This window comes from Pistacia vera, unplaced genomic scaffold (assembly GCF_008641045.1).
Source record: "Pistacia vera cultivar Batoury unplaced genomic scaffold, PisVer_v2 Contig979, whole genome shotgun sequence".
Taxonomy (NCBI): Eukaryota; Viridiplantae; Streptophyta; class Magnoliopsida; order Sapindales; family Anacardiaceae; genus Pistacia; species Pistacia vera.
The window spans coordinates 50,518-121,899 of NW_022196866.1; the positions used below are offsets into that span (position 1 = coordinate 50,518).

General features: G+C 33.6%; 6 protein-coding genes and 1 non-coding gene across 13 annotated transcripts; 3 read left to right on the forward strand and 4 right to left on the reverse strand.

Moving 5' to 3' along the window:
- The first annotated feature begins 589 nt into the window (after positions 1 to 589).
- Positions 590 to 3,519, forward strand: LOC116121416 (protein LOL2). Of its 2 annotated transcripts, XM_031407377.1 has the most exons (5): positions 590 to 814; positions 1,573 to 1,680; positions 2,408 to 2,458; positions 2,555 to 2,664; positions 3,286 to 3,519. In XM_031407377.1, exons 1-5 carry the CDS (start codon positions 685 to 687, stop codon positions 3,352 to 3,354), a joined length of 468 nt encoding a protein of 155 aa, XP_031263237.1. In that variant the 5' UTR covers positions 590 to 684; the 3' UTR covers positions 3,355 to 3,519. The 2 variants fall into 2 exon arrangements, with proteins under 2 accessions (XP_031263237.1, XP_031263238.1); XM_031407378.1 differs by lacking the exon at positions 2,408 to 2,458 and having other exon boundaries at positions 600 to 814.
- A 600-nt stretch (positions 3,520 to 4,119) lies between these two features.
- On the reverse strand, positions 4,120 to 6,192 carry LOC116121409. The gene is made up of 8 exons (XM_031407367.1): positions 6,182 to 6,192; positions 6,014 to 6,103; positions 5,412 to 5,471; positions 5,287 to 5,326; positions 5,067 to 5,160; positions 4,597 to 4,656; positions 4,431 to 4,522; positions 4,120 to 4,338 (listed from the first exon to the last, which is right to left on the reverse strand). Exons 2-8 carry the CDS (start codon positions 6,085 to 6,087, stop codon positions 4,252 to 4,254), a joined length of 507 nt encoding a protein of 168 aa, XP_031263227.1. The 5' UTR covers positions 6,088 to 6,103; positions 6,182 to 6,192; the 3' UTR covers positions 4,120 to 4,251.
- Positions 6,193 to 17,586: 11,394 nt separating this feature from the next.
- LOC116121417 (E3 ubiquitin-protein ligase RMA1H1-like) lies at positions 17,587 to 20,861 on the forward strand. Of its 3 annotated transcripts, none has more exons than XM_031407380.1 (3): positions 17,587 to 17,747; positions 18,016 to 18,262; positions 19,956 to 20,861. In XM_031407380.1, exon 3 carries the CDS (start codon positions 20,003 to 20,005, stop codon positions 20,723 to 20,725), a length of 723 nt encoding a protein of 240 aa, XP_031263240.1. In that variant the 5' UTR covers positions 17,587 to 17,747; positions 18,016 to 18,262; positions 19,956 to 20,002; the 3' UTR covers positions 20,726 to 20,861. The 3 variants fall into 3 exon arrangements, with proteins under 3 accessions (XP_031263240.1, XP_031263241.1, XP_031263239.1); XM_031407381.1 differs by having other exon boundaries at positions 18,016 to 18,214; XM_031407379.1 differs by lacking the exon at positions 18,016 to 18,262 and having other exon boundaries at positions 17,588 to 17,747.
- A 7,254-nt stretch (positions 20,862 to 28,115) lies between these two features.
- TRNAV-UAC lies at positions 28,116 to 28,188 on the reverse strand. Its single transcript has one exon. It is a non-coding gene; the product is annotated as a tRNA-Val (tRNA).
- Positions 28,189 to 28,954: 766 nt separating this feature from the next.
- On the forward strand, positions 28,955 to 35,152 carry LOC116121410 (pentatricopeptide repeat-containing protein At4g21705, mitochondrial). Of its 2 annotated transcripts, XM_031407368.1 has the most exons (4): positions 28,955 to 29,251; positions 29,759 to 30,064; positions 33,685 to 34,914; positions 34,990 to 35,152. In XM_031407368.1, exons 1-4 carry the CDS (start codon positions 28,958 to 28,960, stop codon positions 35,026 to 35,028), a joined length of 1,869 nt encoding a protein of 622 aa, XP_031263228.1. In that variant the 5' UTR covers positions 28,955 to 28,957; the 3' UTR covers positions 35,029 to 35,152. The 2 variants fall into 2 exon arrangements, with proteins under 2 accessions (XP_031263228.1, XP_031263229.1); XM_031407369.1 differs by lacking the exons at positions 28,955 to 29,251; positions 29,759 to 30,064 and adding an exon at positions 32,442 to 32,720.
- A 552-nt stretch (positions 35,153 to 35,704) lies between these two features.
- LOC116121414 (monothiol glutaredoxin-S17) lies at positions 35,705 to 39,486 on the reverse strand. The gene is made up of 3 exons (XM_031407373.1): positions 39,154 to 39,486; positions 38,997 to 39,071; positions 35,705 to 37,155 (listed from the first exon to the last, which is right to left on the reverse strand). The coding sequence occupies exons 1-3, from the start codon at positions 39,325 to 39,327 to the stop codon at positions 35,947 to 35,949; spliced, it is 1,458 nt and encodes a 485-aa protein (XP_031263233.1). The 5' UTR covers positions 39,328 to 39,486; the 3' UTR covers positions 35,705 to 35,946.
- Positions 39,487 to 49,367: 9,881 nt separating this feature from the next.
- Positions 49,368 to 56,087, reverse strand: LOC116121415 (putative nuclear RNA export factor SDE5). 3 transcript variants are annotated; one of them, XM_031407376.1, is made up of 12 exons: positions 56,036 to 56,087; positions 54,766 to 55,340; positions 53,934 to 53,959; positions 53,213 to 53,290; positions 51,982 to 52,052; positions 51,566 to 51,822; positions 51,106 to 51,188; positions 50,933 to 50,989; positions 50,476 to 50,543; positions 50,262 to 50,368; positions 50,110 to 50,180; positions 49,368 to 49,824 (listed from the first exon to the last, which is right to left on the reverse strand). In XM_031407376.1, the coding sequence occupies exons 2-12, from the start codon at positions 55,328 to 55,330 to the stop codon at positions 49,705 to 49,707; spliced, it is 1,503 nt and encodes a 500-aa protein (XP_031263236.1). In that variant the 5' UTR covers positions 55,331 to 55,340; positions 56,036 to 56,087; the 3' UTR covers positions 49,368 to 49,704. The 3 variants fall into 3 exon arrangements, with proteins under 3 accessions (XP_031263236.1, XP_031263235.1, XP_031263234.1); XM_031407375.1 differs by having other exon boundaries at positions 51,106 to 51,194; XM_031407374.1 differs by having other exon boundaries at positions 51,106 to 51,197.
- Positions 56,088 to 71,382: the final 15,295 nt, after the last annotated feature.

The following is a 71,382-nucleotide window of genomic DNA, read 5'->3' on the forward strand; positions in this document are numbered from 1 at the left end:
AAGAGACTAACTCCCATCTTTATATCTTTTTATTTAGACCTTTGAAATGCCAATGCAATGTAGCTATATAATTGTTATTAATATACATTCAACGTGTCAAGATGGTTAGACATTTGGAATGCCGATGCAATACACTTATATAATTATTATTAATACACATCCAACGTGTCAAGATGAAGCAATTAATACAAACCCAACGTGTCAAGATAGAGAATTTGAGTGGGGTCATTAAACCGCACATTCAACATGTCAATCCAATGTGTCGAACAACTCTAAACCCACAAAATGAGTCCAACATATCATGTCAATCAGCCAGAGGGTTCAACTTTATATAGATATATAGGTATAGATTGGTCAGTAACATGTACTTAAAAAAAAAAAAAAAATTAACATAAAAAACACAAAACTGAAACATGCAATAACTCCTTATAGTTAATAAAGTTATAAGTATGGAGTTAATAAAGTTATAAGTATGGATAAATTCGTCCCTTAACCTGTTATTCATTCAAGTCTTTTTACTTTTTTTTCCCCTCAATTTACCTAACAAAATAATTTTTATCAAACTTAAAATTGAATAATTGTTTCTGCATTTTTTCACTAATTATTATTAATAAAAATTTACTACTTTTATTTTAAAATTGATAACTGACACATCTCCACTCCTCGTACTCGAAGTCTCAGAGAATGGAGAACGAAGGAGAAAAAGAATTAACGGAAAAACCAGAAGAAGAAGATGATGATGATGGGCCCCCACCCGGCTGGCAACAGCCCATTCCTCCACCAGCGTCTACAGCGCCTCCGCCGCCGCCGTCCGGTCAGGAACCATTTTATTCACTGCAACTTTTCCATGTTACAATGGATATTTTAATTGGTTATTTTTGTATGATTTTGTTTTTCATTTAAAACCCAAAAGACGATTTTCTTTATTATTCAAAAGCCTTTAGAACCTAGGCATATTATTCATTTGAGTTTTATTATTCGGTGATTACCTGTTGCTGGAAGTTGCTATTAAGTTTCTGAAATTTTTTAATGTTACCCACTTCGTACCCAACACTTTAGATTGCTTAATGCTAGTAGTAATTTAAATTGTAGCAACCCTTGACTTAGAAGGAATTGAATGAGCGATAATTAAATTACATTTTGTAAGAACATTTTAATGAGATTCATTGAAGAAAAATGTGAAATTTATTAAAGACTTAGTGACATTGTGCAAGAGGAAGCTATATTTGGTTTGAGACCATATGTTGTTAATGTGAAACTCTTCCGCGAAACCCTTGCTTCCAGTAAAGCAGCAATTGGATGACCATTTTATAAAGTAAAATTTTCCCGTTTAGCGTTATTGTTGCCAACAGAACTACTGATCACCTGTGTGTCAGTTTAAGTGTTATATGTTAGCCAAAATGCAGCAAGAAATGCTACCACATGTGCCTAACCTAAAACTTTATTTGTTAGGGTTTTACTGAATCAATATCTCTTACTATTGAATGTTTGTGCTTGATGCAAGCTTAGTCTCACAGTATCAGTTTGTTTGTTAAAGGTCTTCTGGCTGTGCATTTTATTATTTTATTGCAGAAATGGCTCAAATGGTTTGTGGTTCTTGCCGGCGTTTGCTTACACATCCACAAGGGGCTAAACATGTGAAATGTTCATGTTGTCAGACAATTAACTTTGTGCTAGAAGGTTCTTCCCTTCTCTTCCACATGTGACATGTAATTAAACTGATAATTAGTTTCCGTTATGATCAACTGTTCATATATTAACTGTTACTATGTGATTTGATCATTGATAAGGATAATCTGAGGATTCCAAGTTTTTCGTAGATTCATCTTTGTATCTCTTCCCTCCAAGCATTTTACCAAACCCTCAAATATTTTGAGCATGCCAACTACCTAGTGTATGAAGAGCACTTACTATAGATTTATATCTGACAAATTACGGATTTTAGCCTATAACTTTTATTACTGTTAAATCAATACCCATTGTTTACCTGGCGCATAGACATTACTGCCCATACACCTAGGTGAGATATGGAAGCCCTGAAATACTTGTCACAGAGCTTAGATACGTTTGTTCCACAAGACCCATGTTTATATCCTCTCAAGAGGAACTGAAGTCATCAAATTTTGGATGTACATGAGCTATATATTTACATTCTTTCATCTGACTCCTATGGCTCCCCGACTCTCCTCATTCTTTTTTAGTTGTGCTTCGAGGCTAATCTCTTTAGTAATGCATTAATTAATTCCACACCTCGCCTTTGGGACACTTGCTAGTTGCTACCTTAGATGAGAAGAACCTTGTATTACCCAATTCTGTGATCTCCACATAAGGGTGCAGTTTAAAAACATGGGCACCATTGAGTTGAATTAAAGCTTATGATCAATAAAATCTTAATATTCTATTGTAGAATACAATCTCACAACTGAATGGACATTTATTTTCTTGTCAGATATTGATGGTGAGCATATTGTCAATGTGGCTGAAATTTGTATTCTGCTTTGTAATCTTATCTGAGTAAGATGTTTAAACTTATAAGTCTTTCTTTCTTTTTCAGCACACCAGGTTGGGCAAGTTAAGTGTGCAAGTTGTGCAGCGTTGTTGATGTATCCGTATGGAACTCCACTGGTTAGGTGTTCCTCTTGTCATGTTGTTACTGAAATTGGGGTATGTGAACTGTTTACTTATTTTTGTGTATAATTGTGGATTACTCTGCGTTCTATAATTTTAATCTTATTTGTCTAGCAACTAGACAAACTTGCCAAGTTTACTAGACAAACAGGCTATTCATGGCACCTCAATTAGAAGTAAGAGCTGGTGGCATATAAATGTGAGACGGTTGCAGCCACCAGCAGAGCACAAGTATCCTAACGCATTCAATTTGGGAGAGGCTCTTGTTCTACATTGTAAAATTATTTCAAAGATAACTTACACATTTAGTGAACAGACTATGGTGATATGTTGAGTGTGCTTGGGAATGCTGATGCTTTACTTCAACAATTGTCAAAGTTGTTCTAAATTTGCTCTATGTTTATTTGAATAATTGAGAGAATGTAATATGTTTCATATCTAAAAATGTGTTTAAGGTATAAATATAGAAGATGAAATGCTCTAGTTATTCTTCTTAAACGGTACTTTTGTACAAAAACATTTTGAAACAAAATACGTTGGTCTCTTTGGATAATTATGTTATCACAAACTCTTCTTTATCTATTTACAGACTGGATTGTTATTCATAGTGTTTTATGTAACTAAATTACAAACTCCATGTAAATGTTGTTTATGCAGGATCATAACAGGCGGCCCCCTTGGTCTGTACAACAGGCCCAACCAACCCCTCCCAGCAAGGTCCGCTGAACCAGTAAGACTCTTCTTGATACCATACTGAAAACGGTTTATTCTCAGAATGTGAAGTTCTTGCACATCAATGTACAGAAATATTATTGCCAAAAGTAACTTTGTGATGTTTTTCATGTGTTTCACAAGTTTGATTGTTTTTTAATGAATTTTCTTTCTTTGTTAGTTGTGATGTATCAAGAACTGACTAACCATTCCGCTGCCCATGTGATGATTATCATGACCAATCATACACATTTCGTGTATAATCATACCTTATCGTTCATTGACTTGGAAGATTTTGGAAAAAACATGCAATTCATAATTATATTTAACAAGAGTTGAATCGTGTATAATCATATCTGCAACTCATGGAGAAAACAAAACATGTGTGAAAAACTTCAAAAAAAATAAAAAAGTATTCGGGAAGTTTCTCTAAGAGGCCAATTATAGAAAGAGTTGGCTTTAAGAAAAATGTGCATTGGTTTCCAAGTAAGAACATGCTTTTATTTTATGCTTGAAATTTGATTTTGCTGAAATATTTTTTTCCTTGTTTCCAAATGAGACAGAGGATACCGTATAGTATTTGTCTTGTAGTTATAACTACTAACGACTTGAAACAATAAAAACGTTTCTGTAACATACCCAAGTTTTCTTTCTTCAGTCTTCACATGAGTTTCAAGCAAGTAGAGAGAGAGAGTTTTGAAAATGTTAACTTGGATTTTGAGAAAAAGGCACACCTTGAAAGTGAACCATAATAGCAGAAAGAGGAATGAAATGCTTTGTCCGTACTTCATGTATCCTAGAGCAAATGCATCGAAGTATCTCAGAGACAATATACTATAATCTTCTTTCTTAAAGATTAAAAAAAAAATTATGAGTTGGATGTCTTCAGCGCTCAATTGGTGAAGTAGATCTTCAATCATCAGGCGGAAAGTCCTCGTCTGAGGCATCGTCAAGAAATGAACCGAGAGTTTTCCGCAAAAGGCTGAAAGTTTTGTCATCCTGTTTTCCAAAAAGCAAAATCTAGCTTACAGTTATTTACATGAGAATAAACGAACCAGCAATATATTAACTTAATGCTCATTGTTATTTACCTGCTTCTTCTTTTTCAACGACTCCTCCAATTTAGCAATTTTGTCTGCGCAATATTTCTCTTGTTCCGATATTAAACTCTTCTCTTTCTTCCCTGATTTCAATCACCCAAATGTTAGTGGAAATTTTGTTTCATTAAGAATAAAGGAAGAGATTCGTCTTTCTTACTCAGTTGTTCATAGCGCGTGAACAGCCTTTCCTTGTCTTCCTCAAATTTGGAAATAGTATCTGTCGAAAAGCACAAGTCAGGACTGAACTGATGTCAAATGCTATCAAACAAATATCAGCCGCGAAAAAAGGTGACTGTGGATGCTGAGTACTTGATTCTCCTCGTGGCTTCACGAAAACTGAAGCCAAAAACTCAAGTTGCTATGTACCATAGTGCTTACTAGACAGTACTAAATATATGGTTAGTGAGGAAGACTTGGTGTATTTGACTCACAAAATGGTCCTAAAAGTTGACAAATCAGATTGCTTTCACAAATAGATAGAATCATTTCTTGAGAAATTTTAAACTTTTAATGAAAATAACAAAAGCAGATAAAGAAGAAAAGCATGTAAACTGTTTCTAGAGTTTAAATCCTTCTTTATGGGTACAAATAAGACCAAAAAGCTTCAAATAATCTAGCAGCCAGTACCTTTTAAGACCTGGAGGTGGGCATCTCTTTCCTTGCAGAATTTCTCATAAACCTCTTGAAACTTTGCAGTCTCATGCTTTAAGCGACTCTCGCACTGAAAAAATGCAACAACATAACTTAACCAAACAAAACTATTCGTTAACACTTAACCAGAGAGAAATGCTAAATCTAAAAACCATCTCCTGCAATCTTGTAACAAGCTTCTTTGTTCACCACAGACCTCTTTGGAGTTCTTGGAAAGTGCCTTAGCAAAACCTTGTCTACAATGAAAAATACAAGAACTTTTAAACAGCATACTTCGCGCACAAATAAGAATTAGATGTTTAATCTACTCATCAAATTTACCTATCCTTCTCAAGTTTTGACTTCAATTCATCAATCTTAGACCTGACTTCAGCGGCCACACTGAAACCAAAAGCAATTAAAAGTCACAATAATTGGAAGATTTGATACATGAGGAGCAAGAGTTCAACATATATGACGCGATAATGAAAACAAATCCATTCATCCAAAACAATTTTTTGTCGTACTAAAGAAAGAAATTTAGGTACCTTTTCAAGTCTCTTTAAAAGTGGTTTATAAGTCAAACCAAATTTTACAATAACTTGAAAGTACCTTCAGTACAAATGCCTATAATTTCAGAACTTATATCAAGTAATTTTAATACTAGAATACATATTTATCAATTTCAGACCAAATCTGTCAACTAAATAACAACGATTTTAACCATATGGAAAGCAATCCTAATCACTTGGTTAAGAGAATCAAATTAATTAGTTTCATAATCAAATCATGTGAAAAGCATCGATGATCATTAAACAATCAGGTGTTGTGAAATAAATTTCTATCTCAGGAAATTGATTGGATAAAGTAGAGATCGAGATGTCATAAACAGAATTTTTGAAGATGAAACTAATTTACTATTCACATACAATTTCTAAAATTACCTAGAAATTGTTTCTTCTTTCTTCTTTCGATCGTCATTTTGCGCTTTCTCTTTTATCAGCTGAAGTGCCGACATTATGCCTTTCAAGTCACTGCAATTTCATCAACAGTTCAGAATTGCAAACCGTCATCACTGACACGCTAATTTTAATACCTTATCAGAGACAGACCTGGAGACATCGAGATCAAAATCGGCGACGTCCACGACTCGGTGATTCGAATCCGACTTCGTGAGTACTGAGGCTGAGCCTCGTTTTCGGGAGATCGATTTCGCTGCGGACATTTTTGGTGGTTTCTTTAAATTCAAGCGCCAGAGAGAGTGACAAATGAGGATCAAAATGGCGAGAAGCTTGATAAAGGGCATAGATTTGTGGCGCGAGTTTAGAAAAAGATTTAGTTCAAACTTTTAAATTATGTAATTTTATTATTTTCGTTTCGTTTATTTTTTTGAACCTTTTCTGAAAAAACAAAATAAAAAAAACCGAAAATACAAGTAAAGGTGGAAAAGTAACCCGTCCGGCCCGACCCGGCCCGGCCCGCGGCGGGTTACTTTGTTTGACGGGCCGGGCCTAACCCGCCCGCCAACAAAGGCAGGCCGGGTTAGGCCCGCCAACCCTAACCCGCTGGGTTAGGTGGCGGTCCGGGCCGGGTTAGCCTGATTTTCCTATTTTTTTTATTTAACTTTTCAAATAAATAATTATAAATATAATTGTTTTTAATTAACTTTTCAAATATCTATAATTCAATTCAATTCAATTTTTTTTTTTGTTAACATTTCAAATATTAATTCAATTTTGATACAATAAAATTGTAATATAAGAAAAATTAGACTTATTCATTTATCCATTGTAGTTGAAAAAAAAATTGATGTAGAAGAAATAAAAATTAAAGAAAGAGAATTGGAGTATGGAAATTGGAATTTGGAAAATTGGAAATATAAATTAAAAATTGCAAAAACTAATAAAAATTAAAATATGAGCAAATTGCAAAAACTAATAAATGAATAATTGAGACTTGAGAGATTAGAGATTAGAGAATATGAGAGAATGAGAGAATTTGAGTTGTGAGAAAAATGTGAGAGTTTAGGGCCAATTTATAGGAAAAAATGGGAAAAAAAAATGACGAAAAAGACCCCTCCAACGGCTATATTTCAAGGGTAAAGGGGTCATTTGAAAAATAAAATAAAATTTTTTTTTTTTCGGCCAACCCGTCGGGTTGGCTGTTGCAACCCGGAGGGTTGGCGGGTTGGCCGTTACAACCCGCCGGGTTGGCGGGTTGTAACGTACAACTCGCTGGGTTGCACACAACCAACCCGGCGGGTTGTCGGGTCTCTTGCAAAAGAGACAAAACAGCAACCCGCCGAGTTGTCGGGTCTCTTGCAAAAGAGACAAAACAGCAACCCGCCGGGTTGCGGGTTGCCATTGTGCAACCCGGCCCGTCCGGGGGTTACTGTCGGGTTAGGGTCAACCCGGACCGCCATCTTGGCGGTCCGGGCTTAACCCGCATTTTCCCGGGCCGGGTTAGGGTTGACCCGCCTAACCTGGCCCAAATTTTCCACCTCTAAATACAAGTAAAGTTCAAATTAAAGAAAAATGTTACACCTATCTCACAACCTCGATGTGGCATCTTACAATTGGTCAACTCATAATAGGTCTCACCCGAATCGCACCTGATAAATTGCAACTAATCAATTGCGAGTTGTCATGTCAAAGTTATGAGAGAAAGTTTGTGAGAAAATGTTATAGGTGTAGCATTATTTCAAATTAAAACTGTCCTTATCCATATAGCCACAAGCCTTGTCACGTACTCAATTAAAAAAAAAAAAAGAGTTAACAATTTTTTTCCACCCAAAAAATGACTTAATGACACTTTCTCACTCATAGACTTTTAAAATATCATTTTACTGTCTAAATTTATATTCTGATGACGAGCAGAAAGCAAACTCGTTCCAAGCTGTTGGGGCTTTTGGGGAGGCTGATGAGTCTTTGGTGGTGGAAAGTTAGATTTTGGTGATTGAGATTGATCGAAATTTGACTTGGAATTGGCGGTTGCGCAAACCTAATCACTCGATTGCCGACGATTAGCGGGGTTGGCAGGAGTAGGGTTTAAAGGATTCTGGTGAGTGATGATCAAAGAAGAGAATGGTGATAGTTTGGGGTCGTAACGATATCGATATAAAAAACGGAATATAAATTTGGATAGTAAGTAGTATTTTAAAAGTCTATGGGTGGAAAAGTGTCATTAAACCATTATTTAGGTGGAAAAAATCGTTTACTACAAAAAAAAAAAAATTAATAATAATTTTTTTTTTATCGAATGTATCCGAGTCAATTTACACATATTTCAATCAATCTCTCGGAACCTTGGAATTATTGGTTAAATAAAAACTCTAGTGGTTACCCTTATTAGCAAATAAGAAAAGACTTAAACTTAAAACTTTTTGAGTAATATACCTAATACTCTTTATCAAATTACTCAATCATCCCGTGATAGTTCACAATAAATTTTATTTTATAACTTCTGGAAAGTAAGTTTATTTTAGAGAGTTATGGGCGTCTAATGATAGTGTTGCTGGAATGTGAGTGAAAGTGTTTCCGGCTACACTATAATAAAGTCAATGAGGCGAGGGGCATGACGATGAATGTGACGAAACAACAATGAAATGTGGTGCTCCACGTAATATGAAATCCCTTATCTTTGATCTGTAAAGTGCGGAGTGTTTGGAAGATCTTCCACTCTTTTCATTTAACACGTTCATAAAAAATAAAAAAGATAAAAAAAAAAAAAAAACTAATTTAACCAATTTAATTCAATTCAATCACGTGATTATCATATGGAAGTCTCACATTCTAGAGCTTTTTCATTTAAAATTCCTTTGGTAATTTATTTAAACAGTCAAATATGATATCTTTGCATGTTTTAATCAATTTTTTTAATTATTTATTAAAATTGGAAAAAAAAATTCATCCCTTTTAGATTTTATCAATTTGTTGTTAAGAACATATATGAAAAGACTATTTTACTTTTATTTTAATCCTTTTAAGTAAAATAACAGTTTAGTGTGTACAGTGACAAAAGAAAATTTCTAACACCACTTGATAACAACTATAATACAGTACACTAAAAACAATATGAAATACATCTTTATTGGATATAATTCATATACTAAGTTTATTTAATATGTACATAATATTAACATTACTATATTAATTAGTATATACAACATGTAATATACTAAATAATTAATATTTAACATAACATATTTATTTTAATAATCTATTATGCATAAACTTAACAATTTTTTAAATTTTAGTTAAAGTACGTGTAAATCAATATGGATATTTCATTATATTAAAAAAAAAAAAAGTAATCTTTTTTATACTATAAAACACACATTACAAGCATAATTTAATGATTTTTTTATTTATATTATTATAACGTATTATAAAAAAAAAATTACATTTTTAAATAAATAAATTTTTTATTCATCTCATAAAATAAAATAAAGTATGTGTGTTTATATCATGAGTTAAAAGAGAAATTGGCGATATTTTGTAACAGAAATTGTTTTTGGCATGGGTCCTATTACAGTATTATGCTTCTACTCAATAAGTTTTTTGAAGAACAAAAACACTACAGACACCGAATATCGGTACCAAAATTTTACACCGATCTATGTAGTATCTGACTTAGACGTGCTATATAAGATACAACAAAGATATTCAGTGAATGAACAGTCGTCCAACAATTGTGGATGTCTGTCCATATCTTATGGAAAATCGTTCATCATAAATGGACGAGAGTTCATAAAATATCAATAGACTCCCGTCCATATATTATGGACGGGATGGGTCTCGGGTTGACCAGTTTAACTGCTTCCGGGTCCCGGGTTGACCCGTTGACAAAAACTTTTAAAATTCAGCAAATATACCCCTAAAAATTCGTTAAGTCCCTATGGGTTTGAAATTTATCAAACACACCCCAACTGCAAATCGATCGGCAACTGATTAGCGGTGACGACACCCTAGATGCAACCCCAATCGTCCCTTGAGCCCATTTCCATCAAAATATACCCAAGATCTGGTCGAAATAGGTTCGATTTCGGCCAGATCTCACCGACGTCGACGTCGGCATTCTAGGCCAGATCCCATCGATTCCGGCAACAACAACCCTCCCCATCACCCCAGAATTACTCCCCTTTTCCTCCCAACCAAAACCCACCTCACCCCACCCCCGTTAACCTCGTCAATGGCCGGAAAAATCTCATCGTTGCCGCAGCCAGTTTTGTTCAATTTTCAGTCGATTTACTCACCAGAAATCAACTCTTTCACCACCATTACATTCACCACAAATTGCTCTTCAAAAGCCCCAGCATTCCGACAATTAATTGTTCGTCGATCATCACCAGAAATCCTAGGGTATTGGATGAATAAGAAAAAATTAAACCCGGCCCGTTGAAGCTTCCAGGTCTCGGTTGAACCGGTTCAATCGGCCAGGCCGGGCTGGGTTTTAAAATATTGACCGTTCATATAATTTTAAAGCACAAAGTATGGATGCTAGTACATCTTAAATAATTTTTTTTTTAATTTACAATTTCTTTTTCATTTATAAAAACCTATAGCCTGGATAAGACGCTTCTACAAATAAGCGTCAAAAATTTTAGATGAAATATTCATTTTTAAAGCACAAAATTTTTAGATGAAATAAAGGGGAAAAAAAAAAAAAAAAACTTTGATTTTAAGTACAAAGCATGGACGACAATCCATCTAATGAGGATGGTCGTCCATATACAATGGACGGCCATCCAAATGGGATAAATTGACGTCCATACTCAAATAATTTTTTTTTTTTAAAATTGACAATTTTTGTTTTCATTTATAAAAAAAAAAAAAAAAATGCAAAACAAGATAGAAATGAAACATGTTTTGGGAGGCCTAAATGTTTAAACATTCTAATTGAAAATTTTAAAGAATTTTTTTTATTAAACTAGAATTTGGATATAGACGTCTGTCCATTATTTGTTTTTAAACTTTTCTAGACGGGCGTCTATCTTATATGAACGTTTGCCCATAATAAATGAATATTCGTCCATATTATATAAATAAAAGTCCATTAATATTGTTGTGGACAATCATCTATTCGTAATAAATGGTTGTTAACATATGAACAATCATTTGTGTAAGATAGACAATCGTTCATTCACAAAATTAGTATTTACCATCTAATATATTCGCGTCTTAATGGATGTTATGTGGTTCAATCAAAAATTTCAAAATTAGTTTTTACCATCTAATGTATTCACGTCTTAATGGATGTTATGTGGTTCAATCAAAAATTTTAGTATACACATTTGGTGTCCGTAACATTACTATTTGAAGAATAGTCAACACCAGTGATGACGATTTGCACCGCTTTATCTTCTAGAAGACAATTTTTTTAAATTTTTTTTTTTTTTTTTTTTTTGTATCATGATAATGCTAACCCACGTCACATCTCCATCCTTGTCACCGCTCACTGATGTGATGAGCCGACGGTTGAAACAATAAGCAACACTTGTTTCTCGTGGTCGTGACCGGTGGGCCAAGCCAACTCAAACCAAACTTTTTCTTTTGACCTCTTTTCTTTTAAATTGCTTTCAAATCATTTGGGTAACATTATTATGTAATGTAATATAAATCTCTTTTTAACTTTTGAAGAGTATAATTAGATTATGTAATTATGAAACATTATCTACTATTATTATATGAAACACGTTACCATATTTGTATAGATTGATATATTATAGACAGACCCAACTCCCAAAATTAAGAAATTAATAATTAATTTTAGTTAAGGGTACTCACATGGCCTGCACAATTTGTCATGGGTTGAGTGAACATCGACTGATAGGAACCGTCCTTTGGTAGATAATTGGTTTTGATTGGAAGTTTTGTTTTCTTATCAAGGTCGGAACAAATGTGATTGGATGAAAATTGTTAATAAATACAGCGATGGCATTATAATATTAAATCTATGAATGAGGGTCTCTTGGTGACTGAAGTAGACAATATACAATTATTAAAGTCATATAATTGATCCTTCCCACACTGTATAGATTATGGACTCTAAAGTCTAATCACGTTAGTTACCATGAAGGACTTTGGGTCGTTCACACTTCATCCTCTAAATTTCACATAATATTAATAATAATGTAGGTTTAGTTTAGTTTAGATTTTTTTTTTTTAAATGAATTATATTATTAAACATTATATCAAATAAGCGTTTATTGAGTTAAACCAGTTAATAGATTAAAGTAAAATCAAATTTCAAAAGATAGATTTAATCACACTCGACTAGCTTGTATGTATTTCAATTAATTATTCGAAATCCTGAAGTTAACGATCGGTAAATTTGCAAGCATCTTAACTAATTTATCGAAATCTTAAAGTTAACGACCGGTTATACCTCCTAGTGATCACCTTTATTAACAAACGGTTATACCTTTTAGTGACCACCTTTATTAACAACCGAGGAGAATCAAATTTAAGATTTTTTAAATAATACATCAAGAGCTTTTATCGTTCCATCCAATCACCTAGAGGTGGTTAATTGATAATTATTTGATTTCAGTTTTTGATATTAGAAAAAGATTGCTCCACTCCTAGTGAGTTGTGAACCATTTGGTTTGAATTATATTAAAAACATAAATAGATAATTTATTAAAAAAAGAAGTTATTAACAAAAAAAAAATCTGAAATTTTTGAAATAATAAAAGTTTTAACTTAAATATGTTATAAGGATTTGCATAGATGTATTTATCATTACAGTAAAACCTCTCTATAGTGACATTCTATATAAGAATAACCTCCATGTAGTCATAAAAAATTATGGTCCTAACTTGGATCAGTTATAAATAAGAATAAATTTTATATTGTAATAAGTTATAATTTTTCTAGGTCCTTGCCTTTACATAATAATAATCATATATATACTACAAAAAAATATGCTATGTTACATTAAAAGTTTAAGATAAAATAAAATATTTATTTAAAGTTGTTTGGAACAATGATTTATGCTTTAAAGTTGTTACCATAACTTTTATCTTACGGGTACGTAATAAGCTGTCAGCATAGACACCTTTTTATTGAAGCCAAAATATTTCTAACTCTCAAGTATGTTTAGAGCTTCTTGGCATGAAATTTTTGGTATTTCCGTACTATCATCATCATGATTATCTTCTTCATCTTCTTGTCTAATTCAAGTAATGATTTCTTCTTCAGTTAAAAACCTACACGACTTATTGCTCATTTGGATGATTGAGGAAGATATATTATTATTCATTTGATTAGGGTAGTAGAGTTGTTGAATTTGATCACTCAATTTTACAGTGACACTTTGATATCCATTTTCGTATTATCATAATACTACTAAAATAATGAATTGAAATCTTAATACTACTAAAACATGAATTATAAAATAAGAAATCAAAATAATAATTCTTGTAACTACACCTCTATTAAATTATAATCTTCTTATAATAATAAATTTAATTAGTTCCAACATTATGACTATAGAAATGTTTTACTGTATATAATTAGAAGTCGTTAATTTAAATTAATGAAAGATGATAATTTAATTATAAGAAAGATTTAACGAATTTTGTAATTAAAGAGATTAACATTAGTATTTACAACATGTAATATACTAAATAATTAATATTTAACATAACATATTTATTTTAATAATCTATTTGCATAAACCTAACAATTTTTTTAATTTTAGTTAAAGTGCATGTAAATCAATATGGATATTTCATTATATTAAAAAAAAAAAAAAGTAATCCCTTTGATACTATAAAACACACATTACAAGCATAATTTAATGATTTTTTTATTTATATTATTATAACGTATTATAAAAAAAATTACATTTTTAAATAAATAAATTTTTTATTCATCTCATAAAATAAAATAAAGTTTGTGTGTTTATATCATGAGTTAAAAGAGAAATTGGCGATATTTTGTAACAGAAATTGTTTTTGGCATGGGTCCTATTACAGTATTTTGCTTCTACTCAATGAGCTTTTTGAAGAACAAAAATACTACAGCGACCGAATATTAGTATCAAAATTTTACACCGATCTATGTAGTATTTGACTTAGATGTGACATGTAGGATACAACAAAGATATATCTTATGGACGATCGTTCATTATAAATAGACGAGAGTTCATAAAATATCAATGGACTCTCGTCTATATATTATAGATGAGAGTCCTTTTTACTGTGGACGACTGTTCATATAATTTTAAAGCACTCTATAGACCGGAGTTCTTTTACTATGGACGACCGTTTATATAATTTTAAAGCACAAAGTACGGATGCTAGTACATCTTAAATATTTTTTTTTTAATTTACAATTTCTTTTTCATTTATAAAAACCTGTAGCCTGGATAAGACGCTTCTACAAATAAGCGTCAAAAATTTTAGATAAAATATTTATTTTTAAAGCACAAAATTTTTAGATGAAATAAAGGAAAAAAAAAATAACTTTGATTTTAAGTACAAAGCATGGACGACAGTCCATCTAATGAGGATGATCGTCCATATACAATAGATGGCCATCTAAATGGGATAGATTGCGTTCATACTCAAATAATTTTTTTTTTTAAATTGGTAATTTTTGTTTTCATTTATAAAAAAAAAGAGAGAAATGAAACATGTTTTGGGAGGCCTAAATGTTTAAACATTCTAATTGAAAATTTTAAAAAAAAAATTATTAAACTAGAATTTGGATATAGACATCTGTCTATTATTTGTTTTTAAACTACTTTAGATGAGCGTCCATCTTATATGGGCATTTATCTATAATAAATGAACATTCATTTATATTATATAAATAAAAATCTATTAATATTATTACGGATGACTATTCATTTGTAATGAACAATTATCTATAATATATGGATGATCATCCGTATAAGATAGACAATCAATCATTCACAAAATTAGTGTTTCGTATCTAATATAACCGCATCTGAATGGATGTTCTGTAATTCCATACAAAATTTTAGCATACACATTTGGTGTCCGTAACATTACTATTTGAAGAATAGTCAACACCAGAGATGACGATTTGCATCGCTTTATCTTCTAGAAGACAACTTTTTTTTATTTTTTTTGTATCATGATAATGCTAAGCCCACGTCACATCTCCATCCTTGTCACCGCTCACTGATGTGATGAGCCGACGGTTGAAACAATAAGCAACACTTGTTTCTCGTGGTCGTGACCGGTGGGCCAAGCCAACTCAAACCAAACTTTTTCTTTTGACCTCTTTTCTTTTAAATTGCTTTCAAATCATTTGGGTAACATTATTATGTAATGTAATATAAATCTCTTTTTAACTTTTGAAGAGTATAATTAGATTATGTAATTATGAAACATTATCTACTATTATTATATGAAACACGTTACCATATTTGTATAGATTGATATATTATAGACAGACCCAACTCCCAAAATTAAGAAATTAATAATTAATTTTAGTTAAGGGTACTCACATGGCCTGCACAATTTGTCATGGGTTGAGTGAACATCGACTGATAGGAACCGTCCTTTGGTAGATAATTGGTTTTGATTGGAAGTTTTGTTTTCTTATCAAGGTCGGAACAAATGTGATTGGATGAAAATTGTTAATAAATACAGCGATGGCATTATTATATTAAATCTATGAATGAGGGCCTCTTCGTGACTGAAGTAGACAATATACAATTATTAAAGTCATATAATTGATCCTTCCCACACTGTATAGATTATGGACTCTAAAGTCTAATCACGTTAGTTACCATGAAGGACTTTGGGTCGATCACACTTCAACCTCTAAATTTCACATAAAATTAATAATAATGTAGGTTTAGTTTAGTTTAGTTTTTTTTTTTTTAAATGAATTATATTATTAAACATTATATCAAATAAGCGCTTATTGAGTTAAACCAGTTAATAGATTAAAGTAAAATCAAATTTCAAAAGATAGATTTAATCACACTCGACTAGCTTGTATGTATTTCAATTAATTATTCGAAATCCTGAAGTTAACGATCGGTAAATTTGCAAGCATCTTAACTAATTTATCGAAATCTTAAAGTTAACGACCGGTTATACCTCCTAGTGATCACCTTTATTAACAAACGGTTATACCTTTTAGTGACCACCTTTATTAACAACCGAGGAGAATCAAATTTAAGATTTTTTAAATAATACATCAAGAGCTTTTATGGTTCCACCCAATCACCTAGAGGTGGTTGATTGATAATTATTTGATTTCAGTTTTTGATATTAGAAAAAGATTGCTCCACTCCTGGTGAGTTGTGAACCATTTGGTTTGAATTATATTAAAAATATAAATAGATAATTTATTAAAAAAAGAAGTTATTAACAAAAAAAAAAAATCTGAAAATTTTGAAATAATAAAAGTTTTAACTTAAATATGTTATAAGGATTTGAATAGATGTATTTATTATTACAGTAGGACTTCTCTATAGTGACATTCTATATAAGAATAACCTCTATGTAATCATAAAAAATTATAATCCCAACTTGGGTCAATTATAAATAAGAATAAATTTTACATTGTAATAAATTATAATTTTTTTAAGTCCTTACCTTTACATAGTAATAATCATATATATATTGCAAAAAAATATGCTATGTTATATTAAAAGTTTAAGATAAAATACAATATTTATTTAAAGTTGTTTGGAATAATGATTTATGCTTTAAAATTGTTATCGTAACTTTTATCTTGCGGGTACGTAATAAGCTGCCAGCATAGACACTTTCTTATTGAAGCCAAAATTTTCTAGCTCTCAAGCATGTTTAAAGCTTCTTGGCATGAAATTTTGGTATTTTCGTACTATCATCGTCATGATTATCTTCTTCCTCTTCTTGTCTAATTCAAATAATGATTTCTTCTTTAGTTAAACCCTACACGACTTGTTGCTCATTTGGATAATTGAGGAAGATATATTATTATCCATTTGATTAGAGTAGTAGAGTTGTTGAATTTTATTACTCAATTTTACAGTGACACTTTGATATCCATTTTCATATTATCATAATACTACTAAAACAATGAATTGAAATCTTAATACTACTAAAACATGAATTATAAAATAAGAAATCAAAACAATAATTCTTATAACTACACCTCTATTAAATTATAACCTTCTTATAATAATAAATTTAATTAATCCCAACATTATGACTATAAAAAGATTTTACTGTATATAATTAGAAGTCGTTAATTTAAATTAATGAAAGATGATAATTTAATTATAAGAAAGATTTAACGAATTTTGTAATTAAAGAGATTCTATAATAAAAATGATAAGTAGTAGATTAATATTGATAAGCGCAATTAAGTGGTTTTTAAAAACCCAATTGGATGATAGCAGAGAGCGGTCCAATAAGAGAACTAGAGAAGAGCACACGCAGTGGAAGATGCCGTATCAGATTAAAGCCCAAAACTAAACACAAACACCACCACCAACTTGAACGGCTTCCTGTTATAAACTCTCTCCTCCACCCGCTTTTCATCACCAAATCACTCTCTCTCTCTCTCTCTCTCTCTCTCTCTGTCTTATTTATTTATTTATTTTGTTTCTTTTTGCTCTTAAAACTCCTAATATTGTTCAAGCTTGCACTACTGAAAGGTGCCTCGAAACGCTCCGTTTCCCGTTTTATCAGTTTTTGGTTAGGTATGTTGCTCATTTCAATTTAGTTTATTTCTTCGTGGAATCCTGCTTGTTTTATAATTTGATGGTAAAAGCATGGATCTTGTGACTTTGTTTTTTGTCCGTTTCATTTTGTAATTGCTTGAAAACATTATTTGTTTTTAGATGTTAAATAATTTTGCATGACCTGAAATTTTCCCGAGAACCAAGCAATTGGGAATGTTAGATTATAACTGCAATCTTAGAACATCAAATTCAGTTATTTCGTTAAAATTTTCCGATTTATTTACAGATGTGGTGTTGTTCGTGCTTTTTACGTGACTTTTTCATATAAGTCAATGAGTTTGAGGGATCAGGTTTCTGTCATACTAGTCTCACGTCCCTTAATTAAAGGTTGAGATCTGTACCATTACTTTGGTGTTTAAGCGGGACCGATTGATGAAAACACCATCTGATTTTTCTGACTAAAAGGGGAGGATGGCGGTGCACAGGTGGAAATTGGTTGGAGAACTTCAAATTTTTTTAAGCTTGATAATTTTGTGAGTTTGGATTTCTGGTTGTCTTGTAAATATAATTATTCAATGTGAAACCTTGTTTTGCAGAGTAAAAAATAGTATTTTTCTCATTTTTTTGGTTTCTTTTTCTGATTAATGGCTAAGCAAATAGTAAATGGTTATATTGGCATCCTGGATAGAGTAGATTTCAGTTTTATGACAACAAATATGTGAAACCACCAGATCAGAGATTTGGAATTCTCATTATGAGTAAATGAAAAGAAAAGAAAATTCTAACTTGACTTTTTTTTACTTGGATTGATGGCTCTACTTAATTCTGAATTTTTCTTTCTTTCATTTCTTTTATAATTGTTTTAATACTGAGCTTACTTGTGAAAACTTTTGCTGTTTCAATCTAACCATTTTTAGCTCCTTCATAATCAAAATCTGATTATTATAGTGCACTGAAACTCTAAATGTCATCTGCAAGTCTTGCAGTTCATACTAGACTGTTAAAATCTTAATTTCAGTGTAATATATGGCCTGAAAATTTAATTTAGAGGACAATCCTTGATTCCTAAACATAAATCATTGGAGGGTCATTGCTTGGAAGCTTCTCATATTGTTTGATAGTATTACTTTCTCTGCTGGATTGTGCATCACCTATATCCTTTTCCATGATATTATTTTGTTCGTATTATTTATTTATTATATCATGTTAGGTGATTTGGCACTGATGTTTCTGAGTTATGTATTCTTCTGGCATCTGTTGGGAAAGTGTGTGTGTGTTTTATACTATAGCTAATTTCATCAATTTCTTTTTCTCCTTTAAATTGTTATTTTCCCTATTTTAATTGGACTTTTACCTCTATGCAGTTTAGTTTATATATCTTTGGTGGTTCGACAAAATTTTGGTGCATTAATCTTTTTTGTTTTTAAATGTTACATTTGTTAAATTTTTTAGAAAGTGGTCTAACATATCCTTATTAGCAGGTCAAAACATTTTAAATTATCTTTTGAAGACCATAAAATTAAGCCATACATGTGACTTCATTGTGATAGAAATAATAAGAATAAGAAAATTTTGTATGGAACTATAAATAGAAATGCAGTGAAAAGAAAGGAGAAGGAGAAAGAAGGAAACAAAGTAGTTTCATGACTTCCACTGCAATGTTATGAGATGATGGAATATGAAAGACACGAATAGTACTCCAAATAAATATTCACTCAAAAGAAAAGAGAAGGAGAAAAACGGCAATAAAGTAGCATGGCATGCATCGTATGCTGTTTGTACATACATATTTTGATTAAAATAAACGAGTTCAAAGTTTTGGGTCCTTTCAACTTTCTTGTATTGTTTATCCAAATAATGGATGAGATGTGTCAGTTCTTACCTCTTAGTCCCTTGGGTGCAAATTAAGCCAAGCAGTGGGGCCTTTTTGTTTGGTTGATCATGAGTTCCAACAAGCATTATAATTTAGAAACTTTGGGGTTTGTTAGCGTGTAACTTTGTGCTCATTTAGTTGGTTGAGATGCTCTTTTGCATAAGAAGACAACCATTATCTTGTTTCTTGCTGCTCTTTTGTTTTTACCCTCCTTTCTTTCCTAGTAGTTAGGCTGTCTGATTTTGTTGTGTTGCAAGATAGATGCACATTTTTTGAGTGAATATAGTGTCAAATATTAATAAATTTTTGAGACTAAGTGCTAATAATGTTTCATTTTATTGTTTTCATTTCAGTGCCAAGCAAAATACTTGTAGCTACAGCAACTTGTGCAAACGGATCCATGGCCTTGGAGCAATACTTTGCCCGGGAATGGAAGTCCATTACGGGTGCAGCAACTGGTTCAGACAATTATAATGGTTGCTTTGACTGCAATATCTGCTTGGACTTTGCATATGAGCCGGTGGTCACCTTATGTGGCCATCTCTACTGCTGGCCCTGCATTTACAAGTGGCTCCATGTTCAGAGTGCCTCCCTTTCTTCTGATGAACACCCACAATGCCCAGTATGCAAGGCTGACATATCACACACGCAAATGGTTCCCCTCTATGGTAGGGGTCAATCTCCAACTGAATCTGAGGTTCCAGGCAAGGCAAGCATTCGCAGCACTGCAATCCCCCCCAGACCACCAGCTTGTGGCAACCAAGCTATTCAATCTCTCACATCAAACTCTGTTCAACAGCTTCCATATCGTAATCCTTACCAAAATCAACACTATAATCCTTATCCGGACAGCAGTTTAGAAGAGGATTCTTCCTCACTTCTTAATCTTGGGGGCTCCGGAATGACTGGATTTCATCATCCAGTAGTCGGTATGTTCGGGGAGATGGTTTACACAAGGGTTTTCGGAAATTCAGAAAGCTTATACACATATCCCAACTCCAATTACCTAGTTGGTAGTAGTAACCCAAGGTTGAGAAGGCAAGAGATGCAGGCGGACAAGTCACTAAACAGAATTTCAATCTTCCTTTTCTGCTGCTTTCTTCTGTGCCTTGTTGTATTTTGAATATAGTTAAGTAGATTGCCCTCTTCCTTTTTGTATACTTTGTAAAGAGAGTTAAGAGACCGATGTAAGCTTATTAAAATGGTAGGTTAGATACATTATATATATAAAAGTTAATAATAGAGAAATTTGCTGAAAATCTTGATACCATTTCTGCAATTTGTTTCCAGCAACGAGGAAACAAGATTTTGTTCGAACAGGATTAGGAAAAAAGGAATGTTTGGTGGGACAAAGTTGTGGATCTGTTAAGTGTAATTTTGTTCATACAAAAATCAAATACTTATTTTTGTGTTGGAAAGTCTGATTATAGTTTGAAAGCTCGACGTCATAGTTGAAAAATCAACCCAATTAGTTATGACTTTCCATTCAAATAATTCTACTGATTCATCTAATTTCCAAACAATGGTTGAATTATCAATTAAATATATGTAATTGTTGAGTTAATAACTCGTATGAAGGATGAAATTTTCACCCTCTCTTATGCAAATAGGGAGCAAATGTTAAATATATACTTTTTTTTTTTTTTTTCTGAGTTAAGGATTTTTTACCGCCTAATGGTTTAATGACATTTTCTCACACACAAACTTTTAAAATATTATTTTATTACCCAAATTTATATTCTGACAGTGAACAAAGAGCAAATTAGGTCTATGCTGTTGAGGCTTTTGAAAAGGGGAGGCTGATGAGTCTTTTGGTGGTAGATGGTTGGGATTGATCAGAATTTGACTTGGGAGTGGTAGCTGTACAAACCCTAATTGCTCGATTGTCGGCGATTGACGGGATCGACGGGAGTAAAATTTGAGGGGTTTTGGTGAGTGATGAATGGAGAAGAGAACAATGGTGGTATGGGGTCGCAACTATACTAGAATCGAAAACGAAATATAAATTTAGATAGTGAAATAATTTTTCAAAAGTCTGTGGATGGTAAAGTGTCATTAAGCTATTATTTGAGTAGGAAAATGCGCGTTTACTTTTTTTTATTTAATTTAAAAGAAAAAGAAAAAGAAATTGTTAAATCATGTCTTAAAAATTGAACTTAGATTTTTGAATTGGATACCCAAAGCCTGACCCCATGAGCGAGAATTCTTGGAAAAATCTTGAGTTAGGAGCGGGGATGGGGAATATTATACCGCCGAACCAAGAACGGGTTACGGGAGCAAGGGTGGGGAAAGCTGAAAACCCATAAAACCTGACCTCCCCATCCCTAATAAAAATTTGTATTATATTTAATATATTTAATTAATTATAATTAATATTACATTCAAAAATTAAGCAAAAAAATAAATATGAGGATTTCGAGTGTGTGACTAGGGGTGCCTATTGCAATCCCCTTTCGGGATACCCCACGNACTTAGATTTTTGAATTGGATACCCAAAGCCTGACCCCATGAGCGAGAATTCTTGGAAAAATCGAGTTAGGAGCGGGGATGGGGAAAATTATACCGCGGAACCAAGAACGGGTTACGGCAGCAAGGGTGGGGAAAGCTGAAAACCCATAAAACCTGACCTCCCCATCCCTAATAAAAATTTGTATTATATTTAATATATTTAATTAATTATAATTAATATTACATTCAAAAATTAAGCAAAAAAATAAATATGAGGATTTCGAGTGTGTGACTAGGGGTGCCTATTGCAATCCCCTTTCGGGATACCCCACGCTCGACCTTGCTCCCAGAAATCCAAGGTTGGGGCCTAGCTTGAAGGGACAATATCTTAACAGGGATGGGTTGAAGATGAAGGTCCGTCCTTATCCCCGTCACCAAAACTTGTGAACCTTAATATCATCCATTGTTTTTTTATCAACAAGTTGATTTTTCCAAAAATAAAATAAAATAAAATAAAATCTAATAGAAAATGACAGAAAGATTGAGCCGTAACCATCTAAATGGAATAATATGAATCAACAAATTGAAATTTAGGTTAAATTAAATCCAAAGCTCAATAAATGGGATTCCATGAATATATACAATGAATTCAATAATAATTCCATAAAGTAACATCTCTCCCTCTCAAATAATATTCATATGTATGAATATCATATCATAAAGAGCAAACAACATGTTCCCACTCGAGGTTTACTGAAATCTCAAGTTCACATCTCTAGTTGCATTTATTTCAGATTCATACCCTTAAACTAACACTGTTTCCTTTATTTTAACAGTTGAAGGGTAAAAGCGTCAAAACCACTTTTCTCTCAACTCACCACCATTGTCGACACCATCGCCGCAAGTTTTAAGTGGATCCCTATTGAATTTCTCACCCAAACTGGCAGAAATCACCAAACTTCATACCCCATCAGCCCTCCACCACTATCACCTCCTCCTCTAGCACCACCACCAACACCACAAACAATTGCCCCTCCTCCCATCTTCATGCAAGTTGAGCAAGGTTGGAGTGGTAGGGTGGTTGTCGGCAATCAGAAATAAACACAACAACAACACAATCGCTAACAATACTTCAAAAACAACAAACCACACCGATCAAACACCAAAACCCAACGAAAAACAAATGAAAAGGCCGTAAAACCATGACTATCTCGCAGCGGAAAGTGCAAGTCATAAGTAGCAAACGACGAGTGGGGAAAGTCAAAGGAAGGATGTGTTTTGAAGAAGGGGGGAAAAAGAGTCGAACGGTGCAAACAAGGTTGATTTTTGGTGTGATAATTGGCTAGGATCTAGCCGAGAAAATGCGAAAGTCGCAACGGCAAGTGCATGTCGCGGGCAGTAGCAAATGACGAGATGGATTTTGAAGAGGAGAAGAAGGGGAGTGAACGGTGCCAAGAGAGTTGATTTTCAGTGTGATAATCGGCCAAAGATTTGGCCAGGAAAATGCAAAAATTGCAACAGCAAGTGCAGGTTGCAGGCAGCAAACGGTGAGTGGGGAGGGTCAAAGGAGGGATGGGTTTTGAAAAAGGGAGGAAGGGGAGTTGAACGGTGCAGAGAAGGTTGATTTTCAGTGTGATAATAGGCCGAGACTTGGCTTGAGAGGCTGTTGCAACGCTTAGGGGCGAAAACCTGGAAGATGAAGGGTGCTACTTTAAGGGCAGCTCGATAATTATAGCCTCTACACCCATGTTAGAACCCAACAATGACTAATGGTGTTACTTTAAGGGTAGGAATCTGGAATAAATGAAACCAGGAGTACCCACTTGCCATTTCACTAAACCTCGAGTGGGAACATGTCGTTTACTCTATCATAAAATAAAATTATACTCTTGTCATCCCCCTCGTTTGTATGCCTCAATATATGGGAAACAAACGCCTTCCTTCATTCATTTGCATCTCTTGATGTGCTTATTTGACCAACAGAACTTTAGCTTTTTGATAATTAGCTTTAAAGCCAAGTAAATTATGTGTTTTGTTCTTAAAAATTCATGCTAAAGTAGTTCTTGTGGAAATAAAGCTCAAAGTTGAGACATATCTTCTGCACATGTGATTTTGTAATGTTAATTTATTACAAATTTATTTACTTTATTGATTCTTTCATATTTAAAGTTATTCATCACTTGGATGCTAAAATGAAACATTTATATTAAATTTAAGCATACTTTTTCTTTATACGTTTCTTGTCAAATAAATAAAGCACACAAGGGATTTTTTAAATAATATAATAAAAAATTACATCTAATTTCCATGCGGTAGGTTATCTGTAATCAAACGATAACCAAAATTTCTACAATCATTTTGACTTGGACCCTTATATAAGTAAACTTTGTAAGAGAATAATTATTAAAATAGAGTGGTTCTATAAAGGGAGAGCGACTTTTTCACACCCAAGTTTTGGTGAAATGACACTTTCCCACCTGTTAAGTTTCAAAATGACACTTTCCCACCCATCATTATGTTCCGTTAGAAAAATTCGTTCTAAAGAAGGGCAAGATGGTCAAAACAAAGAAACATACTTTTCCACGCCATTCTTTAAAGCTTCCTCTTCTTCTAAACTCCATCTTTTCTTTTTTCTCCTTCTGATTTGTAATTTCATGCTTATTTGGTGGAGAGACAACCTTCCTTTTTGGGCTAGGTAAGTGAAATCTATGCACATGATTGGATGATCCTCCCTGTGAGTCATCAATAGAATCATTCCACTACAAAAAGCTTCACAATGCAACATAGTTAAAAGTTAGAACATACCAAATATATAGAAATTGTGGATATTCAGAGCACAAAACACTTTCACAAAACATAAACATCAACAGAACTTCAAAGTCCTAACAAGATGTCAAAGATAAACTGATGTACTATCAAAGTAAGTCAAAAAAATGTTTTACAACAACAAAACAAGGAGAAACTATTCTCCAAACTTCATTCACCTACTGGCAGGCCTAACTGATCTGTATTAGTAATCAAACAAGATGGATTTACAAACTGGTTGAAGAAAACTTTGATCCAAAGTAAACAAATAAATACAACATGCTCAGTAACCGGATATATCTAAGACCTTCGACTTCGACACCACCTCATCCAGAGAACACGATACTTCAATGCACCAAGATGCAGCAAATCCCTTCTCATCCAGAGCACCGTTAAGAATTCCGTGAAACCTGACCGGAAGTATGCAAGCAGCCACCTCACCAAGTAGATTAAGCTGATAGTAACCATTAATTTTCCGTTTCTTCCTCTTTGCTGAGTTCTCATCGTCCTCTTTAGCCAAGACGTCGAGTTTACATCGTTTCAAACTCGACATTTGAGATTTTAAGTTCCGCTTTATTATCATTCTTGAAACAAATGATCAAACCAATCGCCACATCAATCAAAAACCAGAAGGACTTCGCTTCCTCCCACTCCCTCAAATTCCAAACCTCAAACCCCCAAGTCTACGAATTTGCAACATAAACCCTAAGTTCCAATCGGTTTGGTCTCCAACAGCAATAGAGAAATCAAATAACGAAATTGCAGAGACAATCTCCAAAACAACAACACTAGAGACGAATTGAAAGCAAGAATCAAGATTGCGAGAGAAAGTTCTTTAGAGATAGAAAATAAGAGGGAAGTGATAGAGAGATTTTTGGGTCAAGAGATAGGATGTAGTAAGTAGAATGAGTAGCTTCATGTAAATTGACTATTTGCCCTTTTTCAAAACAGATTTTTCTAACAGAACATAACGGTGGGTAAGAAAATGTCGTTTTGAAACTTGACAGGTGGGTAAGTGTCATTTTGCCAAACCTTGGGTGGGAAAATGTTGTTCTCCTTTTATAAACTAAAGAAACCCTACTTTTTAATAGTTTTTATAATGATAAATTTATCCCTATATTAAATTAATAAAATTAACTTTTATTACTTATTCTTTATAAATACTTTTGACACCTTATTTTTATCTCATAAACCCTAATTCTTGTATGTTATTATTTAAATCATATTAAAAACTAAAAGATAGTTTATTGAAGAAAGAAGATTTGCATTGGAATATTTTATATTACCAACTATATAGAATTTAAAGTTTTTAATTGCTTCTCAATTTATTTTTTCTTTTTTAATTCAACCTATTTCTTTGACGAAAAATTAGTCGGGAAAAGTAGAAATTTCATGTTAACAAATTGACTTATCTTATGTTATTTTATTTTGTAATAGAATTCTTTATTATACTTCTTATAAAATCATGTTCTTGAGTTAATTATTTGTAAGAATTTTTTATAGTTTTAATTATTTTGAATTTTGAATTGGAATATTTTAAAATTTTGTTTTTGGAATAATGACAATGAAGGGTATATAGCCTAAGTGAAAGTAATGAAGTGTATACTGTTTTAAATTTTAAAATTAAAAAAAAAAAAAAAAGATCGAATGAAGGGCATTTATGAGTGTCAAAAGAAAAAATTTAAAATTTAAAATTTTGAAGTTTTAAATGGGGGTATTTTGATGGGCTTTTTCTTGTTGGGTCCTAAATGAATCTTGAAGCCTCAAGAGATAGATAAAATAAATGAAAGAATCTGTGTTAAGCTATCTTCAGACCCCTAATACAATACAGTCTGGAGTTGGCTTGTTAAGGTTAAGTCTTCTATCTGCATGCGACGCTACTTCATATGGAGAAGGTGATCGAAAATGCAGCGCTTGGAGAGCAGTGACGGATCCAGGATTTTTGTCGAGGGGGGCCTCCGCGGCTCCGTCATTGTTTACTAAACAACTAGTAAAAATTAAAAAAAAATCATAAAACCTTAAGCAAAGAAAATAATACAATATCAAAAACCTGAGAAAAAAGAATGCAATAATACAATACTTTCCTATTTAAATAAATTCATAAGAAGTAAAAATTTGAGTAAATGTGTTATGTAAACCTTGAGCAAAACTTTCTTTTAATTTTTTTTAATTTTTTTTTTGGTTTCTAAAGATGATAATATAAATTTTCATAACTTTGACCAGAGCTAACCTAAGCTAAAGTCAACCAAAATTTAAATCAAGTCAACATTGCATTGACTTTTAATATGAATTAATTAAAAAAAAAAAAAAAACTTCTTGATATAAACATAGATAGTAACTCAAATTTCTTTATTTATTTTGAGTAGCAGGATGGTGACGTTTCAAATGTAGAAAAGTGGTGGGTGAAGAGTGAAGAATAACGTCTTTTAAAATATATTTAAGGTTTTAATTTGGGGAAACAAGTTCATTCTTAGACACAAAACACAAAATAAACTCACAAGATCTATATCTTTTCCCCTCAAATTAGAATGAAAAACCTCAAAAAAAAAAACATGATTCAACCCTAAAATAAACTAAATTGAAATGAGCAATACAAATACCTAAAACTGATAAAATAGAAAACAGAGCTAATTGTGACATCTTGAATAGTGAAAGCTTCAATAATTTCAGTCTTAAAAGTTTTAAGATTGAATAGCATGAGGAAGAGAAAGAGAGAATGAGAGAATAAAAAATTTTGGGGATAAAATCATAAAAAGCAGGTGGAGCCGAAAAAAGAGTGGAGAAAGTTTTAAACTTTTAATATGATGTAGGTTTGGAATATATATATTAATAAGTAGTTTTTTGTGAGTCTAGATATATATATAATAATTCTCGTTTTTTAAAAATTGGAGGATAATTTGGGTATATATGTTAATATCAATTTTTGTGGGTTTATATATTAATAATTTTTCTTTAAAACTTGAGGCCTACCCTCAAAGGGGCTGAATCCGCCCCTGTTGCAGAGTGAATAGAATTTTGCACAATATAACTCCATTGTTGGCTGCAATAAGACCTCTTCAAAATGCCTGCCATCAGATCACTAAACGGTTTTGGCTTTTCAGTAGTAATCTAAATTTCATCTGTAATTTACTAATGGCCGATTCACTTTCAAACACATCACATCACATCCTGAACTGCAGCCCCATGAATGTTTTCTTGAGTTAAGATCACACCAAAATAAGAAAAAGGGGCTTTTATGAGAAATAAAAAATAAAAAACACTGTTGCTGCCCAGGATCGAACTGGGGACCTTCAGTGTGTAAGACTGACGTGATAACCACTACACCACAGCAACTTGACATTGAGAGTTCTTATAATTGAATTACAAGACTGATGATTTACAGTATAAATTATTAGTGATGTCCCTACTGCTATCTGGTCAAAAGAAAAAATGTTAATTGCGCACATCACAGAGAAGAAAAAGTGGGCGGCAATGGAATACTTTCACAAAAAAGAAATGTAAAGTGAAAGGAAAATCAACTTGTTAAGCACATAGTTTCAATGCCATCGGCACTGGTAAACACCTAACCGGGTTAGGGTTACCATATTCAAATCAAGCCTTCCTATTTGCTATCGATTTTACACCAACTCTTTCTTCACCATACTTTCTTAATTCATCAATCATATTCACAATCTTATCTATATCATATTGTAAGACATCACACCTTCCCAACACTTGTCAAAAAATCAATCAAACTCTTAATAATTAATTTCCCACATCAGAGTTTGCCAGACCCTTCCAAGATTTCGTCAGCATTTCCAAAACATACAAGTTATGACAGCATAAATATAAAATCAGCAACTATCTCTCATGAAACTTCCAACCACTTTATCCATCCAAAATCTTCCAATCCCAATTATCTACCGCATTCAATGATTCAAGATCTACTGTTGGAATAGAAAGTTGCATGCACTAAGAATAAATAATAAAAAAGTGACATAAAAAAATGCGCAATAGTCTATCCTGCACAGCGCCAGTAGTATCCAAGAGAAAGACTACTAGATGGTATAAATAGAGGGCTGTGGAATAAAGAAACGGTTTGCTGCCAACTTCCCAGAAAAATATGGGAGGAAATGTTTTGGAGGCTAATAAATTAGGCGTGAGCAGAAGCTCAGCCGGCCCGTCTCCAAAGACAAAAAATCCTGCTCCATTCTTGTCGAAGACGTTTGATTTGGTTGAACAAGGAGATGGAGGTCCAGATGTTGAAGAAGAATATGGTAAAAAGAAGATTGTTTCATGGAATGCTGATGGAACTGGATTTATAGTATGGTCTCCGGCTGAGTTCTCCGAGCTCATGCTGCCCAGATTCTTCAAGCACAACAATTTTTCTAGCTTCATTCGCCAGCTTAATACCTATGTGAGTACTATGTTTTCTTTAATAACTAATAATGCACAGAATCACTGAATATTTTGAACATCACATATTCTTTGATGGAGGAACATTTTGCTGCTTATGCCAAAATTATTTAGAGAAATACACATTAATATCTAAACCATCACATCTTCAAAATGCTCTTTGAAAATTAAATCCAGGCTAGTATTTACTTTGATCAGTTGCTTAAGGAGAAGTCAGTGTTCCAAAAAGGTGAGCTTATATTCAACAAAATATCCGCATGTTGGAGCAGAAAAAACTATTGTTTTTAACATTCCTTTGAGCAAGGAGTTTTTCAAAGATATCTGCTAGAAAAAGAATGATGCATGGACTGCTGTTTTTTTTTTCAACTACCTTGACCTTAGACATAATATATTAGAATAAAAAATGGCAAGATTCAACTTGATCATACTGCCAATTTTAATGGCAAACATGTGCTAATAATATATGTTATTATATTTTACCGTTATTTTGACCCACGATTAGAAACAGGGATTCAAGAAAACGTCACCCAAGCAATGGGAATTTAGGCACGAGAAGTTCCAGAAAGGTTGCAGGCATATGCTAGTGGAGATTAGTAGAAAGAAAAGTGATCCGAGCGTGTTTCCAGCATACCTCAAGGCTTCTAGTGAAGGGAACAATATTAATGCACAAGTAGCCATGGAGAAAGACAATCGTCTGTTACTAGTAGAGGAGAACGAGAATTTAAGGAAAGAAAAGCTGCAACTGGAGATGCAAATTGCTCAATTTAAAGCACTGGAAATTAAGTTGTTGGATTGCCTGGCACAAGAAAACAAGGTTAGGAGGTTGTGTTAACTACTTGATAAATCAAAATAACCAATTTAAATGATGTAGCTTGTTGAGGGAGTTTATGAATTCTCAATTTCATATGCCTGCAGTCAGTCATTTGATTCACTCTTTCCGCCCTGCATCCCTGTTCTAAACAAAACTTGCGCATCTCTAATAAAATCTAAAGGAGAAAAGAAAAAAAGTACATTAAAACCAGACCCATTAATCTAAAGACCATTAGTACAGCACAGAAAAAAAAAAAAAAAATTATGAAAACATCAAAACCGCCTATGGGTTTTGCATGCATCTAATAGGGCATTGAAGCTAAGGGTTTTGTGTCACGCGTCCTTAAGTTGTGTCGATGGCCTAGATCCTCCTACATGTCGTCTCATTAGCGTTTGTCTTCTCTCATAAGGTGATTACTATCAAAAGTATGGATTAAACTGTCATTAGCATGACTCGACCTGTCACAAGTATGAAAATTACTGACTCAGATCCTAATTAAGAAGATTATGGGTGCAAACAACCCTGTGACACCCACTTGCAACCACTGTCAAACGAGCCAAGTATAGAAGGAGTCCATAACCTCCCTTTCAAGAAGATTCCAGTATTAGTAAAGTTAAAGAGAAAAATACACTAACTTGTTTTAGAGTGTTTAGAGAAAATAGGTTACAAGAATCGAATGTCCTCATTTATCTCGTGAACTCTCTTTTATGATCATTCGACCCTGTAACACATCTCAATAATAGCACAACAATGGATGTAGGTTTCGTTTCTACACCGCCGAACCACTATAAAATCTCTTTTGTTCTTTATTTTATTATGTCACTTTAGCAACCTTGTTAGTTACCAATAATTACGTGTACATCTTACGTTGTCCCTTCTAAGGCCAGTTAGGTATCCTTGATTGGTACAAATTATCGCATCAACACCTCTTGAAGAAGCAAAGTTTCATGATGAAGATGCAATCACTTGAAATGGAACAAAACAATTCTTAAAGACTAAAGTGAACATGAAAGTCATGTCGCTATTACATTTACAAGGGTGACTTCCTGCAGATTGCTCCGAGGGTGCGTTTGGTTGAGGGGTATGTGGGATTACTAGGATTAAGTCATCTTATATTACTTAATTACCATTTTTGGTTTGTCAAGTAATATAAAATTTCGGTAATCTTCAAATACCAATAGTGGCTACTATTGATAATATTGGAGGTAATCTGATTACCTCTATTTTCTTAGGTATTATAAGATTACTTGAGTAATCTTTTTTTGTTATAATTCTATCCCTTATTAACAAAATTTTAGGACAATAATGCCCTTATTTTTAAATTTATTTACATGAATCTTACTTTTACCATTTCACCCCATTTAATTAATTTTTTAGACAAAATTACCCTTGAAATCAAAACAAATTTCAGCTTACTCAAGCCACCACCCCCACCCACCTGTTGCCGCCTACCACCAGCCAAACCACTGCCGGCCGTCACGGGAAGTCACCTGGAGTTGCTGTGAGCAGCCCACCGTGACTCGGAGGCCCCGATATGGCCGAAAAGGCTATATCGGCAGTAGATTTGGCCGGAAATGGCCAGATTTATTCTAGCCATTTCCAGACAGATTGATGGGTCTAGCCGTTAATGGCTAGACTCTTGGCCTTTATTGGCCATATCTCGCCCAGATCTGGCCAATAATGGCCAAGGATCTAGCCGGAAATGGCCAAAATAGATCTAACCATTTTCGGTCAGATCTAACCTGATATGGCCAGAAACGGCCATATCAAAGCCTCGTGGTTATGGTGAGCTACTCACGGCGACTTTCGAAGACTTTTGGCGGCGATTTGCGGTGGCGTCAAGGGGTGGGGGTGATTTTGTTATAAATTAAAGTTTTATATAAGTGGGGTGTTTTAGCTAAATCTGAAATATTAGGGGTTTAATAATAAAATAATATTATATTAATATTTAAAAAAAAAAAAGCAATTTAGTAATTTAAATAACATACCTACCAATTTATTCTCCTTAATCAAACATATTAATATAACATACCCACTAACTAATCAAACACATTTTTGTAATATAAGATTCCAATAATCTAACATTCCCTGAACCAAACGCCTTTGAAAAGTTTCTCAAAAGAATTGTCGCTATATTTTTAGGGTGATGACATGTCGTTCCTCTGTTAAGAGTATGAACCGCGTACCGTATATTTATCTGCTCCGAGAACCACATGGAGATAACGTCAAGGATGAGATGTCGTGTTTCCTGCTTTTATATATCCGACAGGTTATTCTACTATATAAATGACGAACGACATGTAGTTTGTTGTTGCAAACACGCCAAAAGAAATTCATATAAAAGAACCTGTGAAGGCAACAAGTCTCCCGACACCGAAAACCCTGCTCCCGCTGAAAAACCCTAAACAGTATGATTTCAAATTCGAAACTCTTAATAAAAAACCAGATCCAAAAGTCTATTATTAGCAGATTTTACTACACAAATAGGGTCAATAAATTGACCTTATACTCAACAATCAGTCCTTTAGGTAGTCCCAACACAAGTGTAGTACCAGAGCTTGATAATTGGGTCAAATATGGAAATAAAGTTCGAGTTGCGGAGCTTAAACGCATTATTCACGATCTTCGTAAGCGAAAGCGCTTCACTCAAGCCCTTGAGGTTTGCATTCTTTTGGGTTTCTGAAATTGAAAATTTATTTTTTTAGCTCTGTTGTTTTACTGAGAAAATAAGAGACAAGACAAGAAGTTAAAGCTTTTAATTTATAGAATTTTAGGTTCAATAGTTTGATATCAAAATGCTATTCTTTGTCGTTTGAAGTCTTTTGTGTTGGAGTTATATGATTGATTGGCTCGATTTTTGTTCTAGGCAGAGGCATTAATGGAATTGTATAAAGATAAAAGGTTCCAGTTTGTTGAGCCAATTGTAACAGTGTCAAAATCTAAAATCACCGTCAAACATGAATGGGATTAAAACAAAATCACCGTCAAACATGAATGGGATTAAAACAAAATTGGTTTTAAGGCATAAGGATATAGTTAATGGCCTTGCCCCAGGATATAGGTAACATTGTACTCAAGATTTGTAGAAGTCAAAATTTAAACTTTTAGCCAAGATGCATTTTCTTATTTTTATTTGGCAAAAGTCCAAGATCTTAGAAGAATTTGGATTTTGATTCAGAAAGCAGAAGTGGGGAATGAAATAATCAGGTTTACTATGGAAAAAACTGTCCGTCATTTAGATTGAAGGCATTTTTTTCTCTTTCCTTCCTTTTTGATCCTTTAGTCAGTGTAATTTTTAATGTCAGGGATAGCTCTCACTAAATATTTTTTTTGGTTCTGTCGGCATCCACTGTTGGAAGATACACTTTGTTATTGTTATGGAGACCGTAATTCTACAATCACAAAATGTTGTTTGTACCTATATTCACTCATATTAACAGACTGGTTAGTAATGGGTGTTTGAGCAGTCTCTTATGGGCTTTTTGGCCTGCGAGAGAGCTATATCACACACTCAAGAGATAAATCCTTAGAAGAGAGTAGCTGTTCAAATAAGTATGATTGTAATTTCTTGTTTCTTGATTCTTTCTGGTTTCTGAGTGGATGAATATTTAATTTGGTTGCAGGTTTCAGAGTGGATGAATCGCAAAGGTGTATGTGTTTTCACAGCAAGTGAACTTGCCGTACAGTTGGATCTGATTGGCAGGGTCCGTGGGTTTATATCTGCTGAAAACTATTTTAATAACTTAAAAGACCAGGATAAAACTGATAAGACGTATGGAGCTCTTCTGAATTGTTACGTGCGGCAACGCCAAATTGACAAGTCCCTCTCCCATTTACAGAAAATGAAGGAGATGGGATTTGCATCATCTGCTTTGACTTACAATGACATCATGTGCCTCTACACAAATACTGGGCAATATGAGAAGGTCCCTGATGTGCTAACCGAGATGAAGGAAAACACAGTCTTTCCTGACAACTTCAGCTACAGAATCTGCATAAATTCCTATGGTGCTAGATCTGATGTTGAGAGAATGGAAACAATTTTAAGAGAGATGGAGAGCCAACCTCACATTGTCATGGACTGGAATACATATGCTGTTGCTGCAAATTTTTACATTAAAGCCAACCTCATTGATAAGGCATACGATGTTTTAAGAAAATCAGAAGAGAGGCTAGATAAGAAAGATGGGATAGGGTATAATCATCTGATATCGCTCTATGCAAGTTTAGGAAATAAGTCTGAGGTCCTGAGATTATGGGACTTAGAGAAAAGTGCTTGTAAGAGGTATATGAACAGGGACTACATCACCATGCAGGAATCTTTGGTGAAGCTTGGTGAGCTTGAAAAAGCCGAGAAAGTGCTAAAAGAGTGGGAATCATCTGGCAACAGTTATGATGTTCGCATACCAAACACTATCGTCATTGGATACTGTAAAAATGGATTATATGAGAAAGCAGAAGCTATGCTTGAACACTTGATGGAGAAAGGAAAGATTACCACCCCAAACAGTTGGGCAGTTGTGGCAGCAGGTTATTTTACTGAAGGTAAGACAGAAAAAGGTTTGGATTGCATGAAGGCTGCCCTCTCTCTACATGTTGAAGGTAAAGGATGGAAACCGAGCCCAAAGGTGATTGCAAACATTTTGAGTAGACTGGGTAATGAAGGTAGTGTTCAAGATGTAGAAGCTTTTGTGGCGGCATTGAGGGCTGTCATCCCGATGAACAGACAAATGTATCATGCCTTGATAAAGGCAAATATAAGAAGTGGTAAAGGGATTGATAAGCTCTTGGCCTGCATGAAAGCTGATAAAATCGATGAAGATGAAGAAACAAAGAACATACTTAGCATAGGGGTGAGGGAAATTTAGAAATTAATGGCTTCTTACTCTTCTCACCAAACTGTATGAATGATTTTGGTTCCCATGCAAGGCGAATTCCCTGGCACACAGGACCACTTCGTGTTATGAAGCGATGAAGGTACCAGTTGGCGGCTTTTCTAGTATAATAAGATCGATTTTGAGTAGTCAATACTGGATACCAGATACAGGTCCTTGGTTCTATGGTTGGCAGCAAAATATTATATTTTCATAATGCTGTCTCACCTTATATGTAAAGGTTCAACTTTACTTCTCCCCATGTACTTGATTCAGCGTAGTCCCCATTGATTTTAGCATTGTTTCTGCTGGAAACTTTTATCTATTTGCTAATGGGCTTTTGAATTTAATTAGCACTTTACAAGTGCATGTTACAAGTTTTACATTATGAATTCAGAAACGTTACGAGTTTAGAAAATTTACACTAATGTATAAAATTTACGTTAATGTAAACACTGCTTCATTTGTAGGCAAGACCTAACTTATCAATGCTAATTACTAGTAGTTTAACTAACTAGATTTTTTGAGGATGTACAACAGACCATACTAAGATTGAGGACTCTCACTTTCCTGGGGTCAGTTATGATGCATAAACAATAAAAACTTCTCGCAGGTAGGCAAAGAGCATCAAACCACATTTTTAGGGCAAAAATTTGTCGGTTATACAAGAATAAGAAAGAAACATGTAAATGATGCAAACCTCCAATGAGGAAGAAAAAACAGATATCCAGAGCTCTAGCAGCTATCCACAGCTAATGCATAAAAATAATTAAATGGTAAGCCAACTTGAAAATCATTAAGTAACAAACTTCATCATACAGCTTAGATATGCCACAAAGTATGCAGATGATGCAACAATAATTATACCAGAAAACCATATGATATCAAGTCACCATAGCGTACATCAAGCAAACTTCTGGAACATGTATAATGTCAAAGGCAACTCTGCCAAAGATAACTGAAACTTATCCCAGGTTTATCTTGTATTACTTGACGAAAATTGCATCTACCCTACTCCGATAGGGTGGATTTCAGCTCTCCATTGTTTCGTAGCTCCAGTACAATATCACAACCTCCTATCAGCTCACCTTTGTAGTATAACTGGGGGAAGGTTGGCCAGTTTGAGAAGACTTTTAATCCCTGCCTCACTTCCTCGTCACTTAAAATGTCAAACGACCCAAAACTCACACCCTCCTCCTTGAGGGCATTGACAACTTTGGAACTGAAGCCGCATCTAGGAGCATCTGGAGTACCCTTCATGAAGAGCATCACTGGTGATGACTTAATTATGTTCTTCAGGCGATCTTCAAGGTTCTCTTTCTGATTGATAACAACTTTTTCAGCTAAAACCTTTTTAAGTTCCCCACTTTTTTGCATCTCCAAGACAATGTCTGATCCACCAATAAGTTCACCCTTAATATATAGCTGGGGATAACTAGACCAGTTTGAATAAACTTTAAGACCTTGGCGAACCTCTTCATCGGTGAGTATGTCGAAACTCCCAAAATCAACTTTTTCTTGTTGGAGGATTTCAACTACCTTCCCACTGAATCCACACTTGGGTTCTTCTGGTTTTCCCTTCATAAACAGCATTACAGGGCTTGAATTAATCAGGCTTTCCAGCCGAGAGGCAACAGTTGTGCTTAAGCCAGTTGATCCAGAGATGCCACTCTTTCCACTTCCATCAACAGTTTCAATCCCATGATCTCGGAAAATGTCTTTTAGTTCACCACTCTTGTGCATAGCAATTGCTATGTCACACCCACCAAGAAGTTCTCCTTTGCAATAGAGCTGAGGAAACGTTGGCCAGTTACAGAACTTCTTCAATCCCTCACGAACTTCGTTGTCAGAAAGAATGTCAAAACTTCCAAATGTGACCTTTTCATCTTTCAAAATGTCAACAACTTGCCTACTGAATCCACACTTGGGCTCTTCAGGGCTTCCTTTCATAAATAACATGACAGGGTGAGAGTCAATCAGCTGCTGCAGTCGCTTTTTAAGTGCATCACCGAGGCTGGGTTGCACTTGTCTGTTCAATTGGGAAGAGCCATTCTCTTGTGCTAGCTCTTTCACAGCTTCAAGGACAGTGGCTCCTGCAGCCATCCCGAGGCTGGCAGGAGCTGCAGGTTCTCCAGGGTTCACTGAGCCAGCAACCTTAGCAACTTTGTTGGTCAAACTAGATGGATCTGCACCCACCAATTTATCAACACTTCTACCATCCTGCCAAGAAAATTCATTTAATAGGAATTTTAGCAGGAAACATTGAACCACTTAGATAATCACTGATTTAATTGACTGTTGCAAATGCCAAACTCAGAATATGATAAATAACCTGACCTGTTAAACAAACCAAAAGCTAAACAGAAAGGCAGTAGCGTCAGCATAGAAAACTACAGAAGGGGAACAGATGAAACAATAAAATCACCTAAATTTCATGCCTAATTTTAAAAAAATATAAATATAAAAGGGTATTATTGAACATGCCATCCATTTGAATGGAACTCCATTGTGTTAACTATAAATCAGAAGGATATGTCAACTAGATTGAGCTATTGACAGGGTAGATCAATTAATTATGATCATGTTTTACGTTGAAACACCCTGAAAGTTATAACATCCATAATATGCTAAGACATCTGGAAGTCTTTAACTGATTGCCGTAACCACAGCGTTCTTGTGGTCGCAAAACCACCTTCAAAAAAAGCCACTTACTTCAGCCGAAGAATAAATTTCTTAGGCAAATCCAATAATTTTTTTTTTATGAATATCAGATAAAAATATCAACAGGTTAGTGTGATATTCAATATATTTTTTTTGTTAAACACAAAGAGCATTCCGTGAATTCTAAGCTACAGTTCTCCACTCAGTTCTAGTCATTAATTTCAGAGTGAAATACCAATTCTCATTGTTCTCAAATAAAAAATTCAAGAGACCAAAAGCCAAGTATTTTGGAACGACATGAATTTGATTGTTAAGGACCAACTTAGCCTAAGCCCCCAGTAAGGAGTGAGAAACATAAAAAGTAAACCACAAAAGGTAGAAGACACAAAGCCAACTCTCACTTAACTTGTTCACCCCAATAAAAATAGAGTTATCCCAAATGTCACCCATGTTCAACTCTCTCCACGAATAATGAGAGTCATACCACAAATCTACCATCTTGCTAAAAATATCTTCTCTGAGGCTAAAATTTGAGGGACTCAATTCATTAACCATACCTACTTGTTTTATTGGTGTAAGCATAGATAGACCAACATGTCAAAAGTGAGTGTATGATTAGCAATATCCAGCCTCTACATTTTCACGGTGCATATATTACATAAAATTTTATGCAACATCATGGATACAAATTACCTAGCTACAATACCATATTCCAACAATTCGCTTTTAAAAAACTTCTGCCAAATTTGGTTAATATCATCTGTAAAGGGTGGTTGCTCAAATGTTTACAGTAATGACTTTAAATTCTACGAAATCTACTGATAAAGCCATAATATACCTTATCACACAAATTTTCTCCTCAATCAAGATCAATGCCATCTGTGTGGTATTGATTCAAACACTATAAACTCCAATTATTACATCCCAAGGTTATACCGCCACAATCCAACCGTGTCCTTTTACAGCTTTAATCAATCGTAAATAAATCTTGCTTATACTTCCAGTGCAAAGGGCCAGCAACTATCAATTCAAAGGAAAAATAACCAAAATGAATCGGATTGAAGGGTACATGATCGTGGATCTGGACAAGAACATCACAATCAACCTACTGGTGATCAACATAAATTTCTAATAACAAACTAAAATGATGGAATTAGAGGCTGAAAACCACAATAAAAACAAAAAAGACTAAAAATCATAATCAAAAAATTAAAATTAGCGTCACCTTTTCTACCTAATAGAGATAAACACCGACTTTCAGTAACAACACAAAATCCACAATTCAAACAGTTAAAACTGTATCATTCAAACCAAAAATTATAATTTCTTGAATTTTCCAAAGAACAAAACTACTATATCCTTGAAGAATAACAAAAATAAATAACAAATTAAATATATACCTTGAAGAAAACAAAATAAGGTATAACGGAAACAGAGTAAGCCTCAGATATTCCAGGTTGATCCTCAGCTTCAACCTACAATTCCCATATCAATTGCTTAACCAAGGACTTTTATTAAATTGGAAAAAAAAAAAAAGAATAGAATAAATAATCGAACCCTGAAGAAATGGGCATTGGGGAAATCGGTAGAAAGGTGAGAAAAAACTTGGTCCATGTGCTTAGAGGCATCACACCATGACGCCCAGAAGTGCAGGATAACCGGTGCGCCACTCTGGAGCACGTTATCCAGTTCCTCCTTTGATTTCAACTCCGTCACTGACCCGCCACCCATTACTCTTCTGCTCTGTTTCTTCACAACCTCTTCACACAAACACACACAGAATAATTTCTTTATTTATGCTTTACAGTTATCAGAGACCACCCAACACCAGTTTCCAAAACCTAGAAGCCACCTTTTTATTTAAACTTTTCGTGACGCAGAATATCATCATCAATTAATCACCGTTGATTTCTGATTATGTCATTTTATTCGATTTTGGGTTACTATTATTCACCTCCCCATAGATTTTACTTTTACAACCGACATGTTTAGGAAACTTGTCGAGCTCCCCTCACATTTGAACATTTATCAATGATCTTACTTGTTCTCACAATCAAAAGTAATTAACTTGGGCTAAAATATAATGGATATCTTTTTTTTTTTTTTTTATTTAATGAACGGGGATATCCGAATCAGTTTACGTACACCTTAACTAGTTCTCCGAAATCCTAAAACTACTAGTTGAGTAAAAGTTCTTATGACTACCCTTATTAGCAACTAAAGAATGTCTCAAACTTAAGACCTTTTAAGTAATACACCAAAAGTCTCTATCGAATCGCTCGACCACCCAAATGTAGTTTATAATGGATATCTTTCTTGCTGCTATTTTGGTGCTTTCTCTTATGCGAAAGATCAAGTGGACATGGAAAAAGATGTTAGGTGCAAATTTAGATATTTTTCTTTTTATTTAATTAAAAAAAAATCAAATTTTTGTTTATATGGGATGTTTTTATTAGGAGGGTTATGGCTAATAGGCTTTGGTTATTTTGGAAATTAGGGTTGGAAATGTTGAGGTTTTATTAGTTCTTTAATTAAATATATGATAAGATTATCTCATCAAAATATTTTTATCGATACACTATCTAATGAAGAACTCATGATAACTTTTTATGGGCTTAAGTAGGAAAAAAAAAATGTTAAACAAATTATCTCTGAGTGATCGAGCGGTTTGATAGAGACTCTTAGATATATTAATTAAGAGATCATAAATTCTAATTTATTCTCAATTATTAATAGGGATAGACATTAAAGCTTTTACTCGGTCGGTAGTTTGAGGGTCCCGAGAGATTAATTTGAGGTGTACGTAAACTAGCCTAGACACCTCCGATTATAAAAAAAAAAATGCTAAACAAGTTATTGAAATTTGGATGGTATTTTAGCAAATAAAAGTGGTCTTGCCCACACTCCAATTGGGAGGTTTACATAGACTTATTTTTATAAGGGTAGTACTATCAACTGTGGGCCTCTTAACACCTCATTTCTAAATTTATCCTACAAAATTTTTTAAATACATATAAATATTTAATTGAACCCCATATAATTCCAAAGTTGCCTTTATATTTATATTTCCACTCCAAAATCTTATACCTTCATCTGTATCATTCTAATATAAATATTTTACTTGGATATAAATTTTACGTCATTGTAAGTTGTTAATGATCTTGACTTTTTCTTTTTCGAAATTACAAATTTCTCTCTAATAATTTCCTTTCTTTTGAAGAAAAATCTTGCTTCTAATTGGAAAAATATTATAGGACTTAAAATTCTTTCTTTTAAGAGATATGTTATTAAAATTATTAATACAAAAAGTTAAAAAAAAAAAACTTGAAATTTTAGGAACTCGATAAGAATAACAGGGATATTGATGTCAAGCAAAATGAATTACTTTGTTTAGGGTTTATGTATAGATCAATAGAAATTTGAAGAAAATCCAAAGATTTTCATACTTACATGTATTTCATAAAACTCTTTCTCTTGAATAAGAGGAAAAAAATGATTAGGATTAGGGTTTATATGATTAAAGAACAAAATTTGGGTTAGGGTTTGCGATTAAAAGGCAAAAGAAAATTTTTAGTTAATAATGGAAAGTTAATAAAAAAAAGAATTTATATCCATTTTAGTAATTTTTATGAAGGATAATATCGTAATTAAGTAAAAAAAGAAATATGGGTTTACTAAGATAAATTGTGGGGGATCAATAGTATCATTCGCTTTGATAATTTCTCTCTAATTATAAAAAAGAAAAAGTTGGAACTTCAAATTTCCTTTGTAAATTGTAAAATTACTTAAGGGAAATTAGATAATATGAAAGTTAATAATACTGAAAAGAAAACTTGAATTTTCACATATATTTTTTTCATCACATTTTATTTTTAGGTAATAACTTGAAATATGGGGGGAAGTAAATGGGGCTTTCTGAACATATGGGGTTTCAGTGTGAGCCCAAACCTCAGAGGAGACTGGTGTGATAATAACCCTTTTTAAGATTCCCGTAAAGCTGTTAACGGATAAGCATTAGCTGCGAGTGGGGCATCAACAGCATGGGCCAGCCCATGTCTTCTGATTCCTTAGGGCTTTAACATTTTAAATTCGTTATATATATATAAATTTAAAATAGATTCCCACCTCAAGTTTAGCGAAATTTTAAGTTCGTACCACTATATATATATTGAATAAATAAATTGTAAATAGAGTAAGTAAATAACATATTCCCACCTGAAGTTTGATGAAACCCAAGTTGATACCGTTGAATACATTTATTCAAATTTTTACCCTTAAAGTAACACTGTTAACAATTTTTAGGTTACAAATATTTTATTACCATAATTCCCAACAAATAAATTAATAATTACTTATTAACCCCTGAATTAATAGATTTATAATTAATCATCTTATTTTTAAATTACTTAAATAACACCCTTGGCAATTGTGCATCCTCTTTATTTTTGCTCGATCTGGGTTGTTTTTTACAATGTTGAACCCCCAGGTCATCTCCATCACCTTCCCCATGGTCCATCGTCCAAAACCCTTTGGTTCCTGACGCATTGGCCCCTTTGATTGCCGACGTCGTTAGGTTTAGGGTTTCATTGTTTTTGGCCGGATTCCAGTGGCAAAAATCCAATTGGACAAAACCATTGCAACTAGCATCTCCAACTCTACAAAACCTCTACGTCCTCAACAACCGTTTAGTTGTCGTTCACTAGCCGAGAAGTTCATGGTCATTGCGTTTTTTGGAGCTGTCATGGCTAGGAAGGTTAGCGGTTTTGTAGGGGGATGTGAGGAGTCAAATGGTGTGGTTGGGGTTGTTGCTGTTCAAAACGATCAAAAACCGGCAAAAAATAGTCGCACGACATGGCTGTTGTGGCTGACGATCGGTGAATGATGAGGGGTTGTGAAGGGTAAGGTTTTGTAGAGGGGAGGATGTGGATTCAAATGGTGATTTTGGGTGGAAGAATCATCAAAAAAGGGCGAAAAACGCCGGGAGCAATGTCTGCTGACGTGCATCGGAGTACTATTAGAGGCGACGATCTGCTAACGTGCGCCACCTCCTACAAAATGACCAATTTACCCCTTTACCGTTATATTACACAATTTTCCATCACTTTAAGGGTGAGAATATGGAATAAATACAATCAGGGGTACCAACTTAGGATTTCGTCAAACCCCGAGTGGGAATATGTCGTTTTAAATTCAGAAAAACCTGTGTCCATTTTTATATTAGTGTGACACAATTTATATTCTTACTTGCGAGTGAAAATTATTTTACTCATTCATACATTATTTTCTTTTATTGAAATTTATAATCACATTATAATATGAAAATTATTTAAAAAGACGTGTATAAATTGTGACGTGAGATATTAAATATGGAATTATATGATTGAGTTGAAATATGAGCAAAACCCACCCGAACCCGAAATTCAAACTTCACCAAATTGAAAAGTGCGGTTTAGTGTAGGTATATCATGTTTGTTACGTTAAATGAGTTTATAATATAAGCTGGAAAAGATTCAAATCGAATTGAAATATTTTTTTATATATAATTTTATTTTTAAAATAAGAACATTAATTCAGATATAAAAATGTTGAGTTTTAATTTAAAGAACTATCTTTTTGTGTAAAATAAATCAATATTGAACATATTATTATATTGCCGTAAACAAACTTTATAAAAATAAAAAAGATAACAACAGTATAAAACTAATAATTATTTGGTATCTTCTTTTTTGTTTTTGGTTAAAATAAAATTTCCTTTTAATTTATATAAAATAAAAACAAATATAATGATAAGATTTACATGCAAAATCGATTAGCCGGACCATGTACACCTAAGGCTGAGTGGGTCCACGTACTCAACCCACATCCTGGGAACCGGAACCATACTTGTATAGTATCAGTTCTTGGGATTTAGAAACTGTAACCAAAACCGGTATTGTGCGGTTCTGGATACTCTATACTGTTCATTAAATTATAAATATACCCTTATTGTTCACAAAATTACAAAAAAAAAAAAAAAAAACAAAAACCCCAAAAGATTTAAAAAAAAAAAAAGAAACAACTCACCTTAAAATATTATCTATTATTAGTTGTTAAATTAATCTCCATCTGTGGTATTTTGAACTCAACAGAGAGAATTCTACAAGCCTCCTTGACAGAGATTGAGAACTACTAGATATCGATGAAGGGATATTTCAAGCATCTTAAAAGTGTACAGATCTTTGGATTTATACAAATTAGTGATGTAGAATTAAATATGATTTGTTCAATGGTTGAGTTTCTGCTCAAGAATGCCATAGTGCTAAGAGGATGGTTATTTATTCACAAATCCATACTCTTCAAGGGTTCAAGGCGAGTGAATATTTTTTAAGTTATCCAAGAGCCTCTCTAGATGCCGTGGTTCCCTTCAAACCTTCTTTAAATACATAATTTTATTTTTCTATGTTGCCTAAGTAATTATCTCTGGGTAACCAAACGGTTTGATCGAAATTTTTGGATGTATTATTCAAGAGGTCTTGAGTTCAAGTCTCTCATTGGGTGTTAATTGGGATAACCGCTGGAGCTCTTACTCGTCCGATAGTTTCAAGGTCCCGACAGATTAGTTAAGATATACCGTAAATTAGTTTGGACACCTTCAGTCATTAAAAAAAAAAAAAAAAAAAAAATGTGTGCCAAGTTCTATCTTTGTTGGACGAGGTCTCACTCGATATGTGTCAACTTCTGGTTCATGTGATTATAACCTATTTTGCACTATGCCTGCATTTACTTTTGATTCCCTTGGAGTCTTCTCATTCTTCTTTAAAATAGTTCCCTACATGAAATCAACTCGGCTCTTAAAAATTGGGTAAATAAATTTTAGCTGACCTGTCAATTATAAGCTGTTAAAAGGGCGATGAACACAGGGGTGAGCGGTTTCGGGTACCCTCCATTTTTTAGGGGAACCGAAACCGGAACTGGAACCGCACAGTGTAGGTTCCAATAAAAGAACCGGAACCTAAAATGCAGTTTCGGTTTCTTTCCGAGGTACCCTGTAAAAAATAAGTACCCCCTATTAGTTTAAAAAATGACAAAATACATTAAAAGTTTACAAATGCACCCCTAACAATATACTATTTGGGTTTAGGGTTTAATTATAATTGTATATTTAATTATTAAATTGTTAATCATTTAATTAAGTATTGTAATATTATTATAATAAAATGTTATAATTAATTAATATATCATACCATAATTTATAATGTAATGTTATATATTAATAACATTCTATCATTTAATTAAGTATTGTGAAATTAGTAAATTATTACTAATGTTTATAATATAATGTCATAATCAATTAAGTAATCATTTAATTATGTAATGTTTATTAATTATATGATCATATTATAATAGTATAATGTAATGTTATTGAATTAAGTAATCATCCTATAAATCTATAATTTAATATTATAATTATTAATTTCAAATCATTTAATTATATACTAATGGTTATATGGAATGTTTAATTGATTAAGTATCATATTATAAATATATAAGGTAATGTTATAATTAATTAAATTTTTAATCGTTTAATTACATAATGTAATAATATAGTAATTACTAATGTTTATAATGTATGTTTATAATTCATAACTAATTATATAATCATTTAACTATGTAATGCTATATTAAGTAATATGATCATAATATGTAATATAATAATGTTATAATTTAATTGAGTAATTATTTAACTATAATGTAACTTAATTAATGTTTTGAAATGTTTATAAGGTAATGTTAAATTAATTAAATTTCTAATCATTTATTATATTTGCTCATGTTTAGTAGTAATTATATTACTAATGTTTAAAACATAATATCATAACTCATAATCAATTAATAATTATTTAATTATGTAATGTTATAATCAATTTAGTGATCATACTATATGTAATGTTATTGAATTAAGTAATCAGATTATAGATCTTTAATGTATATATAATTAATTAAAATTTTAATCATTTAATTAAGAATGTAATAATAATATGTAGTAAATTACTAATGTTTATAATGTAATGTTATAAATTTTATACTAATTAATATCATTTAACTATGTAATACTATAATTAATTAAGTGATCATAATATATGTAATGTAATAATGTATAATTAATGTTTATAATATAATGTCATAATCATTAAATAATCATCTAATTATGTAATGTTATAATTAATTTGTAATCACTAATCATACTATAATGAAATAGTAAATGTACAATGAATTAAGTAATCATACTATAAGTCTTTAATATAATTATAATTTATTTATTTATAATAGAATATTATAATTATTAAGTAATCATTTAATTTAATGTAATTTACAATTATTACATAATCGTACTATAAATTTATAATGTAATGTGTAATTAATTAAATTTCTAATCATTTAATTAAGTATTATGCTAATGTTATGTAGTAATTAGTAATTAGTAATATTATAATATAATGTCATAATCAATTAAGTAATCATTTAATTAATAATGTTTAATTAATTATATAATCATACTATAAGGTAATGTTATAGTGAATTAACTATTAAATAATCATATATAAATTTTTATGTAATTATATTATTAATTTTTTAATCATTTATTAAGTTTGTATTAATGTTTATAATAAAAGTATAATTGACTAAGAATTAAACTATAAATCTATAATGTAATGCTATATTATTAAATTTTTAATTATTTAATAGTAATATACTAAATGTTATAACTTATAAGTCAATTAATTAAGTAGTAATCAATTAATGTAATGCTATAATTAAGATACTAAAATAATTAAGTAATTATAAAATTATAATTAATGAAGTAATCATTTACTATAATATAATGTTATAATTGATTAAGTATGATATTTCTAGTAATTAAATTTATTAATGTTATCAATTTATCATATATAATTAATTAATTACTAATTTATTATAGATTACTTAGAATTTGATAATTGAAGTAAATAACTAAATATATATTACTCATCAATATACTATTTTATTCAAAATAATTCTTTTATAACATTAAAATGTAAAACACTTTTAATTAGATCATAATTCCAATTATTCACTTAATTATCAAACTTTAATATTAATGTATATAATATATTAAAGCTTTTAATATGGTGTAATTTATATATAATAAGTTAATTGTATTCGTATATTTATTTAATTAGGTTATTCTAAAAATTAACTTTTTTTCTATTTAAATTTTTTTATATGTAAAATAATAGAAACCCTCCATTATTCACATTTCCACAAATTTCATTGTAGTCCAGGTTCCAACAGGTTCTAAACATGTTCCAAGGTTCCAAACAGTTCCAACAGGTTCCAAAAATCGGTTTCAAACTGGGTACCTCTTACAGGTTCCAACAGGGTACCCTTTTTACAGGTTCCGGTTCCCTCCACACACGAACCAGAACCAGAACCGCACAGTATCGGTTCCAAAAAATTGGAATCGGAACCTACCCACACAGTATCGGTTCCGGGTAGGTTCCGGTTCCGATTCTGGTTCTACCCCCCGGTTCCGGTTCTACCCGCTACCCGTGCTCACCCCTAGCGATGAAGGTGCATTTAAGAAGGCATTTGGTATATTTTGAAGTTGCGATGAGTTTATTATATAAGAGCAACTGGAATTGAAGAAAGTTATGTTGAGGAGGGCGATGCAGAAAAGTGAAAATGGCTTTTTGCCTTGTGAACTCCTGGAATTTAAATTTAGGAGGTAGAGATAAGTTAAAAATGGTCTCATAGACTCAGGTTTTAACATTACCATAAAACTTAAATGTAGTACAATTCAATTGCATTATGACTATTTGTATAATTGGTTTAAGTTACACCTTAGGGTGCATTTGGTTCAGGGAATCTTATATCATTAGGGAATGTTGTATTACTGGAAAGATATATTACCAGAGAATCTTTAGAAAAATGTGTTTGATTGGTTGGAATAAATTTGTGGCTATATTATAATAATATGTTTGGTTGGGAGGATAAATGAGTGAGTATGTTATATAGATTACTAAATTGTCCTCATTTTAAAATAATAATATAATATAGTATTATTTTTTAAATTAGTTTTTTAACCCTCTATATTTGAAATTATGTTAAAACACCTCAACCATATAAAATTTTAATTTGTAGCTAAATCACCCCATCCACCCCAAGCCATCGCTGACAGCCAGCCACCACTGCTGGCAGTCGCCGTAATGTCGCACGACCGACCGGATCTGGCTGGTTGTGCTCCAATAAGACCTAATGCGGTCATGGATCTTTGATCCACGACAAAAAATGGCTAGATATGACCGTTTCACGGCCAAAGATGTGGCCGTGAAACGACCATAGATCTAGCCGTGAAAAGGTCAAATCTTTGGCCATGAAATGACGGTCATTTCACGACCAAAGATCTAAGGCGTTTTACGGTCATATCTTTGGCTGTGAAACGGCCAAATCTGGCCATTTTCGGCAGGGATCACAAATCTATGGCCAGAAACGTCCTTACCGGCACACGACTTGCAAGATCCCTTCGATCTTGTGCCGATATGATGACTTTCGCTGGTGGCCATCGATGGTCTTGGATGGCTAGGGGTATTTTGTTAACTTTTAAACTTTTTTGTGGTTGGGGTGTTTTAGCTAAATTCTTAAATGTAAAGAGTTTGAGTAATTGTTATTTGGTAGACATATGAGGGCAAATGTGCCCGAAATGATAAAAGATTAAGGGCAAAATAGGGTCAAAATTAAGATTACCTCGGTAATCTTATATTAACACCCATGGGGAAGGTAACCTGATTACCCCCAGTATTACTAATAATAAACATTATTTGCAATAAAAGATTACGTAATATTTTATTACTTGACAACCAAATAAGAGAATCTTGAAACTTAAACAAAGATTACAAGATTAATTTTATATCACCCCAAACCAAACACAACCTTATGGGTATTGTATAGTATAAAGAGTAGTGTATAGGTATGTATGGTACGCATTATGGGTATGTTTGGTCGACATTGTATAATATAAAGGGTACAACACTAAATAATATTATACAATGTTTGATGGAAATTGTATTTTATTAGCTAATACAATGTACAAGTCCTCAATACATGTCCATTAATAATGATGAATACCAAAAATAAAAGGGTTGTATTAATTAATACCAAGTTTAGGTTAAAGGATGTATTGTGTTACTACATTTACTTTGACAATTTTATAAGTTATTAATTACTTTAAAATATATAGATATTTATTGATTTAAAATAACATTAATACAAATATTTTTAGTGCTAATGAATTATTCTTTTCTTTAGTAACTATTATAAATTTAAGTTAAAAATAAAAAGAATTAAGCTTTAAACGAATTATTAAATTTCAATGTATGCTTGTTTAAAAAATTAATTGAAAAACTAAAGATAAAATGCTGCACCAAACATCATATAATATTTTGTATAATATTATATAGCATTATGTAATACAATATTGTATACCAAACTAAAGAAAAATAATTACAATACAATGATGCACCAAACATCATACTATATTTAGTATAATTTTATATGATACTACACAATACTATACTAATACAATGTCGTGCACCAAACAATACATACCCTTACATTCCTATTTAAGTTGCACAGTATTTAAGGTTGTTGAGGTTGAGATAGTTGACTACTTTGACTTCAAAATTTGGAGTCATTAATTCTTTACCTTATATTTGTTTATAATAAGAAATTGAGCAACATTAAATACACAAACATACAGGAGAAAGCTCCAGTCAGAAAACAAAATAGATTATGCAAAAATTACACGAGCTAAATGCAAGATAAGGCCAAAACTGAACTAAAGTGTCTTTGCAAAAACAAGCACCGACCAATGTTTCATGACAAATAAAAAAAACAAGGCCACTTCAAACTTCATCCATCTACCAGAACTTACAAAAATGATTGAGAGTCAAACAATGTGCTCCTTGAAACTTTACAATGTATCAAATGAGCTTCTTATATGTACTACCCATCACACCATCACCTTTCCCTCTTTGTATTTTGTATAATAGTGATAGATTTTGAGAAACCAACCTGATTCCATGCTGAACACTACTTCTTAGCAAAACTCAAACGTTTTGGGTCGATTATATCTATACGAATTAGTATTGTTCCAGGATTGCCGCCTTCTTCATTCCACTCAATGGATTCTTTGTCTAGTAGCTTCATAACCTGTTCAGATAATAATATAAACAAATACATAAATCCTTCTCTTCCACCTGTCTGGGATATTAAGTCCAGCTTCTGAATTAGGGGGAAAGAAAAAAAACATATCTCACTCATACAACTGCTAATAGAATAAATCAATGAAGTCAATTGGTGGGTTTTATCAAAAAAAAAAAAAAAGTTATTTTGTGTGACAAAACATAAATTTATGTAGAGCTAAGAGTTTAAGTTAGAGACAGGAATGATCATAAGGTGACAAGTTCGGACAATTGACAAACTAGCTAGTCTTACCTGGCGTCGACGAGTTCCCTTTTTGTTGTCTGCATCATTTGTCTCTAGGATGACCTTGAGGTACTTGAATGCTGCAGAAAACCATGATCGGATTTATTTCACATAAAATGACACAAACTGAGAGCAAATAGAAATAATAAATGATGACTCACATGAGATGCCCGAAATTCTTGAAAGATGACATCTCAAAAGACGAATAGCCTCCTTTGCTTCAAAGTCATGCAAGTCAAGTAGCATGTTGCTTTCTGTCTCTGCATTTCTGCCAATGAACAGCAGAGAGAATAAAATAAAACAGATAATAGATATCACTATCCCAATTTCCCCCTTCTCTACAACATTAAAAGGAAATATGCAAATGTTACTAACTTAGTTTCAACAATCTTCTGATTAGATTCATCATCTGCCTGACGCGCCTTTTCATGATAACGATGTCCCTGTTATACCCACAGCACTCACAGTAAATCATGTTGATTCCAGAATGGGCAATCTAACATGTTAAAGGTGATATGCCTCAAAGAAACTAGGTTTTGCCAATTATGCCACTACCATGATTTATGTGTTTACAGTTTCAGTGCAACAGGAGACAGAAATGTAATGAAGTTAATATAACAACTTGGCTTTTAAAACACAAGTCCATAAATTTCTTAAAATCAATCAAGAAAACTTAGTCTGCATCTTGAATGCCAACTGTGATGCCAAAGCACATTCATTATCCATAGTAAAATACTTTAACATAGCAAGAGTTTCAATCCAAGTGTCCAGATTTCACTTCAGGTTTAATATGGTCATAATACTCTTCAATGATAGTAGATTGAAATCTTACCTCTTCCATAAGTTGGTCTGCCAGAACACGGTCACCGCTAGCGAATGCAGCAACAGCCTGGCAAGGAACTCATATTCTTAGTATTTAAAATTAAGTCAATTAACACAAATAAAATTGCACCTTTCATCAATATAAAACATTGGTTAATGCTGAACAGCTAGATAAGAACCTACAGCTTTGTAATATTCTTTCCTCATGCCCCTATTTTCCATCACAGCTTTACGGAGAGCCTGGTAGCCATCATCCTCATCTTCATCTGCAACTACTAATAGACTTGATGAGAAGAAAGGAGAGTTTGACGGTAAGAAAAATGAAAAAAGACAACATAAGGTTAAATATAAATTTAGCCAGTTTCTCATCTATTTCCTCAGAAATCACAGATCCTTATGGTTGGACTAGACCATCATTTACAGCATGTAAACCAATTTCTAAGATCAATTTCCTTTTTTCTGCACAAACTGATGATTTTTTTCCAACACTATAACAATGTATGAACTAGTGCTACAGATTGTTCCCTTACATGGAAGATAGGTAATGTTACAGATCCACAGCACTCTTCTTTCACATGATATATTGTAACTGTAGATACAGACACACATACAATTGATGAAATTAATCTGACAGAGTACACACCTATTGTGCTGTCTTCTTGCCAGGGAAACACATTAGCCTTGGGCTCAGGTATAAAGTCACTAGGAGGTTCACTGACCACAGTTCCGAATGCTCTAGACCTCCTGACAGCCACAGCCTTCTGTGTTCTTTTAGGCAATTCCTCAAATTTTTCAGGAGCATAAAACAAAGCAGCCAAAACTTCCTTCTGGAGTTCATTTCTCTCTTTCGATTGTCTAGGCAATTTTGTTCCACTTTTATTGGCATCGTTATCTCCACTACTGCAGGAATACAAGCAAAAAGCTAACATGACTTTGGGGGACCAGACATTTTTTCCCTCTTCCTAACGCTCTCCTTGGCCCCAGCCCCTGCACTCTTGAAGGGAATAATATAGAGCTTCCTAAAGATTGAGAAGAAATAAATTTTCTAAACTTAAATACCATCCAGAAGAATTCTGCTGTTGCAAGTTTCTTTGAGAATCAAGTCCTTTGGAATTTGGATGCTCCGTCAACTGTAATACAAAATCATAAAAAAAGAAACATCTATCAATGAAAAGGTTACTGTTAATTTCCAACTGTTGATAGAAAAGAAAAACCAACTACTAACTTAACATGAACTGATCCTCCAAGAACAAGGAAACCTAAGATATAGCACAAACATTTATATCTAAACTGAAGATATTTTGTGAGACGTGTAAAGTAACAGAATTTAAATAACCATGAATCATGCATTCCTAAGCTGGTCAATATTATTTCTTTTCTTCTAAATTCAAGCAACTTGAGTGGTAGAATAAAGTGATACATGAATTGAAAAAAAAAAAAAAAACAAAATATGCAGAAAATGTATGTTGTAAAGGAAATCATCAAAATAACCCTAGTACTAAGTTGGTCTTACAAAATAGGGTTAATGACATCTACCCCCTTAAGGTTTGATCAAATAACAAGAATCTCTGAGATTTTTGAAATAACAAAAATCCTCTTGCCGTTAGTGAGCCATTAGGATCTATGCTATTATGAGTTAATGAATATTTACCTAATTTCCCTTCTACTATTAATTTTAACACCTAAAACTTAATAGTCGGGGTATTCTTGTTATTTCAGAAACCTCAAAAGGATTATTGTTATTACCTCCACAAAATATTTCATAATACTTCAAAACACAAATAAAGACACTGGTAATTACTCACTCCATCTTATTTCTCAAAGATAGAGTTTTAAGAGATGTAGTAATTACTCTCACAAATTAACTAGAATAGAAAGATTATTACTTTCAGATTCGCATGCACATCTCTAGTATAGACATGATAGCCACCATCTTTAACTTTCATTTTAGTAATGGTATAAAGAAGAATTAAGTAAATGCAATGGGCATGTAAGAAGAATTTTACATCTATCCAGGATAAATTATCAACTAGCTTTCTCTCACATTCATCAAACTGATGACTTTACCCTACAGGAAAATTACATGTACTGTAAACTCAACTGCAATTTTTCCATCCCAACATTGGTTTCCATATTATCTCAAATATATATTTTATCTGTAGCCCGAACAGTAGTAAGGCTAGTTCACAGAAAACAAAACTAATAACTAGCAGTTATATGAGATTAAAGCATGCATCATCATCACAACTATAGGCACACGGGTTAGGGAATAAGATGCAATAACACTAACCTTCTCAGAGGATCTATCAAGAGATTCCGTTCTCCTGTCCGAAGTCTCTTCTGAACGATCAAGTAGTTTCAACATGCTCTGCACAGTTAAAAAAAAAAAAAAAAAAAAAAAAAGAAAAAAGGTTAGAAAAGTTTAGAAGTTCTAAGTGTTTGAAACATAATCTATGACTTCTATGCAGAATCAAAGATAAAAAATTATCCGCCTTCTGTATGAAGAATTACTTAATTGATTACATGAACCAAAGAAGGTAAACCTGTATCAGCTAAATGGGTTATAGTAGTTAACACAAAGTTAGCAGGCCAAACATTATTTCAAGGTATGTCATAAATATATAAAATCCTAAATAATTTTTTCAAAAGGTCATTTTATAGTCAGGGTAATGGCTCTGTGCAAGTTTTTACAGGCCTTGAAGCATACAGTCTATTAATTTTCTCAGTTGACTAATATACTGGGTCAACTAGTGTATTCTGTTCGACTACTGAAAACCACCAAAAGATCTTATTCCCCATACTAGGAAGAATCAAAAGCTAATTTTCATCAGTATCAAAAGGTTCTTCTTGCAACATAACTTAAACAGCGATAGCAGTATATGAGAATTGCCTTTTGACCTGATATGATAATAAAAACGAAGGCGACCTTTAGTGAAATTGAGAAAAAAAATAAAAAAAAAAAGAAGTAAAACAGAGGCCTCAATCAAAAAAAAGATATTAGGGATACATACCTTTTTCATATCATATCCGCAACTCTCTGCAAATTTCATATAAAGTCAGATTAGGATGACAACACAGAAACCATCAAAATAAATACTATAAGTCCATACTGGTTTCCTAAACAATTCTGAACCAAATTTCCCTAATTGATTCCTCACACAATTATTAGCTCTAGACAGAAATTGCCCCATAGACTGATTGAATCAACTGTGTTAATACTTATTTAGCATAATGCATCTGGTTTTATTGAAATGTCTCCAAACATTCCCAAACTCCTCAAGAAATATCGAAGGATTGCCTAAGGATGTCGCAGTTAAAAAATAGCAGATAAAATAATCCTGCAAGTACATTACTAATTTTACAAGCCACTGACAAAGCAACGCTTTTGGTTCCTAGTTAGTTCTAGGTCTAATTTGGTTCATTACTCATACATCTAAAACGCCAATATGATTCCTTCCATGACTACCAAACATCAAATACCAAAAGGAGTGCGGGCACTGACCAATCTTTTACTGAGAATTTATAGAATGTTGAGATATTATTCCATCTCCACTGGAGTTCCCATAGATTCCTCATAAGGAAGCCCACCCACCACTTCTTTTATTTTCTTAGAAAATTTTTACATCTACTTCATGACAAAGAAGTAATTGATAGAAATAAATAAACCATAGTGATTCATGAACACACCAGAAAAACTCACTGATGAAAGCATTTTACTTGACAAATTTCAGAACTTAAATGACGCAATCCAGCAAGAGAATGAATAAAAAAACATAGATTCAATGACACAAAAAATGAAAATAGCAACTAGAACATATGGTAAAGTTGTAAAATTTGGTATACCAAGAACTTCTCGAATCACACCCCTTTCCATCCGGAACCCTTCTCCAAGCAATTTGAAGAGAAAATCTTCCATATCCTTGGGTAGAAGGTCATCTTTTGGGGGATTTGGTTTAGCTTCTTCTCCCCAGATTTCAGACATGGGAAACTCCAAATCCAACTTCAATGGTTTGGTTGCTACACAAGAACCATTAGCTGGCTGAACAACTTCAGCATAATCTTTACCAATAACACTAGAAATAGTGCCTGCTGAAACTGTACGCCCTTTTGTCTTTGAAGCTCTGAACTTTCCATTTGCTTCATATAAAGGCTCCGAAATATTAATATTAATTGATTCTGACGATTCTTTACACCTTGCCTCACCGTTAGGTGGCTGGGTAGTGGAGGTTGAGACGCTTGCCTGCTGGTCAAAAAGAAACTCACCCGCCAGGTCTACATTTCGTCCAGCATTGCAATAAGCTGAAGCTATTTCTTGTAGAGTAAACATAGAACCAAACACGTCAAGCAAACTGTTCAATGCCTTCTCTTCAATGTCACTGTTCAATCCGTTTGAACTAGATACTTCCATTCCTAATACACTTCACAAAGCAACAAGAGCACACAATTCAGTACACAGAACAGTGTTCAAATTATACAACCAAAAATAAATAAAGCTTCATGAACATATGTTATATACCTAGAGAATATAGAAACCCAAAACAGTAACATTAAAGAATCACTAAGCACCCAATTTCACTTTCTTTTGATCTGGTTAACCAATTTTTCAGTTAACAAAAATCCCAAGAAATAATCAAATGGTTTCACAAAGCATAACCAATAACACAGTCGCATAATTTATACAACAAAAATCCCAAGAAATAATCAAATAGTTTCACAAAGCATAATAAATCACACACAATCTTATAATTTATACAACAAAAAAGAAGTTTTGAAATAAAATCTTTCTTGCTAAACAATGCTTCACATATATACACAAAATGCAATGATTCAATTAAAGAAACATTTCGCAACCGCGTTTGGTCGCAAGAACTCGAATTCAAAGACGACAGTTATCTATTCTTGCTCCCACTTCATTATCTAGGTATGATACAAACAAAAGAAAGAAAGAAAAAAGGAAAGAAAAAAAAGGAAATAGAGAGATTATACTATACAGGAAAATATAAAAATTGAGTACAAATTTCCAGTTGAAATAACCGTAAAGAATCAAAGAGAAGTCTGATTTTTCAATCAATAAATAAAATTAAATTGAAGAAGAGATTAAGAAGAGGCGTACCAGAGGGGTTTTGCAGAGGTTTGGAGAAGAGAGAGAGAGAGAGAGAGAGAGAGAGAGAGAGAAAGGCAGAGACTCCCACTCACTTCGCCTGAATACAAAAGTTTTCAAGGCTTTGTTTGTTTGTTTATATAGAAAATAGAAATGGAAATGGAAATAAAATTTTTGATTTGTTTATGTAAATTTAAGAAAAGAATAAATATAAATCTTGTGGTGAAAATGAAAATGACATGAAATGAATATGAAATTGAAGGAGAATGATAATAATAAATAATGTTAAAAAGAAAAAGTGAAAAAAAAAAAAATAATTAAAAAAGAGATGTCTTTTGGCGCTCAATCTGAAATCTCGATTGCTTATTTGCGCAGTTAAGTTTTGATTCCGTGTAGACTGGATTTACCCTTCTTTCGCAAGCTGTTGACCCCTTCTTCCACAAGTGTTAGTCGCATGCCTTCTGCCTCAAGATTAGAGAGTAGAGACATTTAACATAACTATCCAAATTCATTTAGAGACATTAACATAACTATCCAAACAAGTTATGATTTTAACTCATTGGATTTGGTTGTGTAAGGTAGAAGATTTACATTAAAATAAGAAAAAGCAAAAAGTAACACGACCATCTTAAATGTTAACAACTTCCCACCAAATTAAAGAATATCCCATCACTTTTATGTAGGGTGTGTTTGATTGGGGGTAATTTCTCATTATTAGGGGTGTTCGAAAAAATGTAAAAACTCTAACCAAATCAAATTTTTGGTTATCTAAAAACTAGTTCGGTTTCAGTTCAAAGAATATAAAAACGAATTTTCGGTTCGGTTACTGGTTTAGGAGAATATGAAAACCGGTTAATCGAAACCGGTTTTACTAACCAGTTATTATAAAAATATTAAATTAAAATATAAATAAAATAAAATCCAGTTTATTATAAAATTATTAAATTAAAAAATATATTAAATATTAAATTAAAACTGGTTCAAAACCGGTTTTCCCCTTAATTTATTTGGTTTCAATTCATGAAAATTCTTGAACCAAAAAACCACTTCAGTTTACAAAATCGGTTAACCGGTTTTGAACAACCTTGCCCATTACTCTATTAATATCATCTTATATTACTGACGTTACCATGTTTGATTGTCAAATAATAAAAGAATCTAGTAATCCTTCAGTACCAATAGTAATCACTATAGATTATATAGGTGGTAATCTGAATACCACTCATTTCAGTAATGTTATCTTATATTACTGATATTATCATGTTTGGTTGTTAAGTAATAAAAAATTCTGATAATCCTCCAATACCAATAGTAATCATTGTAGATTATATAGGTGATAATTTGAATACCACTCATTTATTAGATATTCTAAGATTACTTGGTAATCTTAATTTTGTTACAATTCTATCTTTAATTAATAAAATTTTTAGACAGTAACGCCCTTGCTTTTAAAATAATTTATAAGAATATTCATCGACTATTTTATCCTTATACACAAATTTTTTAAGACATTATTACCCTTGACTCCTCTCATTTCCTCTTCAAATCCCACCAAACCTCGTCACCGGAGTTGCCCCCAATTGCCGATGAAGCTCATTGCTTTTCCACATGTTTTCCTATTTTCTCGACCCTTTTCCACTTGCACTTGCTAGCATGTTTACAGGATACCAATGACAATGATGTCTCTGATGAGGAACTTGTAAATTTTGCATTGTTTGCAAATTGTTGTCTTCTTGCGTTTGAAGAAGCAGCACAAGATGATGGATGGAATCAAGCTATGGATGAAGATATTCATTCAATAGAGAAGAACAACACTTGGGAGCTAACTTCACTTCCTAAGGGAAAGAAATCGATTGGTGTCAAGTGGGTGTACAAGATCAAGTATAAACTAGATGGTCAAGTGGACCGATTGAAGGTTAGGCTGGTTGTGAAAGAATAAAAACAAAAGCCATGTATTGATTATTATGAAGTTTTTGCACCCGTAGCTAGACTTGATACCATTAGTATGGTGATTGCCTTAGCTGCCCAAAAGAAATGGCAAATACATCAAGTGGATGTGAGGTTAGTGTTTCTTAATGGACAACTTGAAGAAGAAGTCCTTGTAGATCAAACCGTTGGTTATGTGAAGAGAGGTCATGAAGATAAGGTCCTCAAGCTAAAGAAAGTTTTATATGGATTAAAACAGGCACCGAGAGTTTGGTACACTCGTATCGACTCATATTTCCAAGAAATTGGCTTTCTTAAGTGTCTTTACAAACCTATACTTTACATCAAATCCAACTCACATGGAAATATGCTTAGTGTGTGTTTGCATGTGGACGATTTTATATTCATAAGAAATGACTCAAGAATGTTTCCTGAATTCAAGGAGGCTACGACTAGAGAGATTGAAATGACCGATCTGGGGCTTATGTCTTATTTTCAGGGACTTGAGAGTTATGCAGATTGATGATGGGATATTCATCTCACAGAAGAAATATGTAGCATATATTCTGAAGCGGTTCAAGATGGAATCATGTAATCCTATCAAGACTAATGTGGAAGTAAGGCTGCATTTGAACAAACATGGCAATAGTGAACTTGTCAATCCAACTTATTTTCGGAGTTTAGTAGGTAGTCTATGTTATTTGACTTTTTTATAGACCAGATATGTCATTTGGAGTTGGTATTATTAGTTGGTTTATGAAGACACCTAGCCAAGTTCATTTACAAGCTGCAAAACGAATTTTGTGATACATAAAAGGTACTCAAAATCATAGTATATTTTATAAATATGCTAATGATTGTAATCTTGTTGGGTATACCGAAGTGACTGGGCAAGTGATGTTGAACATATTAATGTATATTTGACCATCTCAAAATTCAAGTCCTAATTCCGTCTCTTACCATACATTAATATAAAATATTCAATAATTATTTTCTAATTAAAAATAAATACAATGCAACAAAATTTTACTTAATACATATTAATTAAGGCTATACACATCTCTGTTATTCATAAGATTCTCTCAAATTTTACTTAATATAATGCAGCTTACAGTATATAATTTTTTGTTCACACAATCACCATGAATCGCTCCCAACAACAAGAACAAAGTGTATAAAATATTTTTCTTGATTTCACTCACATACTCCAACAAAATCAGGTAAAACTTTGTAGACGTAAAAATCTACCTGTACGGAAGGGGGGTCTGATCCCGTGAGGTTAAGGCCACTAGCGATCCGCTGCATCTGCACATGTAGAGAAATACACGCGTGAAGCGAACGGGAAACACCGGGGTGGTGTTTGCCGTAAGCACTCTGACGCTCAAGTCAGCAAGGCTGAGAGAGGCTAATATAGTGAGGGCTAGGGAGTAGAGGTTACCGGAGTCTAGTCGGGGACTGTGACTACGGCGGTGATGTGGAGCTCTCAAGTCAGAGCTTTCAGTGTGAAGGTGTAATGTCATCTGTCCCTTGTGAGAGGGCTGGCCTCTGTTTATATAGTGGTCGTCTGGTCAATCTGTTAGAACGTAGGAGTCCTAGTATGACTCTGATGCAAACCCTAGAAGAATTAGGGTGTGTAGCTGTCTTACCAGTGTCCGGATAAGAAGGTGATTCTGATTAGGAGAGAACTCCAAGTAGGAAAGTGATCAGGAATAGGAAGGTGACCTTGAATGGGAGATTGATCAGGAGTAGGAAAGTATTCTGAGGGGTTGTGGGCTCTGGATTCGCCCATGGACCTAGGAAATGGACTGGGATTAGGAGGCTCGTGCCCACGTGGTTTGGGCTGGCTATATCTTGTACCGAATGGGCCTAATCTGGTTGGGTATATAGGATTGGGGTGGCTTCTTCTTCAGTGTCGAGCCCGTTTTCTATTCGGGCCAAGGACAATTTTTGGCCCTAACAAACTTCAGTATATAAACCCCATTGACGCCAGAGCCATTCATTCAAAGCATCCAAGTTTTGCTTAATCAATTAAAATGGCATCTCCCAGTTTGATTTTCATTAGCATTCTTGGCTTCACTAAGCTTCAGCTCCTCTAGTAGAGTTACTATCCCCATTGAGAAAAAAATCAAACTTTCCCATTTTGACCACGCTGACAAAAACAATATCAGCAACTCTCAGGTCGAATGTGGCCAACCATGTTGTGATCATCAGAGCTGTTGGAGTCCACCATATGAGCCTCCTCCTCCTTGCAATCGTCCATATTGTCATAAGCCACCGTGCACTAGTCTGAGTAGGCGGACGTCCGGGCTTCATGCTCCAAATGCATGTTGCATCTCTGAAGCCTGTTGTGTTACATTTTACTACTTAATAAGACCTTTAGAGTCAAATTTTTAATAAAACATAACGAATTTCTTGTTTCATGATGCCATTTAAGCTACTCTTTAACATTCATATCATTTGTGTGTTCTTCGGTTTCTTAATTTCATGTAAATTTCATCTCTTTAATTATCAAGCAAATGCATACCAGCTGAAGATGCGAGTAACCATTAATTCAAACAACTTAACAAGTAAGATTTTTTTTTTTTTTTTTAATTTTTTTTTGGGCCGAGGGAAACTTGTATATATATATGAACTCCAAGAATGAAGACCTAATTAATAAGCTTTACCCAGTTAACAGGTTTGAGATTGTGAAAAATATATATGGCACAATTTTGTTGATACATTAAATTACATTTTAAACATAGGAAATCGAGATAATAAGGAAAGTAATTATCATAGACCACCAATCGAGGAATTGAGAAACAACATAGCATTATACAATAATAAGTTTGCATAGAGAATTAGCTGAATGTTGCTTAAAATTCATAAATATATAAGTAGAGGAGTGTTACAAATATAATATTACGCACATATATATATATAAAAGCTGTGATATTTCGGCTGAGATGGGGTTGATTTGTAGGTTTAGGGGTTATTAATTTATGCTATGTTAGTATTATTTTCGTTTTCATAGGGAGTTAGAATTTGCTAGCATCTAATTAAATCGTCCAACAGTTTCACCACCTCGCTTAATGTGATGAGACCATCTTATTAAAAAAAAAAACAACATTTATGATTAATTTTCAAAACTACCTCTTGTGTTGGTGGTTATAGATGAATAATAATGAGTAGTTATTTATTGATCACGGTGATGAGTCTATGAAAAAAAAAATATATGACAAATATATGATAACACATGTTATTATATTATTGGATGAGACAATCTCACAACATTATCCAAGTCATAAAACTTAATTGTAAGGGTGAGTGTAATTGGGGTTATATAAGATTACTGAAATAATGTCATCTTAATTACTTGATTACCACATTTGGTTATCAAGTAATATAAAATTTCGATAATCTTCTAATACCAATAGTAGTTACTGTTGATAATATAGGAGGTAATCTGATTAACTCTATTTTTTTAGATATTTTAAGATTACTTGGTTATCTTATTTTTGCTACAATTTTATCCCTTATTAATAAAATTTTAGGACAATAATATCATTCTTTTAAAAAAAATTACAAAATACCAATTGACTATTTTATTCTTATATACAAAGATTTTAGGACATAAATACCTCTTAAATTATACAAAATTACCCAAGGGTGGTGGTTGGATGTGGCCACCACCGCTAGCAGCCGAAGACGAAATGGTGCACGATCGGTCATATTTGGCCGGCCATGCACCGCTAAGGCTATATCCATGGCCGGAAACAGCCAGATCTGGCATTTCACGGTCAGATATTTGGCCGTGAAACGACAATCGTTTCATGGCCAAATATCTGCCCTTTCAATACCAAATCTCCACTTTTGCCACGCCGGTGGTGGTGGCAGATCGTCGATAGTAGCTTGGAGTGGGTGAGGATGTTTTGTTAAGTTTTAAACTTTTTTGTTGTTGGGGTGTTTTAGCTAAATCTGAAATGTAGGGGGTTAAAAAATATTATATTAATATTTAAAAAGAAGGCAATTTAGTAAATTATATAACATATCCACCAATTTATTCCTCCCAACTAAGCATATTAATATAACATACTCACCAATTTATTCCAACCAACCAAACACATTTCTTTAAACATTCCCAATAACCTTTAAAGTAATATATATTTCCATTAATATAATATTCCCTGAATCAAACGCACCCTAAAAGTTTGAAAAAGATCCATGAATTGTACGGTTCAATAATCTTTAATTTACTAAATGTCAAATACTAAAATTCCAAGTTTATATATACATTCATCTTCATTATAAATACAACTATTTTATACCTTAAATAAAATATATAAGAATTAACAACAATCCTAGCTTCCCTGTTGGACACTTTCTCAAGTCCCATTACGTGCATGTAATATTTTGCTCACATGACCGCCATGACTAGCTCTATACCTCATTTTACACGCCTTGTTGTACTGTGTTTATCTCTTACAAGTTTAAATACCTAGACAAACTTAACTATATAAATACTTGATTGGTGGGTACCTAGAGCCTCAATTCACAGTTTCGAACTTTGAAGAATTAAACCAATTAGTTATGTCGGTGCCGAGATCGGTTTACATAGCCTTTCTTGTTTCACTTCTCTTAGGAGTCTGCTCTTCTCACAGACGTCTGCCTGAGGGTGAAGATCATCATGGGATGAGCATGAAGTCTGGTGGTGAGGTTTGTTTGGAGCAAGGTGATAATAGAAATTGCACTAAACCCCATGATGGGAACCTTTCATATCCGCTTGCAGACGCCATGGATTCTGATCACAACGGTATCCGAATGGATTGTAAAAAATGCAGAGTGTTTAAAGAGTGTAAATCATGCTTAAATGGTAATACTAGTCTCATACAACCCAAGGATTCTTATGATAACGACGACGACCCAGGTTGCTCAGATTGCCCATTTGCAGAATGTAAAAAGTGTTCTATCACCATCGAGAGTGGAGAGCTGAGTGTGGAGGCCAGAGCACCGGAGTCAGGGTAGGCACTGATGTGCTACAAAATAAGCCCTTCAATTAGAGAGGTTTATAATAAAAATAAAGGCGTTGATGATATATATCATGCATGCATAAATAAAACTTAGTAGACTATGAAACATAAACATTTAAAAAGTTTGATACAAAAACACTTAAAATTGTAGCACCCGAATGATTTCATTAAGCAACTCCCAACATAGTGAGACCAAATCTGATGGCATCAACGAATAATGAATTAATTAATTTCCATTGGTGTGGTCAAATTTTTGCTCATTAATTTTTTTGTATCAAACTCTTTTCATTTCAAGTCTAATGTAAAATAGTTCATGTTTAATGTTAATATATCATTTTTACTATTAAAGAATTTGGTAGGAGAGAAACCTTCGTCTGTTCAAAGGCAATAGGAAGAGTCGCCTTTTGGTTGTGAATCCAATCTTTGATGCTGTAAGGCTCAGGCTGATTAGCATCATATTTAAGGATACGGACAGGGTCAGTAGAATTTATGAGGAATGGGACACTCCTAGGTGTAGTGTTGCATTGCGGAGGGCCTTAAAGGAAATGGGTGATGTTGTTGATTGGAGTGCTTTCCACTTTGGCTTTGTGTTTTTGGTTGGTTTGCTGCCATTGGTGTGGTGCGTCCTTGTTCGGGGGCCTGATCTGGATTTGGTGGTTGTTTGCCAGAGTTGGCTGATCTGGTGCTTTGTGGGGGTCTCTTTTTGGTTGGCTGGTCGATGGGTCCTTGGTCTGGTGTTTTGTGTGTGTGCTGATGTGGCACCTGTTTTGTGCCTATGTGGCGTCAAACTTTTATATGCTTGGTCAAAGGCAATTTTAGAAGGAAGAAAGAGGGTGTTTGGTTCAGGAAATGTTGGATTACTAGGAATATTAGATTACTGGAATCTTATATTACCTTGAACATTACTAAAAATCTTTAGGAAAATATGTTTGGTTAGTTGGTGTGTATGTTATATTAATATGTTTGACTAGGGGGAATAAATTGGTGGGTATGTTATTTAAATTACTAAATTGCCCTCTTTTAAAATATTAATATAATATTATTTTTATTATTAACTTTTGAATAATTTCTTTTAACCCCCAATATTTCAGATTTAGCTAAAACACCCCCGCTTATATATAACTTTAATTTATGACAAAATCACCCCCACCCCCTGCCGCCGCCTGCCACCACTGCAAACCATCGTTGGAAGTCTCCAAAAGTCATCGTGAGTAGCTCACCGTGACCACGAGGCTCCGATATGGCCGTTTTTGGCCATATTGATGGCAAAAAAGGGTCATATCGAAGCCTTCCAGAGCCTCACCGCGAATCTCGGTCATTTTCAGGGACTCCGACGACTTTTCGTGGTGGTTGGCCTGCTGCCGACGGTGGTGGTCTGTAATTTGTTTTAAATATAAAGGCATTATTGTCCAAAAACTTAATTAAACAAGGGTAAAATTGAAATGGCATATTAATGTAAATTTATTTTAAAATAGGGGCATTATTGTCCAAAAATTTTATTAATAAGGGATAGAATTGTAACAAAAATAAGATTATCTTGGTAGTCTTACAATACCTAAGAAAATGGAGGTAATCAGATTACCTCCAATATTACCAACAGTAAAAACTATTGATAATGCAAGATTACTGGAATCTTATATTCCTTAACAATCAAACATAGTAATCAAGTAATATAAGATGACATAATCCTAGTAATCTTCTATTACCTCCAGCCAAACGCCCCCAAAGAGGCATAACTGGAATTTCCCATCAGGATATTTGTTTGGCAATCCAAATTGGTTTAGACCAAAATCTTCTATTCTTCTTCCCGATTGTTCTCTCTTGGTTATAGAGAGAGAAAGTTTGTTGAAGAAATTGTCAAGGTGGAGCATTGATGTTCGCCGGATGAAATCAACGATGGTGGTGAGCCTAGTTGTAACTGTTTTTATTCCCTTTTCTTTTTGTATAAATTGCTGATTAATACTTTTGTATTTGATATGAGATGTGAGGCACTCTTGGGTCTGTTTCGGGTGTAATTACAGAGGGGTTTTCCTCGGAATCTACCTTGTAAACAGGATCTGCAAGCTTTGTAAAATTTTCTTTCATATAGTAAATGAATTCCTACTGCCTTGAAGAGTGGATGTAGGTAATCAACTGATTACTGAACCACTATAATTGCTATGTGTTCTTTATTTTTATGCTCTTATTATTTTCTCTTCTAAGTACTCTGAATATTGCTTGTTTGAGAACTTAGGATTTCTTGTTCGAATACTCTTTAAGTTTAACAAGTGGTATCAGAGCTAGATTAGGTCTGGGAATTAGAGATTGTTCGAATTTGGGTTTGTCTAGGGTTAGATCTAAACTATTTGGTTACGGGAGTCTTGATTTAGGGTTTTCTAAATCTTGAACTTTTGGAGTTTTTTATCTCCTAGTAATTGTAAGGGTTGTAAGCCTAGAAATGTCTAAGTTTGAAGTAGAGAAGTTCACAGGTGATAATGATTATGGGTTGTGGAAGATGAAAATGAGGTCTGTCTTAGTTAAGGATAGGTTATCAGCTACCTTAGAGGGTGAGGATAGCTTACCAGAGTCTTTAACTGAAAAGGAGAAAAAAGATCTTCTAGATAAAGCTCATAGTACCTTAATTCTAGGGTTAGGAGACAAAGTTTTAAGAGAGGTAAAGAAAATGACCACACCAGCAGGGGTTTGGGAAAAACTAGACTTTTTATATCTGTCTAAGTCTTCTCCTAATAGGTTAGTTTTAAAACAAAAGTTTTTTGGTTTTAAAATGGATGAAGTCTTTAGGAGAGAATATGAATGATTTCATGAAATTGGTCCAAGATTTAGAGGGTCTAAGCATTAAGGTGAAGGATGAAGATCAAGCTGTCATCCTCATAAACTCTTTACAAAAAATGCATGCTAATTTTGTTGATACCCTAAAATATGGTAGACAGACTCTTAAGCTAGATGAGGTTGTAGTTGCAATTACTACAAAAGATGCTGAATTTAGGAAAGAGGGTAAACTGGATGGTGAGGAGTTGCATGTGAGAGGTAGATCTGGAAAGAAAAGTCACAAGAAAGGGCAGTTTAGGGGTATATCTAAGTCAAAATCTAAATTTGTTAGAAAATGTTTTTATTGTCATAAGAAAGGTCATTTTAAGAGGGACTGTCCTGATAGGAAGAAAAAGTTACGGGAAAAGGATGCTAATAAGAGTGTAGATGTAGCTTCTAGTGGGTATGAAAGTTCTGATGTGTTGGTGGCTTTTGAAAATGAAATTGATGTTGAATGGATACTTGGTTCTGGTTGTACCTATCACATGACTCCAAATAGGAGTTTTCTGTTGAATTTTAGAGAGTTGGAGTTTGAAAAAGTTTTGATGGGAAACAATGTTGTTTGTAGAGTCTTAGGAATTGGAGATGTAAGGCTGAATTTGCATGATCGCAGTTCAAAAGTACTCACAGATGTTAGATACATACCAAAATTGAAAAGGAATTTGATTTCTCTAGGAAGTCTGGATTCAATTGGCTATAGCTATAAGGCTCAAGGTGGAGTCCTTAAGGTCACTAAAGGGTCCTTAGTTGTTATGAAAGGTGAGAAGAAGAATGGGCTGTATGTTCTAAATGGATCAACTATCATTGGAACAGCAGCTATATCTCAGTCTCAGATGTCTAATAGGACAAGTTTATGGCATAGGAGGTTAGGACATGTTAGTGAGAAAGGTTTAGTTAAGTTGAGTAAGCAAAAGGTCTTAGAAGGGGACAAAGTAGAGAAATTAGAATTTTGTGATCATTGTATTTATGGGAAGATGAGCATAATTAGATTTAGTGTGGGGCAACACTGTTCTGAGTTCATCCTAGATTATATCCATTCTGATGTTTGGGAGGCAACTAAATAACTATCCTTGGGGAGTTGTAGGTTTTTTATTGGCATCATAGATGACTATTCAAGGAGAGTGTGGATATATTTCTTGGAAAACAAAGGAGAAGCCTTTAGTAAATTCAGGGAATGGAAAATAATGATTGAAAACCAGACAGGGAAGAAAATCAGGAAGTTAAGGACCGATAATGGGCTAGAGTTCATAAATGAGCAGTTTGATAAACTATGCAAGAGTAGTGGAATTCTGTAACAACTGCTGAAAACTAGTACAATGCATGCATAATTACAATATAAAATTGGGCCCCAAAAATTTCTTTTCATTAGAAATCATATGTCTTTTATACACAAAGATTACTGTTTACAAAAATGCATTTTAAAAGACAAAACAGGGAAAACAGTGTAGCTATTCCTCTTCGCTTGCCGACACCCCTCCGACTGCATCATCACCTAGAACCTGCATCCACAAAGGAAAACAACGGGGTGAGCACAAAATAATGCTCAGTAAGTAAACCCTCTAACTGTCTGTCCCCGTATATAACTCTTAATTCTTTCCTTTTCTAATTCTGTTTCTGTTTCTGTTTCTGTTTCTACTAAATACCATGGCCTCATCTTACCGGAGGTACGGCCGGATGGCGTTCACACAGCACCATTACACTCTCCATAACTAGCAGGTGGAATTCACACAGTACCAACCCGTTCTTAGTGATTACCGAGTGGGGGTCACAAAGCACCCACTCGGTTCTCCTAACTATCGGGTGGAGATCACCTAGCGCCTACCCGTTTCTCATGACTCTTGGGTAACGATCACCAAGCGTTAACCCGTCTCTAGTCACTGTCGGGTGATGATCACAAAGCATCAACCCGCTTCTACTAAATGTTGGATGATGGTCACAAAGCATCAACCCACTTATCTAACAACTAACCGGGTAGTGGTCACAAAGCATCTACCCATTTCTACTACTCATCGGGTGACGATCACAAAGCATCGACCCATCTCTAAGGGCTATTCGGATGATGATCACAAAGCATCAATCCGATTCCCATAACGGTCGGGTGATGATCACAAAGCATCATCCCAACTATACTACTCTTCTAATTCACTCTATTGTAGCATTTTTCAATGCTCTCTACCCTTAGAGTAGTTGTACCCACCAAGCTCTCTACTCATAGGGTAATTGCATACACAAGTTTCCTACACTTTCTTAGGTCACTTTTCAATGCACAATTAGTGCCTATGGATGGTTCATCTCCACTAATGCACTTATGAAATGCCAACATGCAATGTTGCAAGAATTAAGGTTCACTACTCACACTCAAACCTCTATTAGGCATTTCATCAAACAACTCAAGTGCACTATAAAACTCTACTATAGCAATGATTCTAAAACTTTTTCTAACCATCCAAAATGGGGAAAAACCCCTTCACATAACCATAAAACCTGTCAAAGAAAGCACTTCCAAAAAGGGATCCACAATACCCCTTCAATTCCATCTCAAACTACCTTTCCAACCCAACAACTCATTTCTCATATTTGCAAGGAATAAACAATCACAAGGCATAGAAATCTCTATTTAAGCCTTCATACATGGCATATCACATGTATATCACATACATACATCATTTCTATCAAAACCCTAATCAAGAAAATTCTTAAATCTCAACTTGGGTTGGGTTTTACTTACCTTGTTATGGAGAGACTTCACAAATTCTTCCTTTCACTTGTTTAGCTTGACTTTCCCTCTAATCTTAACCAAAAGAATGAAAACCCTCAAACTTCAATATGGGTTAAAACTCCCAAATCACACAACTTAAGTAGAGATTCTTACCTTAGGAAGCCTTAGGTTGCTTTTCTACCTCAAATCACTTCAAAAACCCCTTGGAATTCCTTGATCAAAAGAGAAGAGAAGTTGAGAGGAAGAAGAATGAAGAGTTGCGTTTGAGAAGAAGAAATGAGGGGTTTGTTAATTCTAATTCCTTTTAATGAAATATAAACACAATCATTCCCATTTTGCCCTTACTCTTCTTTGGGAATTCCATCTATATCCTTTGATTCATTACAAACTCACCCCCATATCAACACATTCTCCATGAAAAATCCTTACAATTAACTCCCCACTTTTCCTGCTAATTAGGGGTAGAATGGTCAAATTGCCCTTAGGGAAGAAAATATCTAAAACTCAATCAACATTTTATTCGGGCTGTCGCCGCGGCGAAGAAACTTCTGTCGCCGCGGCGAAACTGTCCAGAGAGTTCCCCCTTGGTTTCAACACATCTTCGCCGTGACGAAGATTCTTCTGCGCCCCGGCGAAGCTTGGTATACACAACTTCTTCTATTTTCAGCCAAATTCAGGGCAAACATTCAAAACAACTTTCAATCAAACAATATTACCAAAACCAATTTCAAATAAGAGCGGAAGAGGAAACAATAACTACGTACCTCAAGTGGGGCGTTACAAATTCTGAGGCATAGGACAGTTAGGTATACACCCCAACAGAATGGGCTAGCTGAAAGATATGAATAGAACTATCCTAGAGAAGGTTAGGAGCTTGCTATCTTGTGCCAAACTTCCCACCAAATTCTGGGCAGAAGCTGTTCATACGGTAGTTTTCTTAATCAATAGGATTCCTTCCTCAGCTATTGAATTTAAGACACCCATTGAGAAATGGACTAGATATCCAGCTGATTATAGTAGTTTAAGAGTTTTTGGATGTATTGTTTTTTATGCATGACATATCTGATAAGTTACATCCTAGAGCCATTAGGTGTATTTTCATAGGATATCCTGATGGGGTAAAAGGGTATAAATGTTGGGATGTTGCTAGGAAACGATGTATAGTTAGCAGAGATGTCAAATTCAATGAAGAGGAATGGGGTGGTCTCAACGAGAAATCTGGTGAGGTTAATTCTGAAATTTTTAGGCTTGTAATAGGTGATGAAGTTTCTTCTGATAATACTAGTGAATTTCAGCTAGATTATTAGCAAGGTGCAGCCTTACATCAATGTGCTTGAATCTCTCATGGAAAGCTCGGGTTTTGCACAAGAAGATAGCACTTTGGCTATAACTTTTGATTGGAATTTGAGTCTGATTAAATCCCAGCTCACTAAGCATTCCCTTGAGCCATATTGCTTCCTTGGCAGCTTCTGTGATTGCCACATACTCAACTTTTGTAGTCGAAAAGGTCACAATAGCCTGCAAATTAGCTTTCCAACAGACCACGTTATTCCATAAAGAAAATGCAAAACCAGTTATTGATTTTCTGTTATCAGGATTCCCAGCATAATCAGCATCAACACATCCTGTAATAAAATCCAGCAAGTTTCTTCCCTTACTATACACAATTCCAATTGACATTGTTCCCCTGACATATCTTAGAATCTATTTCATTGCCTCCCAGTGAATTTTTTAGGATTACTCATAAATCTACTAACATAGCTTACTGCAAAAGCAAGATCAGGTCCTGTATAGACCATAAGATACATTAAGCTACCTATAGCATTTGCATAGAGAACATTAAGCATTTCCCTTTCCTCATCTTCAGAACTAGGACACTGATTTATGCTTAGCTTAAAATGTTGTCCCATTGGAGTTCTAACAGGTTTACACTCAATCATATTAAACCTTCTAATAACCTTCTCAGTATATTCCTTTCGAGATAGCACAATCCTTCCTATTTTTATATCTTTCTCAATATTCATTCCTAGAATCTTTCTAGCCTACCCCAAGTCTTTCATTTCAACCTTAAATTTAGCAATTTCAGTTCCATCTTTACAACCTAACAACATATCATCAACATAAAAGGTTGTTCCATTAAAATCTTTTCCTCTAAATCACCATTCAAGAATGTTGTTTTGACATCAAGCTACTCTAATTCAAGTTCAAATTGGGCTACTAAGGACAGAAGAACTCTAATGGTAGTGTGCCTTACCATAGGTGAAAAAATTTCAATGTAATCTACCCCCTCAACCTGTGTAAAGCCCTTTGCAACTAGCCTGGCTTTAAACCTAGGTGCTTCTACCCTTGGAATTTCCTCTTTCTTTTTAAACACCCATTTACACTTGACAACTCTATTGCCCTCAGGTTTGTTTATAAGCACCCAAGTTTTATTTTTCCTCAATAAATCTTACCCATCTTGCATTGCTAATCTCCGCAGCTTAGATTCTCTACTTTCCTGTAACGCCCCACTTGAGGTACGTAGTTGTTGTTTCTTCTTTTGCTCTCATTTGAGTTGGTTCCTTGGTAATATTGTTTGATTGAGTGTTGTGTTGAATGCTTGCCCTGAAATTTGTTGAAAATAGAAGAAGTTCAGTGTGCCAAGCTTCGCCGGGGCGAAGAAGAATCTTCGCCGCGGCGAAGAGGTGTTGAAACCACGGGGAAACTCTCTAGACAGTTTCGCTGCGGTGACAGAAGCTTCCTCGCCGCGGCGACAGGCCGACCAAAATGTTTGTTAAGTTTTAGATATTTTCTTCCCTAAGGGCAATTTGACCATTCTACCCCTAATTAGCAGGAAAAGTGGGGAGTTAAATGTAAGGATTTTTCATGGAGAATATGTTGATATGGGGGTGTGTTAG

Coding starts and splice junctions, on each gene's coding strand:
- LOC116121416 (XM_031407377.1), top strand. CDS start 685: ATGGAGAACGAAGGAGAAAAAGAATTAACGGAAAAACCAGAAGAAGAA. Junction 815..1,572: donor GCCTCCGCCGCCGCCGTCCG/GTCAGGAACCAT, acceptor ATTTTATTGCAG/AAATGGCTCAAATGGTTTGT. Junction 2,665..3,285: donor ATGTTGTTACTGAAATTGGG/GTATGTGAACTG, acceptor TTGTTTATGCAG/GATCATAACAGGCGGCCCCC.
- LOC116121409 (XM_031407367.1), bottom strand. CDS start 6,087: ATGTCGGCACTTCAGCTGATAAAAGAGAAAGCGCAAAATGACGATCGA. Junction 5,161..5,286: donor TTTCCAAGAACTCCAAAGAG/GTCTGTGGTGAA, acceptor GCATTTTTTCAG/TGCGAGAGTCGCTTAAAGCA. Junction 4,523..4,596: donor CACGCGCTATGAACAACTGA/GTAAGAAAGACG, acceptor GATTGAAATCAG/GGAAGAAAGAGAAGAGTTTA.
- LOC116121417 (XM_031407380.1), top strand. CDS start 20,003: ATGGCCTTGGAGCAATACTTTGCCCGGGAATGGAAGTCCATTACGGGT.
- LOC116121410 (XM_031407368.1), top strand. CDS start 28,958: ATGGGAGGAAATGTTTTGGAGGCTAATAAATTAGGCGTGAGCAGAAGC. Junction 29,252..29,758: donor TTCGCCAGCTTAATACCTAT/GTGAGTACTATG, acceptor GATTAGAAACAG/GGATTCAAGAAAACGTCACC. Junction 34,915..34,989: donor AGAACATACTTAGCATAGGG/GTGAGGGAAATT, acceptor GTTCCCATGCAA/GGCGAATTCCCTGGCACACA.
- LOC116121414 (XM_031407373.1), bottom strand. CDS start 39,327: ATGGGTGGCGGGTCAGTGACGGAGTTGAAATCAAAGGAGGAACTGGAT. Junction 39,072..39,153: donor CCAATGCCCATTTCTTCAGG/GTTCGATTATTT, acceptor TGGGAATTGTAG/GTTGAAGCTGAGGATCAACC. Junction 37,156..38,996: donor CTTATTTTGTTTTCTTCAAG/GTATATATTTAA, acceptor TTTTCTTGGCAG/GATGGTAGAAGTGTTGATAA.
- LOC116121415 (XM_031407374.1), bottom strand. CDS start 55,330: ATGGAAGTATCTAGTTCAAACGGATTGAACAGTGACATTGAAGAGAAG. Junction 51,198..51,565: donor GCAAGAAGACAGCACAATAG/GTGTGTACTCTG, acceptor CAAGTCTATTAG/TAGTTGCAGATGAAGATGAG. Junction 50,369..50,475: donor CAGAAGATTGTTGAAACTAA/GTTAGTAACATT, acceptor GTTCATTGGCAG/AAATGCAGAGACAGAAAGCA.